The sequence below is a fragment of the Alligator mississippiensis genome, chromosome 1 (assembly GCF_030867095.1).
Source record: "Alligator mississippiensis isolate rAllMis1 chromosome 1, rAllMis1, whole genome shotgun sequence".
In the NCBI taxonomy this organism is placed as follows: domain Eukaryota; kingdom Metazoa; phylum Chordata; order Crocodylia; family Alligatoridae; genus Alligator; species Alligator mississippiensis.
In genome coordinates this window covers 211718641-211779588 of record NC_081824.1, presented here as the reverse complement: position 1 = coordinate 211779588, position 60948 = coordinate 211718641, and the positions used below count along the sequence as shown (strand labels likewise).

At 43.7% G+C, this 60948-nt stretch overlaps 1 protein-coding gene across 1 annotated transcript; it reads right to left on the bottom strand.

Moving 5' to 3' along the window:
• Window positions 1-1003: 1003 nt before the first annotated feature.
• Window positions 1004-43304, bottom strand: REL (REL proto-oncogene, NF-kB subunit). Its single transcript, XM_006273745.4, has 10 exons — window positions 43178-43304; window positions 36171-36313; window positions 29270-29418; window positions 24267-24358; window positions 12182-12322; window positions 7268-7372; window positions 6747-6959; window positions 6355-6423; window positions 6145-6219; window positions 1004-4629 (listed from the first exon to the last, which is right to left on the bottom strand). The coding sequence occupies exons 1-10, from the start codon at window positions 43182-43184 to the stop codon at window positions 3800-3802; spliced, it is 1824 nt and encodes a 607-aa protein (XP_006273807.1). The 5' UTR covers window positions 43185-43304; the 3' UTR covers window positions 1004-3799.
• Window positions 43305-60948: the final 17644 nt, after the last annotated feature.

Below are 60948 nucleotides of genomic sequence, written 5' to 3'. Positions count from 1 at the left end.
GGGAAGGCGGTGGGTTTGCTGGTGGCCAGAGAAGATGGCAGGGATGGTGCACAGGGGGCTGGAAGTCAGGGCGGGCTCAGGGAAATGTTGGATTGGGTACCTCCAAGCAGGAGCCACCTAGCAGCCCACCTGGGTTTCCAGTGCCCCATGCATCATCCCCACTACCTTCCTCCAGCCACCAGCACACCCAGCCACCCTCCTGCCGTCTTTCTGTGCTGCCCCAGGGGCAAGCCTGCCTGTTTCTAGGAGGCCCCAGGTGTCCTGCTGAAGGCAGAAGCGGCAAGGGGCCCAATCCTTTTTTTCCCCCACAGAGCCTGCTCACCTCCCCTGTGGCTGGGGGTGGGGGCAAGCTGAAAGATTAATGGCACAGATTAATGGCCCCCTGGCTGCAGGAGAGGTGGGCAGGCTCCACTGGAAAAAAAAAAGGATCGGGCCCCTCACCGCTTCTGCCTTCAGCAAGCGCCTGTGGTCAGCAGGACCACCATGCATATACAGTGATGGAAACTGAAATGCTGATGTTTCAATTTAAAAGTTCTATTTAGAGGGAATAGAATGCAACCAGAAGGACTAAACCCCCTTTGCGCGTACAAGTGCCCTCAGTGGCAGGGTGGTGTGGCAAAAAGAACAAGATTAAAGGTGCCGTTGGGTCGCAAACTTCCACCACAGTTTAGGTAGGCCCCTACCAGTAAACCCACTTTTTATAAATACCAGCAGTTACAAATGTTTTTCATATTAATTTAGTTAAATCAATGCTAATTCTGTATATGTTGCATTTAGTTTCTTACTATTCAGTGATAACCGTGAACAGCAAAAAAAATGCTTGAAAAGAAATCTCTCATTGTACACCAGGCCAACCCAAACCAGCTCTGTCAGAGCCTTCCTCTGGGAATGTTACAGGAGCTGAATGCTTGTTAGGATCATCTCCTATATCTCCAAGACTCTAATTACCACAGGAACAGAAGTGTTACATATGCAACCAGCTTATTTTACAAAAAGAAAAAGATATTTTCAGCAGGTTTTTTTTTTTTAATTGTACACAACAAAATAAATCATACCATTATGAAGTTTTGAAATAAAAATAATATGTTAACAGATACACTTGTAGGTGAACTGAGAACTTTAACACATGGATGTGGTGATTAAGCTTTATTCTGCTCTCTATAGTCCTTCGTTTTTATAACTAGTAATAATGTCTTTATCCCTTTCATAAAAAATATTCTAGAAAAGCTAAAGGCAGCATCACACTGGGGCTATTAGAGGATTCCCTGAATATTCTGTAAGTCTGAGGAGTGTGTATCCACTACCATCTAAAACACCTCCAGAAACACATTTACACCACTTCTGTTATCTGTATTGGAAGCTTCCATTGCAGGGCAAGTGGTACATAACAGCTTCTATCCCTCAAAGTAGGAGTTGGTGAGACCTGTTGTTTTCCAGTCTGCTGGTTAGATTTGATTAGGGCCATGTTCTGCCTTTTTGTACTAACATAAATGCCAAGTTGTTCCAATAGTTACTCACACAGTTATTCCACTAATGTAATGTAATGGAGGGCCAAGTATGTGGCCCTCCATTCTTACCTTGCTCATTTTAAAGACTGAATAGCAAGGTATTTGTAATTAAATGCTCCTCCAGTTTGTACAAGTTCTGTGACTGCCTGTAAACCTTGTTGTTTCTGTAGCTTAAGAAAAATGTATTGGTATATTTGGTGCTTTCATTGTTTTAAAAAGAAAAATCCTAAAACCCAAACACCACACAAAACACAGTGTCTTTTGAGAACACTATGAAACAACCCCCAACAAGTTGTGCTTGCAGACTTCTGGAGTTTTGGATTAAGAGTGCTTTCTGCCACTGTTTCAGCCCTTTGTGCAGGGTCTCAATTAGTGGTGATCGGGATGGTCCTGAATTGTCATAGTGCAGGGGTGCCAAACTCATCCAGCCATATGGGCCTGATGAAGGGCATGGGCTGGTCTGCAGGTTGAAGTGGGCCCACAGATCAGCCTGCGTGCCAGATCCAGTGTGCAGGGTCAATTTGGCATGGGCACCAGGTTAAGTGTGCTCCTTGGACTGGCCCTGCATGCTGCTAGCAGAAAATACCCTGGCTTCAATCCTGCACACTTGCATGCAGCATGCACCAGTCCTGGCCCAATGTACAACATGCAGGGCACCTGTGCCAAACCAGCTCTGTGCCCTTGATCCACTATAGAGGGCCCAGTCCTGAATGGCCCTAGATCTAGCAAGCAGGGCCTGTCTAGGGTGGGTGCCACATGCAGCACATGCCTCAGACTGGTCTAGCAGGCTGGCTCCAGGCCCTGCACCATATTTATTCCATGCTAGACGGGTTCCATGTGCTACATGCAGCACAAGAGGTTGGAGCCAATACATGCTGCACTGAGGGCTGGAACCATGGGCAGCACTGAGGGCCAACAATGGGGCTCTGAACGGCCTAGCGTCAACATCCCTGCCATAGTACAAGTACACTGGGGCCATTCCATCTCTATCACGAAGTGGCAGAGTAGAACAGAAACTGCTACACTACCTTCATGCATCCCAAAAGCGCCTCCCAAGCACGTTTTCACCTGTCTTGTTTGGGCAGCACAAAGCTGCAAGCAGTGGGGGAAGGTGGTCCAATATAGTCTTTGTTATTCAAAGTCATGCAGTCTGTGCTGCTAAAGTGTTTCGCAGTAACAACAACATACAGCCGTTCATGAAGCCTCCAGCCTGGCTTACCCGATTAAAAAAAAAATAGAGTAAGACTTAGGCAAAACAGTGCAAAGTATACCTGGAATGAGTTCTCTCATTGCTTTGTGCAATCATTCATTTCACACCAGCTCTACGTGACTTATATACATTTTGGTGAAGTTTCTAATGTGTTAAATATACCCAACAATGACATAGTCATTACAATGTCTAAGAGTAAATTTGCCTGAGAGCAAATGAAATCAATGTAACAAATGCAAGTGAAAAAAATCAGTGCAGAAGCTAATTTTAGAAACAAATGTATGCATAAAAAAGACTGCAAAATCTAGACTGTCAAAGCTACAGTCTGCAGGCTGGATCCAGGCCATGGAGTCCTAAGATCTGGTCTGGGGTCTCAGACAAACCCTGCGTACTGGCTCTGAAGCCAATCTGTATTGGGTCCACAGACTGGACCTATGCACCAGAGCTAATGTGCAGGACCAGTCTGGCATAGACACCTTGTTCCCTGTGCTGCCTCCATGAAAAAGCCCTGGACCAGCATGCATGTTGCATGAGCTACCTGCACTGATCCAGCCCTGTGCACTGGCTCCAGGACATGGGGCTGGGCTGTGGGTTCAATCAGACTAGGCCCATGCCTTTCATCTGGCCCACAGGGCTAGATGAGTTTGACACCTATGATCTAAATAGTTCAAGTGCTAAAAGGACATAAATACGATTATTCAGTTCAGAAGCCCATGATTTGCTAATCTCTCTCACCGTAAATTAAAAGTTTACAAAAACAAATTTATTTCTGAACAAGCTAACCCCCCATGAAGAAACATACTTCCATATGAAGTTCCACATGAATGAAGGAACCCTTTAGGACTAGCAGCCCTTTTCCAACATCATGAAAATGGATATGAAGCACTTTTGATGTACAAAACCCTATTTCCAAAGTGTTTCTTTTTCTGGGACATCACTAACCCTAACTGCATATTAAACTTGCATAGTAGGTTGCGCAGATGAATGTTCCAACAGGAAGTTAGCAGGAAGTATGAGGGTGAATATGCCACTACAGATAAAATTTTTCTTCTGTTGGTGATTGGTTAAGAGAAATTTGATGCTAATTTTCAACCTGACTGCAGTGATCAAAGCTTTTCAGTAGAGCATCAAAATTGACTTCTGAGGAGTTATAAACATCATCTCCTTGCGCCCCATCTGTAATGTAGTACGGGTTACTTGGAATCCCATTCTGATTATTCTGAATAGCATTGCTGGATGATCTCACTTCGTTCAGAACTCCTGGGTCCATAAACGTGTAAGCTGTTGGATCAAATGAATTATATGGAGAATTAAAAGAAGTGCTGCAAGAAGCTACTGCAGACGTATTCGTAAGAGGCACCTGATGGATCTGCCGCCTGTGATCACTTAGATTCAAATCTTGACTAAATGAGGCCTTTTCAAAGTTTATGCTGGAGCATCTTATGTCATCAGTCTCCATGTTAACAATGCTGGGTGCTGTGACATTTATAGGGTGAGCCTGATGGCTGCTACTGCTGGAGACATTCTGTATGTCACGCTGTGGCATGAATGATGTTCCCATACCGTTTGTGCTGATGAAACTGCTGTAGAAGCTTTGCTCCTTCTCGTCTGTCCAGTTGGGAATATTCTCCTGCAGAACTGAAAGAGAACTGCTGTTTTGTGAGTTAGCAGGCAATGCCTCTGTCCCAAAACTGTTCTGTGGGTGCATATTCATTGGGTTTCCTGAGGAAGAGGAGGGGCATTGGGAATGCCAGCATGAGGAAAGAGCATCATCATGCTTAATTGGCCCCATTGCTGACACATTTCTAGGTTGATGCTGGACTGAGGGATAGTAGGACAGAACTTGACTGCCGCTTCCTGGAACTCGTGCTGCTGAGATTAGCGATGAAGTTTGTGAAAACGGGATCGGTTCTATGAAAAGAGAAACACAGTTCTTAAGTAATGCACAGCAGTCAGAAGCAATAAAATGGTGCAGCTGGGGAAAAGGGTCAAGTCTGCCACTGGTTGGGCACTTTGGCTTGATCCAGCAAAGCACTGACACCTGGGATTAACTCTGAGTACCCAAGCAATCCTTCTGACTTCAATGATGCTGATTATGAATTTGCATTTAATACCTGGCTGTACTGAGCCAGAGCACTCAGCACCTTGCAGGAGGAGCCTTCAATGTCTCGCCCATGGCAAGACTGCCTGGCCAGTCCTCCCTGTAGGACAGGCAGCTGTAGAAGGCAGCCTACAGCAAAAACCTGATGGGTTGGAAATTGTATAGTCTAGGGGTGGCCCACCTGCCACATGCACACCACTAGTGGTAAGGCAGCCTCTGTGTGGCACACAGCAGATCAGGGAGGGAGCAAGCAGCACAGGGCAGATACAGCAATGTGCAGAAGGCAGAGAGCAGAAAGCAGAGCAACAGATCGGCAGGGAAGGGGATCAGAGTGGCACTCAGAAGGGGTGAAGTTCAATTTGTGGCATGCCTGCCAAAAAAAAGGCTGGTCACTAGTGGTATAGTCAATACTATCACTCAGGGCTTAGTAAGAGGCAGACTTTTAAACAAACAGAGCAAAAAAAAAAAGCACGCAGATGAAGTAAAAGAACAAGGTCTGAAACGAGACAGCTTCAGAGAACACTGGATGTGTGTTGAGGAACTACAACAAAATGACTTGGGAGTCTAAGTCCCCTTAACCTGGAAACAGAGGCTTAAGAATCGCTTTTGAAAAACGGCACTTCTGGAAATGTGTTCAGTCTTGAGTTTGTCCAAAAACCCCTAGCTCTAATCCAGTTCCTGCTAACCTGTGTACCCTCCCTGGCATCAATCCCTTCCCCTTCTCACTGAAAACTGCAGTGGGTGCTGGATTCCTCCCTGTTGATTACTGAAGGGTAGTACAATGGGTGGTTCTCCTGCCCAATAGTACTTCTGAACTATGGAGATCTGCCCCTGAATTCACAGGCTACCCATCACAGGCTTCTTACACTTGGTCCTCTCATGTCCCACAGTTCCTGAAGAACTTCCCTCCTTTGTAACTAAGGCCCCTTCTTTCTGCTGTCTGTGCTGCCATGAAAGATCATCAGGGTCCTCCACTGCTAGACTCCAGTGGCTCTGTGCTGACAGAGGTATGTGCTTATGTTGAGAAGAAGTGGAACTCTCAAAATTTCCCCAGTCTTTTTGGGATAGATCCATGCAGGGCTCCAGCTACCCAGTTCCCTCATATCTTTTCTGCTAAGAATGAAGGTCACGCAAAGGATTTTTTATGTTTGTTCATATCTACCTGTCATAACTATGCATTCAACTGTCAGCCCACCAGTGCCTCTAGCCACTGAAGCTTAGCCTTCCAGGGTCTGTAAGAGCTCATGACCCCCCTCACAATCTCTCCTGTGGAAAAGGGATGCTGCAAATGAGAGAGCAAGCTGTAACCGGACTTGCACACCTACCTTCCTTAATTATCCTCCCATCGCCAGCAATAACTCGGAAAGGAGATGTTTTGGGCCTCTCAGACACATTTGAACCTATAAAGGAAACAGTTCTTAATCATGGCATTTAAGAACAGGACCCTTCTTTTAAAAAAGAAACAAATCAGAAAATAGAGGCAGTACAATTTCATAGGTTCACTCAAACTAGCAAGGGCCAAATGTTTTTCTTACCACAGTCCTGCATGAGCTTTTGCAAAGCCAATGTTGATCTTTGCCTTTTCGCTTTATTACCGTAAGGATCTACATGAGGAAGGAGAAAAAACAGTGTTAATTAAGATGCTCCCCAATGTATTTTGTGAAAGAGGCTCCTAGAACTTATGCCTGGTCTCTGCTTGTAGTGGAAAGTACCTTCCTTAAGTAAATCTCAGACAGATATGGGATCTAAAGTGATACAAAAATCACAATCCACTATCTTTAGTATTTTTAGAAAGGAAGCTATTACCATTACTGTTAGTGGGGAAAAAAATATTACTTGCAAAATATGGTTTTTACTGATTAAAGGTACTGTGTAAAAATATAAAACTGATGAACTACTCTGAGAATTTTGCTACCAGGAATTCTACCTTTCTCATCTGGTAGATATCTGAAGTCCATAGGTTCACTGACTTCCTGGTCAGAAGGTCTTCTCAGCTGCATCTTTACTGTAACTGGTTCAGTGATGTCCTGGTAAAATGATGGTGTCCTGAATACGATAGCAACTTGGCGATGTACATCAGCTTGCGAGAAGGTACCTTTGGCTTCCCACTCGTTCAAGACAAACCTAACTTCTATGTCATCTAGTCCATTGGAAACAGAAGGTATCTGTTAGTACACAGAGAAATGCTAAAGCCTACAGACAACTTGGGGGACCAAAGGCATATAAATCCATTCTTGGGCTCTTACAGAAGCATCCCAATTACAGAGGGGCTGAGCACCTATAAATTCAATAGGAGTTGAGGGTGTCCAGCATTTCTGAAAGTCAGGCCACTTACTTAGGACTCTTGATACAGACTTAGGCCCCCCCAAGTCTGAAAACATTAGGCTCTACACTAGCAGAAAAAGGAAACATGTTCTGGAAAGAGGGAGAGAGCATGACTATGCTTACCTTTTTGAACCTTGTCACATAATAGAAATATTTCATCTCCCCCTTTTACGCTTCCACAGTTCTTATTCACACGACAAATTCTCAGCTCTGCAGTGTTGGGAGCTCCTAGAAGCAAATGGGAAAGTGACAGTAGGTACTTAGAGTAACCCGTGCTAAAAATAGACAAAGAGCTGCAAGAAAGTGCTTTGAGATGACCGATGGGCTGGCATAACAGCAGCTAAGCATATAAACTACTAAATGAAGTACATGAAAGGACGGCAACAGCAGGGCTAAGTCCAATGCACATATTTTGGCAACGAAGTCTGTGCTGAAGAGGGTAATCCCTCCTATGTCCTCCACTATTCAAGACTGGTTAAAGCACTAATGGCTGGCATAAAGCAAAAGCGTATAGGTGAAATCATGGTTCTTACGGAACTGGAATAAAGGTCTGCATTTGCCTGGCTTAACAACCAGTGACAATGTGTGGGGTTGGCGCTACAAATTCCCCAACATAAAACCTGCTTCCTAATCACTTTTATTATGACCCAGTGGTGGAATTAGCAAGCTGGTGATGAAGGCAAGGAAGACCAAGACCTCATTCGACCTTTTCCTCTCTCACGGCCACAAAATACCAACCCTGCTTTTCTTTGTCATTTAGGTTGTGTATGTGGTCCCAAACCAGCTTGCTCACATGGCTATTGCAAATATTTCATCATTGCTACCAGCTGTGACTCAACATAAGAGCAAGCCTGACCCACAGAAGAGCTCGCATGTAAGGGTTTGTTTCGTGACTTTTATGAGTTGCACCCATGCTGCTTTGCAAAGGGCTGGGTCAGCAATTCAAGAAAGTTACACCCTCTTGCATCCTAGTGCTTCAGGGAATCATCATATTTAGTAACATAATTGACATAAAAACTGATAAGCTGGTGCCTAAATAGGACAAGGAATGGGCACCTAGCTCAGTGATGCTCTGATCTCCACTGGAATGTCCCAGCACTACTACAGTGTGCTATTTTATAGTAAAAAATGGTACAAAGCTTATTTTAAACATGAAGCCCAGCCTGCTAGAAATGTTCAAGAATAGGAAAGTTAAGGTTCTACGTCTGCATGTAGGTATGTTAAAAAATTCCTGATTGCCCAACAGCTCCACTGAGGTCAATGGGAATTGCTGGGGAATGAGTACTTCTGAGGCCTGGCTACGTAGGCCCTAGTCCGGCAAAGCACTTCAGCATGTAAATAGTCCCAGGAAAGTAATCTGAACACATTTAAATTTGTGTGTACATCTACTGACAGTGTTGCAGAACCAGAGCTATGTTTTGGTGCTTTAAATAGATTTAAGAACCTCAAGTTTTGGTAAAATGACATAATAGCAACTGATTTTACTTGAGGTGTCAGATTCTGCCCAAAAATGCACCCAGTGCAACTTTCGCCAAATTCAGAATTTGGCTAAAAACATGCTAACATGACAGGTCACTGACAGGCTTCATGCACTCACCTAGATACTGGATCCAGAACTGCCCTCTGCAAAATTATCTTCCAAAAAGTGAGACTGTCCAATTCAAAATTAAACTAATTCAACTAGAATAAGCAACTAATGAGCCTCAGCTGATGTGGCCAAACTGGACCCCTACAATTTTTAGAGATTTTGCTACCTAGTGTTATTTTTTTATCTTGCCTTGTTTAGAATTCTAATATAACCAACATTATTTTCAAAAAAAAAAAAAAAAAATGGAATAAGTGCAGGTTGGATATTTTCTTACATTACTGTTCTTCATAGACAATATAATAAAATCATGTGCATCCGAGAGGTAATCTCAGCAAAGAGTGATCAAATAAGAGATTACAACATATCCTCAGGAAAAAAAGTTAAAAAGTGTATTAAAAGTTGCAAATGATCAAAAGTTAAAAGAAGTTACCAGAAGTAAGGCTACCTGTAGAACATTAATTTGCCCCCCTTGTATGCTAGCAGTATGATCTAGCAATTACATAACTCCTGCTTCATTCAGGGCACAAGTTGGACAGGGCTCATAAAAGGAACAGGTAAATCAACATTTTGTTTTTTCACCATGATTCAATGTACAATCACATGTCTTATTTACTGCATATTCTTCAAACTCTGCGCTGAAGAAAAAATATTCATTTTCTCATGGGAAGGATTTTTGCGGGTGATACCTTTTATTGGATCAACTGCAGGGTTAGAATAGACTCAGACAAGCTTTTAGCTATCACAGTACCCTTTCTCAGTTTAAGTGGTGAATTGAATAGAATAATTGGATATTGAATTATTTAGTATACATATCTTTAAGGAACTGGTCCCTAGTGCTTTACAACATCTTCACAACACCCCACCAAGGCAAGGCATTACCATCACCTCCATTTTACAAAAGGGTAGGTGAGGTGCAAAGCTTAAAGCCAGAATGATCAAAAGTTCCCTCCATTTTTAGGTGTCCTATCTGAGTTGTCTCGTATCTGAATTTGCTCAGTACTTTGCAGTACACAACAGCCTCCACATTCACAGCACTGCACCCAGCAAAACCCTAGTGCTGGGTACTTCTGCAGGCCAGACCCACAGGTAGCTCAGGTTGGGTATTCTGGACATGAGGATCATGTAGTGGCCACATGTGCAATTTCTGGTTTAGGTAATTTGACTAATACCACATGGGAACTCTGTAGCAGATGCAAGGATAGAATCCAGCTCAGCTGCCCACCCTTGAAACTCTTTATAGTCTCCTGCTTCATTCCCTACACTATGCAATGTCGGTGAGAAGGCTAAACATCTAGCTGTAGAGCTGCAGCTAGAGGGTGAGTGCTGCTGAAGAGTGGACTCTGCTGCTCCTGTATGCAAGGAACCAGCCCCAGGCAGCCATTTCAGATCCCTGTGCCTCCACTGCAGCATGAAAATAAGCTTCCTTGCTTAAAACTCCCTCTCCCCCTGCAAACTGGAAGGCTAATTTTTGGGGAGAGGGGTGCATGTGGTATGAGACTAATTAGGTATATGGAGATTAGACATTACAAAAAAGTAAACATATTATTAGCTTGAAAGCACATGGGCTGAAATACATAATGGCGTACAGAGAGTTATGAAGTTTCTGAAGGCTTTTTAAATTAGTTTTTTGGCACAGGTCTGCAAAAACTTTAAATGTGTATAAGGTCTTCCAAACTGAATGGCAATACAATTCATCTTTTCTAACTCACGAGGCTATAGAGTAAGAGAAGTGTTATTACTAGAGATATTCAATTTAATAATTGTGTCCTTATTTCGTTCTCTTTACAATTTCATTTTAGGAGAGACTGAACATACATGACTACATAGTTATCTTTTATGTAAGGTCATACCTTGACCTTTTTAGTTCTGTGTGCAGAATTAGGATTTTAAAAGGTCAATTTTTTTTTTTTTTTTGAGGAACTCAGCTCTGAAACTTTTCTCCCTGACACAGAAGGATCACGGCACTACTAACTTGTGGTTGAAGTTATGCATTGTGTTTTATTTACACTGCCGCTAAGCTACAGAGGATTTCAGACACCTACAGTACATCAAAACAAAATCACCCACGCACTCCCATGCTAAAAACCAAAGAAAGCTGAGCTCCCCCCAAACACGTAGCTAACTGTCATTTCTGCAGCATAGCAAAGACTGACGTCAATTAAAGTATACTTGAAATCATGATCTGGCATATTTCTAAATGGCAGCTGAGGCATATTGATGCAAGTTCTCAGCTGTAATTATCTCACCTCTATCAGAGCTGGTGTTCTTCAAGCATAAAGTTTTAAACATAAGACTAAGAGATTTATGCTGTGTTTTAAAAATCAGGTAAAGATAATACACCAATCCAACCCAAATAATTTTGCTGCACCAACATATGGCACAATTCTGTTTACAGCTGCACCAAGGAAATTGGAGGGGTTTTTGTTTTTTTGGGGTTTTTTATATAATTAGTGGGTTTTGCTAAAATAATAAATCTCTTGCCCAGAAAAATCTAACAGATTTTATCTGAAAGATGAAAAAAATTACTGTACAATTCTTCAATAAATATCTGCATAGATGGGAGAGAAAAATTTACATTTAATTTTTACATTAATTTTCCAAAGGTTCACTTACAGTCAAGTAAAGTAACCCCACAATCCTCAGAGAAAAATGTAACCCTCCACAAAACAGATATTAACCCTCTGAAAAATGAATACGGAGCAGATTTCTCCTGATCAGAGCCTGCATACTACTTAGGAGTAGTTCCTCAGCTAGTATAAACCAACAGAGCCACAATGAAGTCAGCAGAGCTATGCTGACTTAACTGACCTCAAGATTTATATCAAGGTCCTCACAATAAGGCTTGACTGGGGTATAAATGATGCAGAGTCTTTGAGCTGGCTCTCCAGGGTGAAATTCACCTGGGTGAATTTCACTCACTAAGTCCGATCTGAAGACCACTGAAGTCAACGGCTAGATTCCCCACTGATCTGAATAGGCTTTGGACTGGTCCTTGGAACACAGACCCACTTTTATGGCCTCTAAATACAGGCTGGGGCCTTGTGGCAATGATCCATTTCATTACACAATATACCGGACAGGCTGTGGTAACTACAGCAGCATGTGATCAAGGGTTATGAAAGTGTTCGAGTAGGTATGGCCAAAATAGATGCAGTGTTCTTGCTACCAAGTATCTCCTACAGCTCATGTCTTTGTGACTGTTTATGAGAGTGTTCTTGACCCAAATACCTTGTGATAGGCATACACTGCAACCTGTACAATCTATAATCTAGCTTTTGGCTGCAAGCACTTAAATTTGGGGCCAGAACTAGTCCTGGGTTTGCATTAGAAAAAGCAAGAGCCAGAGGGCTAAGAGGCAAACAGCTAGACAAGCGGCCTGGCACCTGTCATTTCCAGTACAAGAGAAGAGGTAGCACTCAAAAGCACAATTGTCCAAGTCAGATACTCACTGTTGTCATAAATAGGGTTGGAGATCACAGGAGGAAGTACAAACGTGCAATTGCCCTGATCATCAAGGAGGAAAGCCTGAAAGCAGAGTCTCACCACGTTGAGGTCATACTCATCGACATTGAGCAGCTGCTCTTCAGGCACTGCAAGATGGAGAGAGATGACAGATAGAGGGTTATTGCCCAGAAGCAGCAGTAACAGTTAAAAAAAAAATAAGAGTGCACTTTGGCTGGTAGCAACAATGACACTGCCAAGTGGTGGGGCAGGGGAAACCATGCGTGCCCATCCCCACACCAGACCCTACATGCCAGGAGCTGCATGTGTAAAAAACTCTAGCACATGGAGCAGTAACAATCTTTAACTCTTCCTCCTCCAGTAACAACGCCCAGTGCAGAAAGACAAATGAGCCCTTTGCTCAAACTGCCTCCTGGATGGAACATGATGGGCCAAGCCAAGGGATGCACCCACTGTGTGCATCCAACACACACATTCAATAAACAAGTAGCATCAGGAAGTGTCCATTTATTCATTTCTTTTTCCCAGTGTATGCTACAGGGGCATAGCAGCACAGTTCTGTCAAGCTACCACACATGGGGCAATGTTGGCTGCTGTCATGCCAATCATGGCTGCAGCTGTCTTTGTGGTCCCCAACCCCCACTGCAAAAATTATGCCTGGGGCTGCTAACTGTCCACTCTAGCAATTAAAGGACTGTTAATAGGCTCACTTAAGACATCTGGAGTAACGACATAAATCATATGTTTGCAGCATCAGCAGATCATAACAATCCCTCCAGTTCCTCCTTCTATAAATGTCATAACCACCTTAGAACCGAGGATATCAAGAAAAAAAGCGTAAGGTATGCCTCAGCTAAAATACATAGTAGTGATAAAGGTCAAAGTATCACAATTTAAACACTTTCTGTCACAGGATTTTCTCCACACCCACCCCATGTAGGATGTGACAATGCCCACTCTCTAGTGATTTTTTTCACTTTACAGTAGAGTGAAATAATAAATGCAACAAATTCAGAAGGATTTATTCTACATTTTGTATTTCCTATTATGATGCAATTCTCTTACTCTCTCTAGATCTGTCTTGTAAAAGTACATCTAATTGCTTTTTTGATTTTGGCAACTGTAACCTAGCATACAAAAAGGTCATTTATACATAAAGTTCATCAGGATTTGAGGATTAAAAACCATCCTTAACAGTTTTTAAATTTAAATTTTAAAGGTACCAATCTGGTACCTTTTCATGGACTGATCTTCTAAGAACAGTTTTGTCATTGTAAATACTGTAGGATGGAGCCCAAATATATTTTCAGATTGTTTAAAGCAGGGGTCTCAACTTCCAGCCTGCAGCACCATGTCATCCAGCCCACAAGGCTTCCCATGGATCCAAAAATGTGGTGATGGGAGAGTGATGATGGCATTGCTCCCTCACCACCAAATCTCCAGATCCATGGGGAGCCCAGGCTCTGCGAACTGGATCCATTGCCTGATCCCCATCTGCAGGGTCAGGAGTTGCCTGGCCCAGCACAAGGGAGTTGGAAGGGGGCGGTGCCAACCCTCTTGGGTGCAATCCTGGTGCAAAGATGGGGGAAGGAGACATGCCAGCCCCCCAGGGCCAATGGGTAGGGCAGAGATGGGGTGGTGTTGGGCCCCATGGTCTGATACAGCCCACAGACTAACTCCATGCTATCCATCTGGCCTGTGGGGCCAAAAGGTTGAGCCCCACTGGTTTACAACATTGCTAATAATATGGTCAGGATTCTAGGAGAAGTATGAAAGGGAAGCAGCTTGTCCCTATTGAAAAGACATGGCTGGCAATGCCTAACTGGAAGCAGTCCTCCAGGCAGATCTAAATTCCACCCTGGCTTCAAGGCCTCATTGGCTTGGTACAAATGTATAATCTCTGAGGTATACGTATAACATTTAAATAATCTTCTTCCCTCATCTCTGCACAAAGTGCCCATGCTCATCTCCAGAATATCCATCTGTGGCTGGTGTACCAGTCATACACAACTGACAAAGTCAGCAGGTCTGGATCTAGGGTTGCCCAACATTCTCATTATTGCTAGCTGGTGTATGTGGTCAAAGATTCAATGATGAAGTGGGTCCTTTCCATGGTAAAAACACTTAGCTGGTCTAATAAAAAATATCACATTTAGCCATAGAATCTTTTCTTGCCTAAATTGGGCTAGGGTACTTTGAAAACTTGGATGTCTACCTGGTTAAATTCCCGTCAAATGCTGCAAATTCCTGGACAGGAGTAGAAAGAAGGCATGGTCCCATAAGTGGCAGAGCTCAGAGATCAGGATGGAAAGGAAATACCAAGGGTTCTACAATGAAAGCTTGCTCCTCTATCCATGTTCCTTCCCCTCCTGACCTGGCCCTTGGAGAAGACCATACAGAGTTTGGGGGCATTTCCATTCCTTTCTGTTCCATAAGTCTGCTGGTGAAATAAGTCTGAGAACCAACCCTGGATTCAGGCACAATGTATCTGGATCTGGTTTCAGTCTGAACCATTTTCAAAGCTTGGTTTTTTGACTGTGGAGCAGGTATTTGTCACAAACTAAGCCCTTAGCCTGGCACTGGTTGTAGAAGTGTGGCACTTTGCAACAAGAAGTTGCGGGATCAGAGCATAAAGGGCTTCTTAACTACAAAAATGTATGAGTGTGTGAAAAAATGTAAGTTATTGCTAGGCTTCAAATAATATCTTCTTAAGATCCAAATTAGCTTTCACACTTACACTGTTTCTTAAATCAATCTACTTTACAAAGATTTCATTACTTCATGGTACAGAAAAAGTATACTTGGCTAAAAATCATCAAATACAAAACCTACTTGGGAAATTATTTTTGCTGCACCAGACTTCACTGGTATTATTTGTCATGTTCTTAATAATGGTTTAACATATTTTAAAAATCTGCAGTTTGAAAGAGGAAGTGCTCACTCAAGACTGATTCCTCTTGGGTTATTTTTAAATTTCACTTCTTACTACATGAGCAGAACACAATTGAGCCATGATGCTTTTTTTTGTTATCGCTGTAACTCCATCTTGTGATGATACATTTAAAAAAAAAGTCTGAAGGCCAAATTTCATCCTTATGAAAAAAAGAAACACACAGTTCTCATTAATGTCAATAAGTACAGCATTCGTGCACCAAAGATGATCACATAAGTAAAATAAATCTATTTTCTGAACTAACTGGTAATTAAGAGTCTGATATTGTTTCAATATTGAAAGAGCTGAGCTAACATACTAAAATGCTACCAAAGTTTTGGGAGCAAAACGTGGAAGAAAGGATAAGTGCATACATGGTCTCCACTGAAGTCAGTGAAGCTATACACATGAACTGCTAACCAAGAAGAATATAGATTGCAACATGGGGCTTGATGAGCACAAATCCAGTAAGAAAAGACTATGCACAATGGGATATTAATAAAAGGAAGAAGTGCCATGTTCTTGGCTGCAGTTCAACTTCCTCCTCTTGTCTTGCTCACTATTTGTAAATGGCACCACACCTTCCTGTCATCACAGGAATCTAACCAAAACAGTTTTAAAACTAGACCTGAATGAACATTACAAATTTCCTGTGACTATTCTTTCCAATAAAAACTTGCTCTCATGTTGGCTGGGTTCACACCCCTATGGAGTTCACTTGATGTGAATATTCTAGCAAATAGGCAGTGAAGGCTGTGAAAGTACACATTGAAGAGTATGCCCACAAGCATGTAAAAAGAAAAGCAAAGTTGAAAACACAAAATGCAGTTATTTGCCTCAAAAACCTAATCTTAAGAGTCACTCCTGTAATCAAGTATCATATGACATGTAAATAAGCAATCAAAACCAACCAACACTGTTCAGATTTCAAGCACTCGGAAGGATCTTTTTCAAATATTCTCCAAGGAAAAAGAAATTAAGCTTTAATTTTAAATAATGAATACATTTGTGAAAAAATAGGTACTACCAATTAAAAAATAAGCGACTCCTCCACAAAAAAGCTTGAGATATTAAGAAAACCTGCACTATAGCAATGTTTACCCCTGAGGGGAGAGAATCTGCAACCTTTTTTGCCAACCATAAATGTAAAGCAGAAGTTCTAGCTACCGCTTTTTTTTACTTGGCCATCTAAAGAAAGCATGACATATGGAATATGACCTTGCTGTATCCATATTAAAGACATTTTGCTTGTGCAGTATCTCTACATTGGTATAGCACTCCTAACCTAGATGTAAGCCAAAAGAATCTGGCTGGGGATTTAACCCTTGGCTCTATTTCAAGAGTCCCTGAGGTGATCTTTGGTAAATCAGTTCAGTGTGGCTAGGATTTTCTCTATGCTCCATTCAAAATCCAAGTCTCCATCTCTCTCTGCCTCAGACCCCTAACTTTAAATAAAGGAAAACAATTTGCTATATCAGGAGGGTCTTCAGTGTTTTTGAGGCCCCCTAAGGTCCCTAAGGTACAGACATGACACTTTTACCGGTAGAAGTGATCGGAAACCGTTCTATACCCATAAAAGAACAGAAGTTCAGCACATAATATCAGTCTATACCTGTAAAACTATACCTGTAACAGAACAAAAGTTTCACACACGTAGATGGTTTAAAAGTGGCAGCACCTGGTCTAGGATTTGCCCTCCTCCACCAAAGGGTGAATGTGCATGCTGTTTGCTACCAATCTAAACTACGCCGCTTGCAGAAAACCGCGTAACTTACGCCTCAGGGTTGTGGAAATGTCTGTACTTCACCTACATGTTATGATGGGATTTATACAGGCAGATAGAAATGAACAACACATTACAAGCAATCTCTAATAGTCTCACGCTGGAAGCATGGACTTAAAAACAGGGTTTGAATTATGGACCTTTGGAAAACTTAAATTTACTTGCTCCTGTAATCTTAAAATACAAATATTCTGGGGCTGATTCACCACTATGTCATTCCAGTTTCTGGCACAAAAGTGAACTGACTGGTAGTATCAGGCCTTCCATTTTCTTTATCAATATACTAAGCACCCAGAAAGGCCGCTACTAGGTGAAATTATTCAGGTTTTAAAAGATTCTTGACATTCACTCATGATAACACGTTATAGGAAAAGTGAAAGCTTATTTTGAACTTTGAAGAAGAGCTCAGATGAAGGGGGGTGAAGTTTTTTGACTGATGTCATGCATGTAATTAAGCAGGAGACTTACTCTCCACTCCCCCAGCAGTGAAATTAGCTTGACTGTAGAAACCACCTACTTCAGAAGCGACAGGAGATTCAGCCTGAAACTGAACTTGCATGTAAATTCCTGAGGCAAAAGGGTCAACTTGTTGAATGGTCTCATGCAAATTTTGCAGCATGTCCAGCCAGTTGTGTTAAGAATACTAACTTTACCAAGGGACATATCGTGTCTTCAGCTGCACATAGAGATCAGCAATCAGCACTAAACATTCAGATCTCAGGCATGTAGAACTAGCTAAGGATTGCAAACAGCACTTCACTCACAAAACCACATATTCGCAACTAATGACCATGGACCAGCTTTCTGTGCTACATTGCTATGCAGCCAGCCCTTGTTAACATAGGGTTAATGTAAGGATTATACCCTTAGCCTTTTGTAAGGGTGACAGGTAGCTGTGATACCTCAGTAACAGTCTTGCATGAGCAGCCATCACAACTGAGCTAATTTAAAACCCATTAGCATGGGAGCGGCTATCAGCATAGCCATAGTAGCTTGAACTCAGGGCATGCTAAATGCCAAAACATTTACCTAGCTTCTCAGATGGGTTTTGCAAACCCAGACCCCGATGGCCTCACCTACTCCCTGCCCCTCACTGGCAAGGGTGGAATATCCTGCTTGCAGCCTTTGCTTTTCCCATTTGCCGGGGCTTAGTATCTAGGTACGCCTTACATGGCAAGTTGGGACTTTACATCCCTGTGGGACTACATAGGGCTGAGTCGAAACTGAGCCTGTAGAACAAAGACTTTTGTGGATAGGGCCATATGCTACACTCAGATACAAGCAATATGTAGACTATGACTACAGCAAATTTGTAGGGGGAAAAATTAAACAACTTTTATGATTTGTGCAGAATTGTAGTATGTAAGCACTAAGCTAGCCAGTAAAAATTAAAACAAACTTCATTAAACATGTTTCTCTCTCACCCAAGCACCCTGAAGCACTTCTAGGGGGTAGAGAAGCCTGCCCAGCTGGTAGCTTTTAATTCAGTAATTTTATACAGTTTCAGTTTGATAATCTCAGGCATTTTTTTCTCTAAAAGAAAAAGAATTCCTTTAAATATCCAAGACATCTGCTACAAAGAGTTCTGCTGCTTTTTACCTTACAGACTATTCTGAAACTTCCCTCTTAAAGTCCTCTCTTGGCTTAAGCAAACTCATTTTATTTTTTAAGTGACTGTGTGAATTGGACAATAAAATATGCATTTTATTGCATAATAGAATATGCATAAATGCAAGGGACTTCGGTATGTGGGAGTCTGAAGCATGTGATCAGTGGAGCACAGTGTCAAGCGAGAGGGTCTTGAAGACTGTGGCTGGTGTGGAGGCTCATGAGGAAAGTTGTGGAGAGTGTGACTGTCGTGCGTGGGAGGGATCTCGACTGTGACGTGTGTGGGTGAAATGCTGAGACTGAGGTGTGGGTGTGTGGGGGAGTCTTGGAGAGTATGAGTAGTGCGAAGTGAATGAGGGGCCATCTATCTGTGAAGAAAGAAAATAAGTGAACAGGAGATTAAGAGTGTGGCAAGAGAGGTAGAACAAAGGAGAAACCCAGAGAAGGAACCTGAATTTAGTTATTGGGGAATAAACCTAGTTAACTGCTTATTAGCCCAAACCAATGTCCTGAGTAGGACAAGTTTGCCACCTCCAGGGGAAGCCTATACATCAGGGACAGGCAGCCCCCTGGCACATGTGCCCGAGTGTGGCATGCAAAGGCATTTTGCTTGGCCCCTTCCCCAACATGCAGATGCCAGAGAGATGCTGCCACAACAAGGATTGGGCCCCTCAGGGCTCTCCCGCCATCTGTCCCTGGCATGCCAACATCTTACAAGTTGAGGGTGCAGGTGTTTTTGGCACTGTGCCCACAAACATTGCCGATCCCTGCTCTACATACATGATTGCTTGGGAGGAAGAAGGGTAGAACAGTCCAGCTCTCTCACCCTGGGCTATGCTGGGGGTCTGGAGGTCAGATTCCCTTCAGCAGAGGGCCTAGCCTTCTGGAGGACTGTGTTGAGGGAGATTTCCCCAAACTTAGCATATTTAGGGCTTCCCTTTCCTGAAAGTTATCTCAAGTTCTAATTAGATCCTGTCTTCTAACTCAAGCTCTGTCCACACTCAAAGCCCTTACCAGGAGATAGCTGGTGCCTGTAACTTGATTTAGCTGGTTTGTCAGGGGATATAGGCTAAAGCTCAAGTTAGAGTGGCTAATCAGCTGCTAACTTGACTACTTTACAGTGTGGACACCGAGTCTAGCTCCTTCCATGGCTTGTTATGCATCATCCGTATTACTATAGCACTTGAGATCCCTAAACAACAACCAGAACCTTATGGCATACAAGGATTTACAATCCTGTGTGCTCAGAAAGGACAGAAAGGTTTTCCTACAATGTTCTGGGAAAGAATTCACAGAACAGCTCATCTTACTGAAAAACCATGGAATATGCTCCCCAGAAGCCTTTTAGCACTACATATAAGCAAGTACCACACCAGTGTGGCAACAACAGTTTGGGCCTTATTTTTCATTGGGACTAGCCAACCTAAGCAACTCTAGGAAGTAACTCGAGTTAGATAACTATTACCGTAGCGAAGCAAAATCGTTAACATCAGCATAGAAGATGTGAACTCCAGGTATTGAATTCCATAACAGACAAATGCTGATAGCCAGCAGCAAGGACTGACTTGCCAGAAGCAGCCTTAATGGGTACATTTTCTCAGGATTTGCGCATAGGAACCTTGGCGGAATGATTTACAGATTTACTTTACTTCTGGAGGACTGAGTTCAGGGAGATTTTTCCAAACTGAGAATATTTAGGACTTCTTTTCCCCTCGATTGAAAGATGAGGAAACATGGGGATACACACCCAGAGCCTGGGGTAGGAGATGAAAGGGGAAGTGAGTTTAAATCTGTCTTTACTTTACGGGCCCAACACTGCCAATTAGTGGCTGCCCTTCTCAGTTCTTCCCAGCATGCCATGTATTGATGTCCTTCCGTCACAGAGCCTCCATGAGGGACGGATTCTCCTTCACATCCACAACCTCCCATTCCATTGGAACAATGAAACTGTTGCCACTCAGGGGAGCTCGCCTCGCAACTTTATGGCCCTAGTCTTGAATTAATTAAATTCAACAGATTTTATGGACACGGCAAGCTAAATCTAACTTGCCAAGGCACAAACGCAGAAATATTTGGCCCAATGTGGTTACTTTAAGCATCCACACTGTGAATTTGTCAGTGTGTTTAACTGTGTATTTTTACCTGGGGGATAGGGGGCTGGTTATCCACTTCAGCCATTGACCAATTATAGGGTTTGGTTTTGTTGGGTTGTTTTTTTTTTTAAAGAAATTACACCATGGAACAATTTCAAATGTTTCATAAAGATTTTTTACACAAATTGCTAAAAATGACATAAAATGTTCAGAACCCAAGGGCTATAGCAGGTTCTACCAGATATGAGGAATTTTTTTGTAACAACTGATGTCTACAACATCAGTTTCAGCTGGGTATACACTTCCCTCTGCAGTACTTCCCAACACGCAAAAGGACCAGCTGCCCCTCTAGAAAATATGTTTTATGAAACAATACAGGATTAACTGGGTGAAATTCTAGGTCTGTGTAATACAAGAAGTTAGACTAGGGGTTTAATGATCGCTTGTGGCCTTAAAAGACTATAAAAATGCAAAAAAAAAAATCTTTAATGCTATCAATAAGCAGACAACAGGGATAGGTACTAGTGACTAAATTAAATTTATATGTGGAGCCATCAGTGCAGAAATTAATGACACTAAACGTGTTCAATTAGGAACTTGTGATACAAAGATGTTGTGGGGGAACAACAGGTTCTTATAATGTGGTGACAGCTCGAAGTGTGAAATTTACAGAAGTAAAGAGTCATATCATCTGGTGTTGAAATTTGGGCTCCTTTGTCAATGATCCAAAGGGGACAAAAAGCTTCCAACACTGGCAGCTGGGGCATAGAAGAAATCTTAGCAGGCAGGGTAGGGAGGGATTGCTAGCACCAGGCCAAGCCTTTCTGTCAGCATAGAGGATGTGCCAGGGAAGTGGCCACAGCACAGTGTGACCAGCCATGCAAATATTGTAAATGAGGCCACAGCTGCAACTAGACTCCAGCTGTCCCAGGAATCCATTTCAGGTCCTTCACCAAGAAGAGTTCACTGTGATAAAGTATCAGGGCCAAAAGTTTAACAAGACACACACCAATTAAATAATTCTCTTCCCATTGTGACTAAATATTCATATCAGGATTCTGGTATTTCTTTTATGAATGACCTACAAAATGGTTTATGATGCAATAAAAGAAACTGACAACATCCAGAGGAAAAAAATGAATTTCTTTATGGAGTAAAACTCTCCTGCTGTAAAGAAAACCAACTGGCTGTATTTAATTTCATTTAACAGGACAGTTGTTATTTTGTCTTTGAAATCCTGGCAGAATGAGTTATATAAAAAAAAATATAGTTTCTTTAAGATTGTGAGTCTTAAAGAAATAACAAGTAAATAACATATTTTTAAATAATATAAATATATAACTTTTGTTGTGAATTTTAGGGAGACATAGGCATTGTAAAAACTAGCCTGAAACTGTGCTATTTTAATTTTAGCTTAAAATGTGTGAGTTGAATGACATGGTGATTTAAAGATGCCAGCGCTGGTAAATTCAAACTGGCCAGGAAAATTCTGTCGAAATCATTTTTCAATGTAAACTTCAGTTCCTGAAAAGTTAAAAGTTGTCTGCCAAGTTTGATTTTGGGCTGATTTGACCAAAATCTAAAATATTTCTTCTATCTGTTGGAGTGAACTAAAACACATTTACCCCCATTTCAATAGTCATATCATTCTGCCCTCAGGTGTCCTAGTGCCTTATAAGGGTTCTCCATGACCTCAGTCTCTTCTAGTGTCAGAGTTTCTTAAACTCCTCCTATGATGTATCATGGTTTCCCCTCCACACAATTTATGTGCTGCTTCATGGTAGTCACTTAATTGTAATGTACCATGGAAGACATAATTTGCCTAGAAAACCTGACCCTTGAAGAACCATGAAGGAATGGAGTATTGTGGCCTTGTACAGCAGATGCAACTTAATGTAGAGCCGACTCAAAACAAATGTTCTGGTTCAAAAATATCAAAATGTTTAGGTCATTTTCTAGGGAAATCATGTTAAAAATGTTTATTGTGGGGGGGGGGAAATGGATTCTTGAGAGAATTTCAGCCTTCTTTGCTTGGGCAAGTTCAACATCTCAGAAGATGGTGTTTGATGACATAACACATGTTAAGTGATGAAGTTGAAGAGGTTCTGAACATGCCTGTTTCTAATATATTTGAAGTATGAAACTTATTAATGCAACAACAAAAAAAGTTTCCATAAAACACCAAAAAACCCTTTTCACAGGTTGAAAACAAATAGAGGCTATCCACTCTGGCCATTTAAAACTATAAATTGGAGGAAAGTAAAGGAGTAGTAACATAAATAAATAAAATAAATCTGATTTGATTTTTTTTCAATTATTTTTATTTTTTCAAGGGATGTATTTAAACACCCAGTTTCAAACAGTATAGGGCTGATAAGTGCACACCTTGTGGTAAGAACTGCCCACATGAAAAAGGTTTTGCAGGACCAAGGCCCTTAAAAATTATTTCTTCACCATCTATTTGATCCAGCAGTGAAATCATGTTTGTGATTTCACAAATGTTTACAGTCAGTTTTGATGTCAAACACTAACTAATGGCCACTGTAGGACCAGCAGCAGGAATTGTAACTGCATGTAAGAAATCTGTCAAACTCCAAACTTCCACACAGTACAGAAGCAGTTTTTAGAAAAGCTGATTCTTGTATTAAATACACTTCTTTTCTTGAACAAGTCAGCCACACAGTGAGAGTTGCTTTTCCAAAAGGTCATGAACAACGGATTTTATGAGCTTTCCTGTCATATTAACCCTTGATAGTTCAGTTACAAAACCATAAGACCTTGGCCCACAGTCCTTGATTCTCAAGGCTGGTGGTTTCCCATCACTCCTGAGACACTGAGAAATTCAAGCAGAAAGTTTCTCTATTGCTTTAATCAACACCTTTGCCTCTGTCACTGGCAAAGATGACCCAGGAGAAAGGAAGATTTTTCTCCTGGAAAGACAGAGCAGCACATCACAATAAACAGGATCAGTCAGGGATGAGAGAGAGTGAAGGAAATAAAAAAACAGGAGGGGAAAAGATCTTACAGCATTTAAGGCCGCATACAGACGAGCACAGCCATGAGGTATGTGGAACCGCAGACACATCTTGCAGGGCCATATACCGCATATTCAAATGTTCTCACCGCTGCAAGGGAGCAGAAGGGGGGAAAATAACCCCTGGATATTCAGAGGTCAAAAAAAAAAAAAAAAAGGCACAAAAAAAAAGAAAAGAAAAGAGCAGAGTGGCGCACATGGGGGCAGTGCACACCGCTTAAAACCGGAGCCTGGCCAGCCAGAGCCACACTCCGGATGCTGGCCAAGCTCTGACCAGCAGAATCACTGTTACTGCAGTCCCAGGAGGCCTCCAGGACCTCAGGTAAGGCTGCTGGGCCATCCCAGTGCTGGCCCCAGCCTCTCCTATCCCACCCAGCGTAATCTGCCGTGTGCCAGAGAGTTTATGGTACAAGTGGTCCCCAGGTACAACTAGCGGCAGCACAAGGCGTCCCACTGCTAGTTGTCCCCGGCAAACCAAACATCCACGCTCATGTGGACACGGCATATGAGTCACAATTTCAAAATATATCCCCACCAAAAGAACAACAGAAGTTTTTGCTAAATAAATCCCTTTGTGTCCAAGGTCTTTAACATATCAAACTGATGACTAAATGTTACTCACCATTGAAGGGATTGATCTTTCTCGTGATTCTTAAAGAAATGGAATCTTTCAGCTCTCTCTTCTTTACACACTGAATACCCAAATTCTGAAAGCTAGAACAATATAATATAAGACTTAGTACTAAAAAGCCAAATCTGTTTCACTTGATCAGACTTCTAAAACATGAATTTTAATTACAGGGGCGGGGGAATCATATTGAACATCCTTTGTCAGAAAGGTATCATGGTAAAAGATTGTGTAGGAAATAAAAAAAAGATGGAAAAAGAGCCATCATGACACAAGAAGGAGCATGAAACATCTGAAAACAAGGATTTTAAATCCTTCCAAGATAAGAATACAGATCAAAAGGAGGAATCCCTTAACAAAAGCCAAAAGGGAACATTTTCTATTTTTGTTGTTAAATTACTGAAGCTTTACATTTGGTAAATTAGCAAATTTAAAACATATCTGATCAGAGTCCCAGCTGGAATAAGTTGGTAGAGCTCCTTTGATATCAACAGAGATATATCTTAATTTACTTCAGCTGAGGATTGCAGCAGAAAATCCAAATATGCAACAGTATTTTAATTTTTTTTAATTAGTATGAAATCTCATGTCAGTTATGGAACAGTTCTCAAGAGCGACACAGTTCCTCATTTGCATATGAGGTCATTGGCAGCAGAAGAGGTGGGGGGAGTCCCAAAATCTGATTCTTTCCCACATGGAAAAACCATGACATCATTAAGCTGAGGAGATGTAAAGCAGGAAGTAAAAGTCTGAAGCCACTGAAACATTAGTAGAACACAGGAGACATCCTGTGCCATCGATTTCTGCTGCTGCTTCTCCAGAAGGACTGGCAATTCCCTCCCACCGAAACCCTAAAACATGCCTATAAGACTGAGATGCAACCTGACACTACTAGAGCCATCTCTCTCCCATACCGCTGGCTCAATACTTAGCCAGTTTTCATTCTCTACACAGACCTCATTTTGAGCTCAATTCTGTGTTCTTAAAAAAGGCACCTTAGTGTCTTGGTTTAATTAAATTACTCTGGCTCTGTTTTGGTTTCCTGAATTCAGGATTTGTTGTATATGAAAAAGCGCTATTTCAATCTCATTTTGTTTTACACACACTACTTTTTTAGATCTTGTCTATACTAAAACTGTTTTCAGAGAAGCCTGGATCCAACACAATTAAAGAATATTTCAATTTTGTAGCGCAAACTGGACCTTCATCATGTCGCCAAATCATTTGATAGTCCAAGGTTTCCAAAAGTATGGATAAATGATTTAGGTCCCATCAACACTACACTACTTTTAAAGTAAGTTTTTCCCTCATTTAAGTGATGGAACAGTTTGAAAGAGCTACAATGCCACCTGATTTGCATATGATTGTATCAGATCAGTGGCAGCGTAGAGGTGGGGAGACAACAGGGGAACAGCTACATTGGGTTTGTTGTGTAGACAGGGAACTGGAAAAAGTAGAATTGGTTCCCAGAAAGCAGCATAGCCATATATTTTTCTAGGTGCTGCCTATTATAGCATCAGTCCATAATAAATCTTATATGAATGTGTAAAAATAAGATACATGTGAGAATGGACACACACAAAACAACATTTACCTGTATAAAAACTGACAGCAATTATTCTACTCTTGTAGAGTATGTTATGTTATCAGTAAGGACCTACCTAACTCAAGGCAAGAGACAGCAATTTTCATGGCTTGGTCATGGCCCAAAGAGCTGATTTTGTGGTCATTTCACAGTGGCCTCTCCCCTCAGCGCTGACTGGTGGAGAGGCCCTGGGGCGAGAAAGGATGAGGGGACAGCCACCATCTCGACTGCTGGCTGCCCTTCAGACACCCCACCCCACAGTGCTGATTACCGGGGGGGCATGAAGGGGCAGGTACCATCTTGGCTGTTGCTCTCGTGCCACCCTGCCAGCGGCAGTGAGTGCCACTGGCTTGCACTAAGGAGCCAGCATTTTATTTTTATTAAGTATTTTTGGGGGGTTGATTTCCAGAGAAATTGCAGCCAATGCCATTTTTTGCAGCAATCACACAGATGACCATGTTTTGCAGTTTCTGTGAAAACTGCAAACCCATGATTTAAGTAGGTCCCTAGTTATATCAAGTACCAGGCATTTTGTGGGTTGACTTGATCTTTGAAAGTAATAAAATAAATAAAAAGCATGTCAAACCCCTCAAGTGTTAACCCTTTCCTGAAACATACTGGTGCCATTGTGCAAGTTATCATCTGCTGTCTAAACAGAGACCTTGAACAGAAAAGACTGGCTAGAATCTGGGCGGTATCGCTCAAGTGTCAGCTGACTAAAAATAAGGAGGGAAAGCATTAGGGGGAAAAGTAGACACAACAAGAGATTAAAACACACATCAAAACAGACTAGATATGAACTTGGAAAAAACATTTCAACACAGAAATAGCCACAAGTTACTAATATATTCAGTCTGAGACAAATCCTGGCCTGCCCTTTTGGCCGCAGGGGCCTTAAACATAGTGGATATTGCAGACATCTCCGGAATGGAACACAGCAATGTATAGCAACATACAGCATTGTCATTAAGCAAGAAATTTGCAAAGGAGGAATAGAAGATACTTTCTCCCACTGAAGCTACCCAGGGAATTTCAGAGAGACTAAACACACAGGAATTTGTCATAGTAGAATTTAGCCAAAATACTGGGGCAAATTACCCCACTATTGCAAAAAGATGTGTGGGATTTTCAGTGACAAGCCCCTCTGTTTTGCCACCCATCCAAAAGAGGGCATCTCCAGCAGCACAGTGCTCCATGAGCAGTGTTGGTACAAGCCTTTTGCTCAGTACAGACTCAGAGAAGTGTTACAACATTTGTTGCCAACACCTTCCAAACCACAAAAAGAAAGAACGATATTCAACTTCCAGATCTGCAAATGTAACATGATTCATTCTTCTTAAAGTGATCACACACTCATTAAATACAAGTATTTATCTATGTTGGAAAAGATCCATGGAGAATTATTTGAAGCTTTCTCCTATTAAGATCTTAGTTTCTGTGTGAGGTAAACACCAAATGGAAAAGGGGATGCCATCAGATCAAAATGCTGGTGGCTTCTGACCAATAAGCACAGTTGTAAGGGGCTACACAAAGTCCTAGGCTGTGGAGAATCAGACCCTTTGTTTTCAGAAGGACAGTAAGAGACAGCTTCAGAAACAGTGAGAATCAGAACTGTGGGATTCCTTGAACATCAGAACAAGAAACTTGAATTTGATCTTTAAAAAAAGAGAGAGAGAAAAAAAAAAAAAGTCAGCAGAGGGATGACATCATAAGAAGGACAAGTAGAGACAAAATCTTGGTAGCTGCCTTTCAAATGGCTTGGAGAGAGGCATCGTGTGTAAGGGGGCCAGGCAGAATGAGGTTAAAGCTATCAACGTAGGGAAAAAAGGGTTTGAAGAGAATTTTAGCTGTCTGGATAGCTATTTTAATGACACACACATGACTGTGTAACAATAAATCTTCATGTATGAATCTTATTTTCCCACCTGCTTCTTGTCTGCAGTTTATTTTCTCCTAAGTGATAATCCAAACATTACACACCATAAAGAAAACAAGCCACTCAGATGTAAACCCTTTTAGGGAAATGACCAAAGTTCACACCTGCTACAGTTCTCTATGTTCTTGCCTTTATCTTTTGTGGCAGAGATGGATGTATTAGTAACTTCCATGCATGCTACTGCTAATTCAGATGTTCATGGTACCCTAAGCAGCAATGCAAGTATTAAATGGGAGTTATGCCTGTTTACACCAAGTTAGCTTTGGATCAAACTTTGCCTCTAGCAGCAGAACCTTCTCCATTGAGACGCCTCTAAAGAGTCCCATAAGACACTGTTCTTGGTCTTCTCTATTTTTATTATGTACTGATTATTATTTATACTTTTAACCATAACTACCATGTTCATACTGATGATACTCTACCATACCTATCTTTCAACACATTTAGGCAAGATATTCATAAGTGACTACAATACTCTAACCTGAAAAACCCTTTAGTGGCCCTAATGGCCACACAGGACAAACGCCTCTTTGGAATGAGGCTGAGATAATCTTGCTGAAACCTAGCTTGCTTGATGCATGAATGTGCCTCAATTGTGATGTGTTTATGTGACCATGTCCTTAGTTTCTGCTGAATCTAAATACATGAGGAATGTGGGGCTTTATAGAACATCATCTCTTCCACAACTTGTTGCATGTGTTCTTTTGCACCTCAAGGTAAATGAAAGCTAACTTGGGGCAACTTGGTCCTCAATGACAGAAGGGTGAGATGACAGAAGTTAGCTTTTCAATTACTGCACTGGCACAGTTACTATAGAGCAGCTGATGTGCTGTTCCGGCCTTCCTTTATCTTTCTTTACCAAATGTGAACAGTGTATCAACCCAAAGAGGCACCGTCTTCCAGAGTCTACAGAAAGACTGCAACAGTACTTCTTGAAAGGTATGGGTTCCCCTAAATCCCATTCAACTCCTTGAAGTACTAACTCTAATTATGACAAATAAAATGTAATGACTATTTTTTGCAACAGGTCACTTTAGTGCACAGAATGGGGAAGGAAGGGAGTCGAGCCAAGAGACAGGTGTTCAGAGCTGCCAAATGTGTGAGAGAGAGAGAGAGAGAGAAACAAAGACAAGGAGGGAAGTGAGAGAGATGGGGGGGGAGGGGAGAATGAGAAATGAAGAGAAACAGAGGTCAGAAAAAGTTATGGATCTACTGCTCAATATTTATCTTTCCATTGATGGCTGCTGAATGTAACAATAAAGTACTGAACAAATAATACACTTCCAAGGCAAAACAGAGTCTCTTTCACAGAAGTTTTGTAAGGTTGCCCAGGGTAAGTTTCCTCTCTCGGAATGATCTGGGGAGCCCACAGAAAGGCACAAATGTCAGCTCCTACACAGAAGTTATCCCGATTGTTCTTTTAGTCTGGTGACTAGATTTCAACAGCATAAAACTGAACTCAGTGCCACTACTTACGATATGACTCTGCGCTCTGGTCCAAATTCGGCTTCATAGTAGCCATCCCTACAGTCCTTTCCAACCAGGTCGTGAGGGTGAGGCTTGTAGGGCTCGTTCTTTGTTACTAATGTTATCCTTATTTTCACTTTTCCAAAAAAGTTAATAATCTGCAAAAGCGTATGGAGAAAAACGTAAAAGACTTGTTCACATTTCTGTTTAAAAGACTGCAGAGGTTTTGAACAGATTTATTATGTGCTCTATACATGCCTAACATGGAATACATGTTGTCCTATGTATGTTACAGGAAAAACAAAAAGTCAACTGAGCATTTCACACTATGTTCAGATGAATTACTGTTACACAAAATTAAAAGCCAACACTGCTCTCCTGAAAATTCAGAAGTACTGTTTCACCACATTACCATTCATTTCACACTAAAAGCCAGTGACAGAACAATTAAACAGTGTTTTCCTTTATATTTCAGCTACAGATGATAGACTATAGATATCTACAATGCCTACAAAGTATTCATCTTTTATTTGTAAAAAAGAATCACATCATTAACCAGCTATTCTGGCACAATTACCATGGACTTTGTAATGAAAAAAAATGTCCTAGGTTGTTAAAACAGAAATCAACATTTTGACATTTTAATTCTAATCTATGTTGCCATAAAAATGAGAAGAAAGTCTTCTCCTTGCTTCACATACAATGCTCTCCTAAGAGCCGATCCAATGCTCCACTAAATCAGTGGAAGCCTTTCCAGTGACTGCGACAGGCTTTGGATCAGGCTCAGTGAGCTGGAAAAGGGGCTGACTCTTCATCCAGGTGCTCTGCACACAGGCGAGTTGAAAGCTTATTTATTACGGCATCTAGATTCTATTATAAAAACACACAGTTTTGCTTGGAAACACAAGGAATCTTCTACTGAAGGGCAACTGTATCTTGGGGGTGAGGAGGGGGAAGCAGGATTTTTTCCATTAACTTCATTCAGAATTGGATAGGATCCAAATCTTAGGATCCCTTAAATAACTGAGAGTCCCATCAGTAAAAGCAAAAAGTAACTTTCATGAGTAGAACGGGTCTCTTGATGTAGGGTCAAAGCTTCAGGCCCTTACTTGAGCAGCGGGGAGAAGGAGGAAGCATTCTATTTTGCGTCTCCGGTGAAACATTCAGGATGACATGTGTAGAGCTCAACACGAGGCTCTCACAAGATTCTTTGGGATAGTTGGAAACCTTTTTTTTTTTTCCTTAGTGCTCCTTAGACACCTGCAGCAAATTCTACCTGTGTGTTGGTGGGTCTATCAGAGTCTGTGGGGGTTGTGTGGGTGAATCTGAAAGCAAAATTTGGCCTATACTGGTTGAAGCTTGGAAAGCAAATCGGAGGCACGTTCTAGGTGCATGTTTGTACAGATTAAATCCCTCCTCCCCTACTTTCTACCCCACAGCTGTTCTGCACTCCCTCTCCACATATTCCGAGATTGAAGCATTCATTGTATGCCTTCCTTCCTAACTGGCCCTTTCACCTTGCCCTATACTTTCCTGGTGTCCATCATCCCTTCCCTCATTCTTGAACTCTCATGTGAAATCTTTTCATCAGTCTTCAAACATATAACCATCTCCTTTTAACCTCCACCTGGTTCTCTCAGGCCTTCCCTGTTTCCTCACAGCTCACACCCTAGCGTAATCTTGCTTTGACTTCCTCCCAACTGTGTTTGTCCTTTACTTTTATAATCCGTTTTTCTCCTACGCCCCATTGACTCTACTGATGCCACTCTAGCTAAGTTTAGTTATGGCATCTCCTTGGAATCTTCACCCCTTCTCCTCTTTGATATTTCCACCTCTGGTGGGGAATCCCCCTTATAGTGATCAGTACCCTCCCTCCAGTCCTTGAAGTAGCAGGAATTCACTTAGAAATCACTTCAGTGCCACTATCAGCAACGATCAACTTCATCAGCAACAGACACCTTCAGTCATGACCAGAGGCCTCCTTCGCTTTGGATTCTGGTTGTTCCTCATTTGCTCACAAGAGTCATATGCTCCAGCTACTCCCTGAACCTGTCCCCTAGTCCACAGCTCAGGCCTACAGCCTCTTCAGCAGCCTGCATAGACCATTCTCCAATTATCAGAGAAGTGGCGCCACAAAGTCAGAAGGAATTTCCTGCCAACTCTGGTCAACCAAAGCTCTACAAAGGTGAAAAGGCCACCTTCTCCTGTTTGCTCAGCACCTGGCCAGTCACTGCTCTAGGGCAGGGCCATGTTTCACAGCACTGCTGTTACTCTCAACATCACTGTCCACAAGATTCTTTGCCTCCAGCTCTTACAGGGAACACCTCCAATCTTTCAAGCTGTTCTCCGCTGGTGCCACAAAAGCCTCCATCATTGACCCCATCTTCTCTACATACAGCTTCCAGGCACATACTTTAGTCAGAGATTTGGGGGGTTTTAATCAGAGAATTTGTGAGTTTTTAATCACAGAAAACCAGGATTGCTGCTAATCAGGAAGAGGTCAGTAAGGCACTCTTCAACCAGATGAAAAATCTATCCAAAAGCTATGGGATGGTACTGATAGGAAACTTCAATTTTCCAGACATTTGCTGGAAGAACAATGCAGCCAAATGTAAAATGTTAAGCCCATCCCTAACTTGTGTGGAGGTCAACTTTCTGTTCCAGGAAGTGGAGGATACAACTAGGGGATAATCTATCTATTGAAATCTAGTTTGCTAATTTTGCTGATCTCATGCTTTCCCTCTCTCAGGATCTGGAATCCTGCCATATCATGATACCTTCCTCCCGAGTTACCCATCACTTCCATGTCCTCCACCAATTCTTCATTGTTTGTCAGAGAGGAGGACATGGACCAGTGGCTTGAAGCTGCAGCAAAGTAAAGTTAGACTGGATATCCAGAAAGACTTGTTCACTGTTAGAACAGTGAGGCAGTGGAATAGACTTCCTAGGGAAGCTGTGCACTCTTTACCACTGGAGGGGTTCAAGAAGAGGTTGAACAGCCGTGGTTGGGGATGATGTAGGCATGGCTATGCCTATGTTCTACTATGGGTATTTCCCGTGCTTCTGGGCTTTCTGGTTGCCCCTGCCCACCTCTTTCTGCTACATGTGTCAGGGTGTTTGTAAGCCTTCCTCAGAGGCATTGGGCGCTGGCCAAGACTGGAGACTTTAACGGGGGTGTGCCAATGCTCCTGCTGGGACCAAAGCCAGAGGTTCCTGGCTTGGGGATCTTGCCCCTCCATTCAGGGTCAGACCAATTGCCACATTTGGGGTCAGGAAGAAATTTTACCCCCTGGTCAGATTGGTACAGTCTATGCAGGGTTTTGCCTTCCTCTGTATGGGGGTGTGGCCCTCAACCTGGCATCTCTTGAGCACATATTGATGACATTTCATAAAAGCAGGACATTGGTCTACTGTGCTTCTCTTGCTTTACCTGTGGCAGTTTAGGCTGTTAGATCTGTGTTGTGTCAGGGTTGATGATAGTCTTATGTAGAGTTTAAATTATGGTTTGTATGGGATGGTTTGGATAAGAATGATCCTGCTTTAGGTAAAGGGTTGGCCTTAAGTGACCTCTGGAGGTACCTTCCAGCTGTACTTCTCTATGACCCTTCATGGGTCTCCCACTATCAACTTCAATGCAATATTACAAAATGGGTCTCTCATCAACTATCTACCTTACCAAATTTCTTCATAATAAAATATTTCATCAGCCACATAAGCTTATATTTCTTTGCCCCAATCAAGCAGGCTGTTGCAAAATCTTGCCACTATGCCCTCTACCACTTGTTCAAACTATCCACTCCCCTCCGTTTCTACTGTCCATATCTTGTCTATGCCTTCATCATCTCCTATCTGGACAACTGTGACCTACTTCATCCTGCATTTTCTCAATATTCACCTTATTTCTATTCACTCTCTCCATAACACAGCCATTCGAATCTTCTTCCTTCAGCTTCCACTTTGACCACTTTGTCCCCAGTTTCCCAGACCCTTTACTGATTCTGCATCACCTTTCTCTGACCTTCAGAATTCTTGTTATGGTATTCTCTACACAGCTCTTGCTCCAAATTACTGGTTGCACCTGATCCCTCTATTCCCTTTAACAGAGAAACAGATAGACAGCGCCATGCCTGGGGCAGCCACCAATGCTCACTGCATTGCTGGCTGCCAAACTGCCAATCACAGCAGCGTGAATTGGCTACCACTGCAGTCTCAGCTTTTTTTCCTGACCACTCAAAGGCAGTGCCTGGAGTTGCTGCCCTGGTCACTGCCCTCATTTATGCAACTACCCAATAATCCACCTTCCTACCTGCTACCTTCAATGACAAGGATGTTTATAGCCATTACATTTTTCTAGGTTTAATCTGGACTACAGCAGTCACTATATACATGTGGATGTCTGTAGCCCAAATTAAAATTGGCTCCTGTCCGAATTAACTAATCCTTATTGAATGAGGATTAAAGTTAATGCAGACTAGGGCAGTCTGAATTAGGCAAGTTAAACTGTATTAATTAACGTATATATAACAGCATTGCTTTTAGGAAAAACAGTCCTTAGGAACTCATATAAGCAGATAAACATTGTAAATATCAATCTCCTCAATTGCATTTTTGCAACACAACAGAGCATATCAGGCACAAACCTTTACAGAGTTAAATGTGCCAACAACAACCCATCCAGACTAAGCATCAGGTCAATTGCACAGCCCTGTAGATAGCTGCAACAATGTAACAGAGTTTAAACAGACTTATTATCACCTCCTAATTACTTCCAACCACAGCTAATTGGGTCTGTTAAGGAGCTGTCAATGATTGTCTAATAAATCTTAATTCAAATTGAAATTTGATTCAAACTGTCATGCAAATTAGTTACCATGGTTTAGAAAATGGCCCAAGTGCTTAAATTTCTTCCCCAGTAATGACAACTGTCAGGAAACCATGGTAAGACTCGGGATTTCAAAGTCAAAATAACTCTGACTCATGATCTCCAGATCCAGCCCTCAGATCTCCGGATTTTCCCAGCTGGTAAGCAGAGAAGAAGGGTAGAGGAAAAGGGGCAGAGGAAGAGGAAAGGGGTGGGGGGAAGATCAAAGCCCCTGCAAGGAGGGAGGGAGGGAGGGAGAGGGGCAGGAGCAGGGATGAGGTGAATGGGGCCCTGGGGCCAGGGTGGGTTGTCCAGAGGTGGGGGGAGGGGGTGCAAAGGCAGGATACTGTGGGCTGGGGCTCTGTGCCCTGCTGCCTTGCCCTGGGAGCTCAGCTGTACAACCCTACTGTACTTCCTGCTGCCAGGCAGGCAGGGGATGTGCTGTGTGGCCAGCATGCCTTACGTCCCCTGCCTGCCTGGTGGGCAGCAATGGCATCACATGGCTGAGCTCCCGGGGCAGCCTGCCTCTGCCCCATGGGGGGCCATGTGCCTCCATGCCCCCCAGGGGTGTGCACTGCTGTGGGGAGCCACGCCCCTCCCCTCCCCCATGCCTCTGGACAACCCACCTCAGCCCCGGGGGACCCATTCACCCCTGCCCCTGCCCCACTCTCTCCCTCACCGTGGGGGCCTCAATCTGCCCTCCCACACTCCTTGCCTCTCCCCCCTGCCCCTTTCCCTCCACTTACCAGATGACTGCTGTCTGTGTGTCTGTCAGTGTCTTTATGTATCCGTTTGCTCTTCACTCCCAAGCCACAGCCTGCCCAGCCAGGGGCAACATGTGGGGGGTGCATATGGGTGTGCGTACATCCCCTGAACATGGCGGTGCACCCCCTACAAAAAGGCGCTGCCAAGCCTGTGGGCGATCGCCGCTCGCCCCTCTCCCCACTGCCAACAGTGCCAGTGGCGTCTGTGGGCAGTCAGCGATCCCTGTTGGCCTATGCCGACAGTGTCTGTGGGTGGTCGCCATCCCCTGGCTGGCACTTGCTAACCCCCCCGCCACCGACAGCACCAGTGGCATCTGCGGGAACTCCTGCTTACCGCCACTGCATTCCTGTGCCCAGTCCTGCTGCTGCCTCTCATTCCTGACCCACAATACCCCACATCCTGCTAGGCTGTCTGGGGATCCCCTCTCCAGGCTCCAAACCCCCCACACACACAGCCCCCAACACTTTCACAAATAACACCCCCCCCCACACACACACTCCAAAAATAGCATCTCATGATTTACATGTCAGTCTCTTGATTTTTTTTAAGAGTTTATCTCATGGTTTTTGGCACAGTGGGGTTGGCAATGCTGCTTCTCTCATGCTATATATATCTATCCTGCACCTGGAACAGCCTTTTCAAACCCTATACCTAAAGACAACTTTTTTACAACCTTCCTCAGAACCCATAATCAATCTCTACACAACTTCACTTAAAATAGTAAAAAACATACTTGAGAACCCAGAACAAATGAAGAACTAACATGATCCATTCTGCAAAACCTATGCCAAGTAACTGTACTTATTCTGTCCATCACCTTAGAATATTATCCTTGTCTGCATCTTATCTTGTTGTAGATAGAGCGACGTAGTGTTAAAGTTATGGCCCAGGAATTATGCGAGAGGCAAGGATTTCCTAGGGTAGTATCTTTTAATATCTCAATTCTGCAGCTGGTCCAGAGGTAGACAACCTTTCAAATGCAAGATGTCGTTCTTCAGACCTAAAAAGGAGTTTATCTAACTAAGCAGTTGGTGCAATAAAAAATATCACCCCAAGAAAGCCTTGTCTCTCATCTTGTTCTCATCAACGTTTAGACCATAACATTTAGTGTCTAGGAACAGAGGACCTCATTCCCTTCATCTGAGTTGTAACTCCATCAGCTTCGGTGTAGTTAGTGTGGCAGGCTAACAGACTGGAGAATCAAGTGTACAGTCCCATAAATTCCTACAGTTTAATGTAAAAGCATATGATAATAATGATAATAATGACAGCTAATAATGTTACCTGTATAGCAGGGAATGTCTTATTGTTGTCAGTACTATGTTCTCCTGGAATGCTACCTGCGGATCGTCCTTCACATTTATACCTGAAGCGCATGCCTCGCTGCCTGGGTTGCTCAAATATTTCAATATAGGGTTCATGCCCACCTTTAAAAACAAAAATGAAAACATTTTATGTTACAACAAAATACAGCTTAAAAAAGCAAAAAAAGAAAAATGTCTTTGTGGTTAGGACAGTAGCATTACATTTATGAGTTCTATTCCTGGGTCTGCCAGAGCCTTTCTATTGACCTTCCTATGTCACTCTATCTGTGCATAAAAGAAGAATAATAGTATTTCCTCTCTCCCATCCTTTACCCATCTTTAGGCTATCTGCTCTTCTGTTATTATTTGTGTATATGCATTTACACAGCAAAGGCCTTCTAGGCACACCTGTAATGCAAATGATCATTAGCAGGGTTCCTCTACATACTGGTCAGGTTCTCTTTGGGCATGAGTAGATGAAACGGGGGCCCTAAACTGAAGCGGTGGATTTTTAAAAACACTGCTTCAATTTAGGGCGAAGTAAACCCCCATGTCGTGTACACCCGTGTCTTACCTCCCTTACCAGTGGCAGGGAGGGGAGGGTGAGCTGCCAGTGGGCAGAGTGGTCCCTGGGCGCAGCGTTGGGAAACGACACACAGACTGGTGCTTCCCTCCACGGCAGTGGCGGGCCCCCTCCCCAGGTAGCACCTGCCCACAGGCACCTGGCTTGTGCCGTTCCAGGGGGCACCGCAACTGAGGAGGGAAGGACTAGGTCCCTGGACAGCTCATGCAGGCAGGCTCCAGGGGGAAAAAAAAAAAAGAGAGAGATCGGGCTCGATGCTTTTTTTTTTTTTTTTTTTTTTTGCTTTGGTGGAGCCTGCCTTCCCAGGCTGCTGCCAGGCTGCCTGCACAAGCTGCCTGCATAGTCCCTAAATTGCACGAAGCCCTGTGCTTTGCTCTGTGGTTGTAGGGCAGCAAACTAAAACTCCTCAGAGGTGTTTTAGTTTGCTGCGCCCCAGTCATTTAAGATGCATTACGCTGCTAAATGTGCTACAGTAGCTGGAATTAAGGCGCAATATGCTGCTGATGTGTGCAAACACCAACACCATTAAAGTGGTGCAAAAGCATTTAATCCGCTGTAAAGTGTCACGTGCACATGCCCCTCCTTTTGTCTACACACACCCTGTAATGGCAGAAAGGGCTTTTCTGCTGAAAGGTGTAGAAAAGAATAGTTTCATTAATTCAAGAAAATGGTCAAAATTGTAAATTACAGGGGACTCTTCTAAATACAAGTCCTCCCAGAGTAAAGGTGTTTCCTCAGCATTGATCGATTTAGTACCTACAGCAATGAAGAAACAAAATCTCCGCAAACCATACAAAAATGATAATATGCTGAATACCATCATTGTGGTCCCAGTAGCTGCATGCTTGCTGCTGGTGAAGTCTACATTGTGTCTACTTCTCCTAGGAGCAGACACTAGCAGCTGAGTCTCCCCCAAGACTATAGTAAAGCTAATGGAAGCTGCCAAAGAACCTCTGCATGCAAGATGAAGGCTTTTAGGGAAATGGATGACATGGAAAAGAAGATGGGTAGGGAAGATGGCAGGACTGGCATTAGTAAAAGCTTTTGAGAGACTGACTTCAATAGGAGTCTAAATACTGTTTCAGAATTATGTGTAACCCTCTGCATGTGCCCAGCACAGGGTTACTTTTGTCTCACTATAGTCCTGTGCCCCAGCACAGGAGGGAAAATTCCACTCTTTCTGAGATCACAGGAATTGACAAGCAGATAAGCAGCACCACAACTGCAAAGTGGCACAAGAGAATGTGAGTGATTTTAGTTAAAAGTATTAATTGATCACAGTAACACACATAAGAATGCTGGTTCCTTCTGGGCTTGCTGATAGCAAAATGTCTTTTACTTCAGAATTAGAAAACACTTCATTTTCCAAAGTAGGGAACTATAACAGGCTATGTGACATGACAACTCGTTTAGGAGGAGAATGACAGAGAAGAAGAGCGTTCTACCTATGCAAGGTTTTTATATTCTTTTGTGGACAGAGATGGAATGAGGATGCATGCAAAGAACTACGCTGCTGGGTTTTAATGGAACTATCTTTAAATGGAGGTCTTTCTTTCTTAAAAACAAATCTCAACCAGAAGTGATGGGCTTGATGTAAAAAACACTGGTTGAGGTTTTTTTTTTCTCTAGCATTATGGAGGAAGGCAGAATAGAGGATCAAAGTGTTCCCTTCTGACCTTAAAAACTATGAGTCTATGGACAGGGCTGGAGACTGTTTAGCAGTTCAAACTGTGGAAAGTGAACAAAAAGTTCCCTACCAATTTAGATACTGTGTCAGGCTGCTGGGGTAAGCAGACAGAACAAACAGAATTTTGCCTCACTTTACTGCCTCCTAGACTCCCTTGGTTCATATTTTGTTGTTGAATTATTTGGGGGGGGGGGGGGGGGGGGGATAATCACAGAACGTACCCTGGCATTTTTTTTTTTTAACAGCTTCTCACAAAATCTAAGTGACCGCTGTCCATCCAATGAATCTGCAGGTCAGCATGGATGACACTGGACAGTGGCCAACCATATGCAATAGATGGCAGCTCCTGTTCCCTTAACAAACACTTTCCTAAGTCCAGTGGATGAGGCATCATAATGGGAAATAAGAAGGATCAGTCTTTGGCCAGTGGTCTGACCCTGGGCCTACCTCTTAACTTCTGGGTCCTTTGGTTTTGTCCTTTGTAAAAAAAAAGATAAAGGCACGTGCTTTTGTGGAGCACTTTGAGACCTAGGTATGAACAAGGAGAAATGCACTCTGTATAATATTAAAGACCAAAATCATTCTCTTTGTAAGAGATTGCAAGTGTATCATCATTACATAACTTAGGGGATATCAATATACACAAGCACAAGCAGGCATACACATGGCAACAGGCCCAGCAACATTTGGGTACTTCTGAAAACTATGTATAGCCATATTGATTCTGATTGTACAGTAATCATTTCAAATCTTTTCTGCCTTCTTACTTTAATCTAAAATTTTGCATTCATGTAATAACCAGTATCTGCTCAAGAGACCCATTTCTTATCCAGTGATGACATTATTTTAAAAGTCAAACCTCAATTGTCCTTATGTGGACTTAACTTGTGGTTGAAACAACCGTCATTAAGACAAGCCTACTGCTTAACAGTAGGTGTGCTTTTGGTAAATAAGAACCCACCGATGGCAGTAACCTCCAGAGATTAAACATTAGACTTCACTTTAACTTGACATTCTCTCTTTATTTAAGAATCAGATCATCCTCCGCCGCTTCAGCAAGTTGGTGTGGATAAGTAGTACATAAAAGAGTTTGTAAAAACGAAGACTTGGAAATCCGAACTCTTTGTAATAAATCAGAAAACAATTTCCTCTTCCCTTTTTCTGTAAATTAATGGTGCTCTTGCCCAAGTAACAGAGTTTAGACTATTTCACAATCCCCACTCTGAAACACAGTGTGGTTCCCCACATAGAAACAACAAATTAGCCTTTTTTCAGAGTAAAGAAATATAAACTATGTCAAAGGCGAACATTCTTCCAATGGCAAAGATGACTAATTGTAGACAAGAAAAATAAGCTCCTTAGTTACCTGGTTGTATATAAATCAAGCATTCAGTAAAGAAATTAAATGAAAGAAACCTGAAAAATCTAGTTAACATTTCTTCTTATTAAAGGAAAGATAATGTAATTGTTTTATCTTACAGGGGTTAACTTGCAGAGGTTATAATTACCTATAATTTAGTATCTACTGGATTATTATACCATGTATTCCAGCATGGCTTTTGTTCCTTTTCGCTGCATTGTCTTTTTCTATCCATGAATGCTCTAAAGCTTTTAAATACTGTAAAATAAAATATAAGAGGTTGATGTTCTCCATGATATTAGAGGGTGAAATTATTGAAACCATCAATGTCAATAAGAATTAACAAGGAATTAAAGTGCCACTAACTCAAGACCTGGAACTTGTTTTACTGTATTCTGTATTAAGTGACAGGTGACCAAGTAAAAGACAAACACAACTCAAGTGAGAAATGAAGACCAGTTTAAAGTTTGATATGTCATAAGCCATATAAAGTAAATAATGGAAGCAAATGCTGACTGCTCAGCTGACCATAAGGAAGAAGGCTCTTTACCATGCCCTGCAAAGTGCTGATGCAAAAAATGCAGCTGTGCCTGCAAAGAACCTTCAGGAATTAGATGATCTGCCTTTTACAATATTTGTGGCTCACAAGCACATGGTACAGAGAGGGAAAGAGAAATATTGTGTGTGCATGCCATTCATCTCACACTGATGATTTGTATTGTATCTGGAGAGGCCTAGTCAGATTTCAGAGGTAAGCATGGGGAAAGATGAAATGAAGAACCAGAGGAAGGTGGCTGTGACATACTATATGTGTTTCAATACACCTGGAGGGAAAACAACTGGCTTCTATTTCCAGCTGTTTCCAACTAGCAAAGCCAGAGATCCTTTTGAGGCAGGCTATGAAGATGTTATGTAGCAAGACTGGTAATTCTTACATGGCTCTTAGGGATGTTGTCTGGATATGTGCTCTGCACCAAAATCTGAAGTATGAGAAAAAGGTAGAGGTGGGCCAGGGAGTGATGGGAGCGTGACCACAGTGGCTCCACAACATGAATCACTATCCAGAATGCCCATGAAGTGAGGTATATGCAGCAGACACTATGGTGGCACTGCTGAGAAAATTCTGGCTGTCCAACTCACATGATAGTGATCTGTTCAGAGCCTCTGAGCCAACTCTTCCAAGCTGAGCACCCCAAAAAAATGAGAGGCCGTTCAGAAAAGTCAGATATTATATTCTAAGTATTTGCAGCTCTCTGAAGGGTAGGGGCCTAGGCAGACAATTCAGAGGTAACATGTCTATTACAAAATATTTGCCTACAACCTGAAATAAGTGCAAATATCCTCTTAATTTAGAAAAGAGTAATCCCCTACCTAAGTCTTCAGGACCTGCGTAGCACTCTAAGCAAAACTGCTTTGCACACTTCCTCTTTGTTATCATGTGACATTACAGAATAGTAACAAAAAGTCAGTAAATACTAGGAAGTTAAGAGCTTCCTCTGCTGAAAAATTCCTTTGCCAGTTAGTTGCCAATATGTTGAAAATCTATTCAGCACTGATAACAGAGAGATAGATATCTCCTGCTTCAGCTTACCCGCTTTAAAATACAATATCAAATTTGAAAGGGCACAGGCTCAATAATTTTATTTATCTGACTATAAGCCAACATTTAGAAAAGCAGATCAAGCACATGCACTAGCAATGGCTGACTTAACACGCAGATCACAAAGCAGATACAGGTTAGACAACATTTTTCTTGAGGACAGCAACTACTCTTAATTAATGCAACCACCTCTAAAATGGATTTTTTTTTTTAATTTCTATGAAAGATGCAAGATCAAAAGCTTTTCTTAGATAAAAATTAATTGCATTATGTCTGCTGATTCCTGTTTGCCTGCTCCATTTATGTTTATTACATTGTTGTTGTGGCAGCTCTCCCTCTCTCACTTCTTTCTCAATATCCTCTTCTAATGTGAACAGCATTCATCAGCTGAACATCAGACAGGTCTTAGACAACTGGTAATCACCCCAGATCTGAAACTTATATGTACATTTGGCTCTTTTAATTTAATTTCCGCTTGTTTTTTAAGTTTAAATGAGCCATTCTGAAAGTGATCAGTCTTAGCTCTAAATTCACATTTTCTAATGTTTGTTCACTATCTATTTTGTTAAAACCAAATAAAGTAAATATTTGGACAAGTGTTTACTACTGTTCCTAAAATCATGATTGTAGATTTTAACAATAGTACTTTAAGTAGCAGAAAAATAAAAACAAGCAGGCCAACAGATTTTCAGAAGTGACTAGTGATTTGGGGCTACCAATCAGTTATCAATTTAACGTAACTTATAGGAAGCCTTAGAACCTAGCCCCTGAAAATCAGTTCCCTTTAAAAAAGTGTCTCAGCTTGGACACCTAAATATTAAAGCATCCAAACCACAAGTCAGTTTATAAAATGCGTGCACAATGGCAGCTTCTCATAGCTTAGCAGATTTACTAGTCTAGGTGTACCCTACACACACACTGCGGGGCTGGGGACAGTGGGTCAGGAGTGAGGGGCAGTGGGTCAGGACTGGCCACTGGTGTTTACAAATGGGTCCTGATACAAAAGAGGTTGAGAACCACTGCTTAAATGCACAGTTATAGTCCTGAGCCTCTGACTACAAATAGGCAAGACATGCCAGGGGCTGTCCAGCAGAACAGCAATTTTTCATTTAAAAAGTGAAGGTTTGGTTGATATATGGGAGCATGCCTTAGAAGGCAAATATACCAACCACAGCAGGAAAAGATACCAATCCATGCCACAACAGCAGAGAAGGATTTGGGCATCATAACAGGTAACCAAGTTGCCTAAAACAAGTGCCTATATTTAGCCACCATGTATGCAATGGAAATTACACTGCCTTTAACGAAGATGCAGATTATAAATGGATTGTTTGAACTTATTTCATGCTTTTTCCTGCAGAGCTAAGTCAGGAGCTTTGAGCTGAAAAGCACCATCAAAGTGAGGGTGGAGGAAGTCCTTCTCCACATTCTCGTGGGGGGGATGCGCATGAAAACCCGATCGGGAACCACTGCTCCAAGTGAAGTGAGCATCAGCTCAGGAAAGCCTGTGTTACACAGCCAGAGATGAGAGAGCCACCGACACAATGTCGGTATCTCTAAGGGACAGATCCGTCCTGCCCTGTTACAGGAAGGGACCCGCTCACCTGGGCTCCATTTGGTACGCACATACATACACACAGAGCTTTCCATGTCCGCTACACACACCCATGTCTACTACACACACACGGCCACTCTACGCGCACGCGCCTCCATTACCCCCCCGTGCCCACTGCCCCGCGGTGCCCGGCCGCACTCACCCGCCATGGCGCTAGCCCTCGCACGCGGCCCGCTGCTTGCTGCTGCCCGGGGACTCGGGCTCGGCCGCGGGTCCCTGTGCAGCTGCCGGCCCGGTCCGGCCCAGCCCGGCCGTCCCGCCCCCGCAGCTTGGCCCCGCCCCGCCCCGCGCGGGAATTTCCCCGCCAGTGACGCGCGCCAGGGCTGGCCGCCGCGCTCTGCTCGTCCCCGCCCCCGCCCTGCCCCTGGCGAGGCGCGGCGGCGTCTCTCCGCCCGAGACACGCGCGGCCAGTCGGCCGCCCCCGGCCCGGGACACCTCCTGCTCTGTGGGGGAGGCTCTGGCTCGTCTGAACAGGTGGAGACTGGAGGGTTTCACTTACCTGCCAACCTGCACAAGGGCAGAGAAGGCCACTGTCTTCACCCGCCTGAAGGACCTAAGCCAGGGACTAGCGCGGAATTTGAAGGGAAGGGAGAATTTCTCTGTCTCTGCCTGACACACATGCACACACACCGAACTGCAGTTTAATATGCATTATACACACAGGATGAACTGCACACACACACACTGCAGTTTAACATGCATCGTACACACAGGATGAACACACACACACTGCAGTTTAACATGGATCACAACTGTAGTTTAACATGCATCGTACACACACAGGATGAACTGCACACATGCACACACACGGCCTGAAGTTTAACATGCATTGCACACACAGTGAACTGCAGTTTAACATGCATCACACATGCCAGATGAACTGCACGTACACAAGCTGCAGTTTAACATGCATCACACACACACACACACACACACACATAGAGGATGAACTACACATGCACATACAGTGAACTGCAGTTTCACATTCATCTCACACCCACAGGATGAATTACACACGCACACACACTGCAGTTTAACATGCAGCTGTGGGAGTTATTGGCTGAGGAGTTGCACAGTTTTGTTCTCCGTCCATCCTTTCCACCAGTTAGCTAAATGCAAGACTAACAGCACATTCATGGTCAGTTGGACAAAGCTGACTTACAACACCCTAGAAACAAAAGGCAGGATTCAAAAAGATTTGACTTTTCGTTCCACTTTGTACCAATTTAACATTCAAAAGAGGGGAAATATCACATCGTTTCCTAGACCAGTGGTACTCAAAGGATGTACTGTGGAAGCAGCAAAAGTGTGTGCTAAAAATGGGTTGGGTGGGGCTCTGGCTTCATCAGCACCACATACAGGATTGGACCCACAGACTGGATCTGGCCCACAGACTGGTGAGTGAAGTGTGCTGCCAATTTTAATCCAGAAAAAAAGTGTGTCCCAGGTATCAAGCTTGGGAAACACTATACTAGTCACTAGCCAAAACCTATTGGCCTGCTAGCCAAGACCTAGTGACCAGCCCAGAATTTAAATGAGTTATCATAAGTCTAATGTCAAAAGTTACACATTTCTGAACATCAACTATTGCTAGCTTATGTCAGGCCCAGCCTGTGGTACAGGATACAGCACTGCTGGCATCTATATTTCATTGTTTCATCCTTTTCCCTTATAACAACTAGAGTTTACAGAGGAACCTGTTTCCTCGGGTGCTTGTCAATGTAAAAATTCCCATTAAAACTCATAAGTGAAGCCAATGGCCCTCCTAAGGCACTTGGGGATGTGTAGAATACCCAACAAATGTCCTAATCCTCATGAATGTAGTGGATGCTGTCTACTAAGGCCTCTGGAGACTCACAGAAAGGGAAATGCCCTCCCACACCCCAATTTCTTTCCTGAACCTAAACATTGTGTTCACTCTTCTCCTCTCTTGGCTCTCCTGATATTCTCTTCTTCATTTGTGACAGGCAAATTGAACTATAATGAACCCATGAGATTAATTTGGCAGAAAAGATAGGGAAGTATTCTGTACCCCCTTCCCTTCTTCAACTTTGAACTGTTCCTGACCATTTCCTTCCCTGCTTGATTCCTTCAACTGTTGGTAGTTCCCTTCTGTGCCACAGCAAGGCATCTGCTTTGCTCCCTATAACTCTCTACGACTTCCAAAGACCCAGGTCTGCCTGTCAGCTGTTCCTCCTCAAAGACTGAGTCCTCAGACTCAAAAAAGATATAAGGGAGTAGTTCATGGCTTCTTGGCCTCTTGTGGGCTAAGGTCAACTGGGGGCATCTGAATCCCAAGACCTCTGGCTTTGGGCCTGCACGTAGGATACCTGCCAATGGATTTGGGAGTATCTGAAGTCCCAGGGTGAGAGCCTGCGACGGAGGATGCTCACTGGTTGTAGCCTCATACATGATGTATAAAACGATTGAGTTTTGCCTGCTCAGTTGATATGGTTTTTGGAACAATTGAGGGATACTTAATCAATATAATTTGGCTAATTTGACCTGAAACACAGAATATATTAATAATGATAATAAAAAAGTAAGCTCTACATATTGTGGAAACAATTATGTCAATGGTAAATATAATCAGTCAAAGCAAAGATGAGCAAATTGCAGTGGCAAATTCATCAATTTGCCTGAGCTACAAATAGCCATTCAACTTACCAAGTTATTCAGAGAAAATGCAATCAAATTTGTCTCTACTTTTGCTTTTTTATATTTTTTTAAGTTACTGTATGACTGGGGTATGCATTTCCTGCAGTCATTAATAACATGACGCATGCACTGCCCATCGTAGTTTCTTTTGAACTGGAGTGTTTGCTACAGTTCACTTTGGGGTGTATGTTATTGTGGCTCTTTGGTTAAACACTGTCTGCACATGTGGCTCCTAGGCTATGTCACTGATTTAAACCTATGCAAAACTCAGGGAATTTGGGGCCCACACCTCCAGCTGGGTGTGAAATTCACCACTTGACCCTATTGCAATGAGAAGCTGAAAAGGACCACTGAACATGAGCATCCCTTGAACTTTGTAAAAATCCAGTTTGAAATCAGATGTGGGCATAAATCCTGAGCGGGTCTGGACAAACAGTAAAATAACTGTGAAGGCATGAACATGAAGGAGCTTACACCCAGCTGACAGGTGCATCCTTGTGGTATAAGACAATGCACTGGACCGGCAGCAAGATTTTGTTCTGATTTTTTAAATCTTTTTATTGAGAAGATTAGCACACTCTTAACTAGTATTTCCTGAGAGAGATACTGTTCACATTTTAGCACTTTATTTATTATTCTTGCTACATTGTAGGTCACATCAAACGAATTAATTTGCTTACACAAGGTCTGAATTTGGTCCCATGCCTCTCCCGATGATAACAGATTAAAGTTAGGATATTTGGACAGAAAAATAGGGTTATAGTGTCTTACTCTTATTGCAATACATTGAACCATTAGATACTGTCTACTCTACTCTAGACAGTGTCTCCTGGCTCCTAGTCTACTATAGACAGTATCTCCAACATACTGCAATAGAGTAAGACATTACAACCCTATTTTTCTGCCCAAGTATCCAAATTTACAGATATCCAATGTCACAAGTATGTAAAATAAGATGTTTCCTTTTAATATGATTATACATGTTTAAAAATTAAAAGTAGAATTTATAGTTTTCTGTCTCAAGGCTGTTTTTTTAATCTGTCATAAGGATTTTTATCATAAGGATTTCATGGTATAAACTGGAATATAGTTTCATTGCTTCTATAGAGCTCCTACTGTTTACAAATGCGGAGAATCTGGCCAAGAATGTCATATATTTTGTATTTTTGTCATTATAAGCGTAGTAGAATTCATTATCCTGATGCCATGTGTTCTACAGGTTGATTTGCTAAACTGAAGCAGGAATGCATGTTTTACATTTTCCCTCCCATAAAATCATACATCAAAGTTTGTCTAGCACTTTTTATTAAACTTTCCCCTAATATTAAAGTTAGAACTGGCTTCTAATGTGTTCAGGGAGCACTTTGATTCTTACATGACTGCTATTATAGAAATGATGGACAAAAGTAAATTTGTCATGGAATCACTGCATTTTTGAGGTTGTAATTTTAATCCAAGTCCTATTTAATATTTGGTTTCCAATATTTTATCCACCTCCTACATGCATATACAACCCCTTACGCCCCAGAAAAAACATGTAGCACACTACTGAGATGGTACATTGCTCTCAGAGATGGTAGGCTAGACCTGGTGTCAAAGTAGGCTTTGCTATTAAATGTAAATCGATTGGATTAAGCTCCAGAATTAGAACACATTAAAAGAAGAGCTATTCAGAGTAAAAAAGTGGTTTATAATGCTTTCTTATTCAACATTTTTTTAGTTTGTTTATTTACAAAAAACCCAGAAAACAGTGGGTTAGAACCTGGGCTTCTCTTAGCTTGAAATTCTGAGTTCAACACCAAAGTTAATAGTGTGGACAGACAAAGTATTAAAATGCTTAGATGTTACAGTGCTTTACAGTTTATCCACTGTAGTAATTTTATCTGTCCACTTTAAGTAACTGTAACTTTGCTTCTTTCTAGTTTAAAAGTAGAGTTTACATCCACTGTGCTAGTACATGTACAAAAAGGTGATAAAGGTATATTGGTTCAGCTGATGCACAAATCTCTCCCCTAACCTTTTAAAATGGTTTAATGTTATATCTGTCCATAGTCTTAGTTAATTAAAGTCTAATTTAAAACATATAGACTTAGTAACATTGCTATGGAACCTCTGCTTTGGCCATCCTAATTTAAAAGATGGAAAGATGCTCTCACATGCAACAGGATTATCACATGACTGATATAGAACTGGTTACAAAGAGGAATGGAAAAGGCTGTGTTCTCATAGGTTCAGATAGCTGAGGCCTGTTAAACCCTGATCGTTTCTACACACTAGTTCAGGGGTGGGCGAAATACAGCTCACAGGTCAGATCCAGCTCGACAAGGGATTTTACCAAGGCTGCAGCAGGTCCCTTGACCCCACCTGGCCCAGGCATGGGGGGGCAGCCTGTCAGACCACCCCTGCATGCACACTGGGGCTGGGGTGGTACGGCAGCTGGATTTACTTCCCTGCAGCCCCTGCAGCAGTAGCTCCTTTCAGTTGCCACTGCCAGTCTGCCACCAGACCTGGCCCTGCTGTCAGGGCACCCCGAGCCTTCTGCCCTGCACGTACCACCAGGGGTGCTGGACACAGTGGGTGGGTGGGTGAGGTCTCCACAGAGACTTGACCTGGGACCCACGCAGGCAGGGTGTGCTCTGCTGGGCAGATGGGATGGGGCTGTTGGGCAGGTCGGGGGGCCAGGGCTGGGATTATGGGACAGTGACTGTGCAGGACTTGGGCCCAAGGAACCACGATCTGCTCCCCTTATGCCCCTGCCCATGAACCTGGCACCCATTACAGGGGTATGCAGGGAGTGGATTGTGGCTCTGCCCTGGGCCCTGGCCCCATGCTGTCACAGCCCCACAATCCTGATCCCAGCCCTGGCCCTGCCCGCCTGCGGCCTGCTTCCAGATGCCACTCCCTCCGTGCTTGTGGCCCCATCCAATCTGCTCAGCCTAGTGCAGGGCAGAGCGAATTAGGGAGTTTTGGTGAGCTGTTGCGTGTCATGGGCATGGTTTGTTGACCTGGCCCACAACAACTCACCAAAACTCCCTAAATGGCCCTCCAGCCCAAATATTTGTCCCCCCTCCACTACTTGGAGTTGATTCGTGTGAAATTTGAATTCTGTTTTTTTGGAAACAAAGCAGAAGTTACCTTTTCTTTAGGGACAGTTAAAAATAGTTCATCTAAGGCTACGCAGGAAAACTGGCTTCATGGAGTGACAGCAGGGGGTCATCACAGCCCCACGCTCCCAGGGTCTCCATGGAGCAGCACAGGCAGGGCGCACAGCTGGGTAGGGAGCTGCTCTAGGTCTGGGACCAGGGCCAGGGCTGGGATTGTGCAGTGGTGACAATGCAGGGCCAGAGCCAGGGCAGAGCTGCGATCCACTGCCTGCAAGCCCCTGCCAGCAGAACCCGCACTTGTCACAGAGGTGTGCAGGCAGTGGATCATGGCTCTGCCCTGGCTCTGCCCCTGCACTGTCACTGCCACAAGATCCCAGCCCGGCCCCAGCCCCAGAGCAGCTCCCCACTCAGCCATGTGCTCTGCCTGTGCCACTCTGGGCCAGTCTCCAGGGAGATCCTGGGAGTGCAAAGCCATGACCGCCCCATGCTGTCACTCCCCACTGTTCCTGGGGTCTCCATAAAGACTGGCAGGGAGCAGCGTGGGCAGGGTCTGCTGGGAAACGGAGCCTGTTGTGGGCCTGATCCAACATGTGGGCCAGATTTTGCCCACCCCTAATCTAAGTGGCCCGCAAGAGATGATTATGATCAATCAAAAGTATGTGATTCAATTGAAAGGGGTCCACACTTCCATTGAAAATTTCCAAAGGGTCTGCACCTCCATTCAAAAATTTTTCGGAGGTCCACAAATGAAAAAAAGTTGAAAAACACTGATCTAAACGTAATTTCCTTAATACTAGCTGCTCTTTATTTATTTGGTTTCTTCCAAGTTTCATTTTCCTGTATTCATGCATTACAACTATTATTTTTAATTATAACTGTGTCTGGGGGCTCCAACTGAGGTGAGGGCACAACATTGCAGGTTCTGACTACACAAATGAATCAAATAAATGTCACTGGAATTTTAGGTGGGGACCCCTCTTTAGCAACAGACAGTTATTGGTCTGAGGCATAAATCTTGGCTTTAACAAAACATAGGGATTGGTCCTAACTCAGCCAAATGGTATAGGGCTCCATGATTGTCCAGTATTATCTCTACTCTGTCTTTTGTTCCTCTATATAGGTAAAGGGATGAGTTGGATTGGCAGGTTAAATTTTAGCATTCATGCTAAACTTCTACCAGCTAGAAACTGAGATGAAGCCACACACCTATGGTTGTATCACAACTTGGCTATATCAAGGATCACACTAGTCAAGGATCTGCCCCAAAGAGCAGGGGGCCCTGCTGATGCCCACAGCTCTGAATCATGAATTACTTCAGAATCATACTCAAAATAGCCTTTAAACTTTGTTAGACTTTATTTTAGCTGGTCTCATGGATCTGTTTCTCTCTACTTCCTATCTTGTTTTCTGTGCTTCTCTAGCAGTTGCTTGTTTTTAGTTTATGCGGTACACAAACCTTTACTTCTGCTGCTGCCATCCAAAGTTCTGTCTTCCCTATCAAAAACAGGCACGTTTACGTAAAAATAGCTCTTTCACTATAAAATCCTAGTAAAGATAAGACACTGGTAGTTTTTAGGGAAAAGATTGACCTTAATCATCTACATCAAGATAAAAACCACAATTGCTAAGCAGCAAGAAACTACAGCAAGAAACCTAACTTGACATTGCTCTTTTGATGCCACATGTACATTGTTTTGGTAGTGAAGATATAGCCTCACAAGATTTTATTGACTCTCCACCTCCTACAAGCTGCAAAGATCTATTGTTTTTTGCCTGCTGTCCCTCTTAATTACTCTTCTCTTATTTAACCCAATGTCATTGATTTATATAATTATTTAGAATACTGCTGATACACTTACTATGAGCAACATTAAAAATAAATTTGTATTGCATTGGAAACCAAACAGCCAAGTCAGCCCCCAAGAATGTCAACAGTACTCACTTGGAAGATTACAAGTTAGGCATGAATGTCAGTACCTCGCTGAACTGAGGTTTTAATTTTGACTATTCAGCACACAGAAGAAAGAGACTGGGGAGGGAGAAAGTTTGCCAAATTTTAAATGTAGGGAAACAAAAATATATTTAAATATTTGGGAAGGGTTTTGTAAGAAAGCCTAATTAATGTTTACAGCCAGACTGTTTTACCTGGCTTTGGCAGCATTAAGGACCCTTAGAGTAGGTATAAATGTAATCAAATAAAAGAGAATAATGCCCAAAGTTATCTGACATGGCCCTTTTAATAAGTCAGTCTTCCAACTTAGAGAATTTTTTGCTAAGAGACTCAACCACACCTAACTACTTTATTTTTAAAACATTATGTCATCTTGGTTTCTCTTTTATAAACAGGAACTATATTATAAGTTCTGTAATAAAAAATAAGGGAATTCGTTTAGAAATATATAGCTTATTTCTCATTTCACTAAAGCCGCTTTCCACAACAGTAGCGGAATAAGTTGTACTTACAGCCATTTTAGAGCCGATCTGAATGGACAGGTTGCTATAAAATGGCCCAAGTGTACGTGAAAAATAGTTTTTGTTTAGTTATATTGGCTTTATTCTAGATTTTGCACCAGTTTTGTTCTATTAGTTACAGACCAATTGGTGATACAGCAAAAGATAAGTCAAATTGATCTGTAACTAGTAGAACAACTGAATAGTCCAATTCGAGATTTGCATGATCTGTGGCAGTGGTTGCAAATATATGTGTCATAGTTGGGGGTTCAGGAGCTGCTTGCTTCCTATGGACTCTTTTCTCTTCAAGCTGTTGGAGCCAATTCCTATCATGGACTTTAATGTCCTGGTGGAGACAATGACACCATTTGTTCCGGTCGTTTGCCAAGGTTTCCCATTAGCCAGGATCAATTCCAAATGTCTTCATATCTTGTTTGTATGTGTCTGTATAGCGAAGCTTGAGGTGTCCTGTTGTTCTTGTTCCCTTTGATAATTCCCTGTATAGCATGTCCTTGGGTACACATCCATCTTCCAATCTACTCAGATGGCCTAGCCAGTGCAGTCATCTGTCTGAGTAGGGTTGTCACACTTGGTAAATTTGCCCTTTGAAGAACCTCTGCATTGGTAACTTTATCTTGCCATTTGATGTTGACTATGCGGTGTAAACAGCATAGGTGGAAGCTGTTTAACCTTTTCTCTTGATGTGCATAAGTTGTCCATGTTTCCCCACCATACATGAAAGTGCTGAGTATACAAACTTTGTACGCTAGCATTTTGGTCTTGATGGTAAGATTTGAGTTGTTCCATGCTCTTTTAGTTAATCTGATGAAGGTGGTGGCAGCCTTTCCAATGCAAACTTAAGTTCTTTATCCAGTGAGAGGTTGATGGTCACTAGAGAACCAAGGTAGCTGAACTTCTGGACTACTTCTAGCTGGTTCTCATTAAGGCTGATTGTTGGATCTAACTCCCTGTCCTAGTACAACTGTTTTCTTTCTGCTGATAGTGAGAGCAAATGCCTGACAAGCTCTTGAAAAGTGATCCATGACTTCTTGTAGTAGGTCTTCGTCATGGGCTGTAAGGGCAGCATCATCAGCGAATAGAAGCTCCCTGATAAGCACCTTTTTAACTTTAGTCTTTGCCTTGGGTTGTGACACGTTGAAGAGTTTCCCCTCCAATCTTGTGTAAAGGTACATTCTACCTTCCAGATCTCTAAACATGCAGTTTAGGAGTACCAAGAATAAGATTCCAAAGAGTAGGGGCAAGAACATATCCTTGCTTCACTCCGTTTTTCATCTCAAAGCTGTCCAAAGTGGACCCATCAAGCTGAACAGTTGCTTTCATGTTGTTGTGGAAGAAACATATAAGACTTAACAGGATTGGTGGGCATCCTATCTTTTCTAGGACTGTAAGTAGGCCGGCTCTGCTGACGGTGTCAAATGCTTTTCTTAGATCCAGGAAGGCAACGAACAATGGTTGGTTTTGCTCTGCACTGTTCTTGAAGTTGACACAAGGAAAATATCATGTCTATGGTTGATCTTCCAGTCCTGAAACCACACTGAGATTCAGGGTAGACACGATTTGCTAGTTGTTGTAGGTGCACCAAAATGACCCTTGCAAAAGCCTTTCCTGCTATACTTAGTAGTGAGGTACCTCTGTAGTTGTTGCACTTGCCCTTATCTCTTTTATTTTTATACAAAGTGATGACATTTGCATCATGCATGTCTTGTGGTACCTCACCCTCTTTCAAGCATTTCAGTAGCAGATAATGAAGATATGACAGTGGGCTTTCTTTCTCACATTTGAGAATTTCCACTGGGATGCTATCTTTTCCAGGAGCTTGCCACTTGATAATGAATCAATGGCCTTGCTTAGCTCTTTTACAGTGGACTCTACATCTAACTCTGGCATGGCCTGTAGAGTTGGTTCTTGGTCATGTGTGTCAGGTTCTGGGCAGGTGTGTGCTCGCATATCTTCTGTGTGTGTGCTTGTGTGTACGTGTGTCTGGTTCTCTGTTTTTGCACGCATGTGGCTCTATGTGTGCGTATGAGCATGTGTGTCTGGTTCTCTGTGTTTGCATGTGTGTCTGGTTCTCTCTCTTCTCTCCTTTTTTTCTCTCTCTCTCCTCTCCTTTGTTTCTTTTGTCTTTCTCTTTCCCTATTTCTCTCTCGTTCTTTTCCTCTCTTTCTTCTGTTTCTCTTTTTTTTCTCTCTCATCACAACATGCTTAACAAAAAAGAATACACAAGAACAAAAGTAATATATGAAGTTTTATTTATTGTCATCAGGTTTAGAATTTGTAGAAAACCTGGTATTTATTGTAAAAAAAGCAACATTTATGATTATTAACTATATTAATAGGCAGTGCATCCTGCCATGTACCCCCACTTCCCCGCCCCAGGGTAGACATTGTGTTTTTTTTCAGCACTCTGGCCAAAAACGTTGCCTACCCCTATCCTAGGCAATCTGGCCATGAGTTGTTGTCTGTACCAGCTCTTGCATTGAAGTCTCCAAGAAGGAATAGTCACTTGGTTGATGGTATTCCTTTGATGACTTGGTGCAGAGTGTCGTAAAATGTATTCTTCTCCTCAGGGCTGGAGCTGAGCGTTGGTGCATAAGCACTGATGATGTTCACAGAATCAATAGTCATCTGAAGCATAAATGAGATGATATGCACTGACTTCCGAATGGGTATTTCTATAAGCTTTACTGAAATTGCTTTAATGAAATTGAAACCTCTCTTTCTGCAGTTTATCCCTGTACGAAACAACAAATCAAACATTTAAGATTTGTCTGCATCATTTTCTGCTTTTTTGTAGTATTTTCTGCACTTTAACTTCCACACAAACAATCTGCTCTGTAGACTGAAACTGGACATGGGGGGTTGGTTTGAGTGCTCCAGTGACATAGAAAACTAAATAAGCTGGTCCAGATGGAGAGGGCATCCCACTGGGTCTGTCTTCACTTCCCCTTTTTATAGGGTCAGACCTTATTCATAGATTCATAGATGTTAGGGTCAGAAGGGACCTCAATAGATCATCGAGTCCGACCCCCTGCATAGGCAGGAAAGAGTGCTGGGTTCAGATGACCCCAGCCAGATGCCCATCTAACCTCCTCTTGAAGACCCCCAGGTTAGGGGAGAGCACCACCTCCCTTGGGAGCCCATTCCAGATTTTGGCCACTCTAGCTGTGAAGAAGTTCCTCTTAATGTCCAGTCTAAATCTGCTGTCTGCTAGCTTATGGCCATTATTTCTTGTGACCCCCAGGGGCGCCTTGGTGAGTAGAGCTTCACCAATTCCCTTTTGCGCCCCCATTATGAATTTATAGGCAGCCACAAGGTCGCCTCTCAACCTTCTCTTGCGGAGGCTGAAGAGGTCCAGGTGCCCCAGTCTCTCATCGTAGGGCTTGGCCTGCAAGCCCTTAACCATACGAGTGGCCCTTCTCTGGACCCTCTCCAGGTTATCTGCATCCCTCTTGAAGTGTGGTGCCCAAAACTGCATGCAGTATTCCGACTGCAGTCTGACCAGCGCCCGATAGAGGGGAAATATCACCTCCTTGGAGCTGTTCGTCATGCATCTGCTGATGCACGATAAAGTGCCATTAGCTTTTCTGATGGCTTCATCACACTGACGACTCATGTTCATCTTGGAGTCCACTAGGACTCCAAGATCCCTTTCTGCTTCCATGCTACTGAGCAGGTCATTTCCTAGGCAGTAGGTGTGCTGGACATTTTTACTTGTTTAGAAAAAAGGGAAAAAGTTACCTGATTGCATTGCTATCTATTGTGTTTCTATGTAACAAGGTAACCATTCCAGAAAACAACACAATAGACATGGATGGTGGAGACTTGTTCATAACTTAATCCAGGACTGTCCAACTTCTGAGTGGCTGGGGGCTTCTGGACCCCCAACCACACACTGTATAGCTGACACACACAACTTGGGCAAGTGCTGCACTGTGCAACTCCCCATGCCATACTGCACAGGTTGCTGATGTGCTGCCTAGGCCTTCTAAGCCACCAGCTTCTTCCACCCCCTCTCTCCTATAGACATGCTGCACAGCCGTCCATCATGCCAGATGCACAAACTGCAACACACTGTGTGCCCTCACCATGCCATGTGCCACACATTTGCCTCCTCCACGCCATACAGATACACTACAACATGCCTCGCCACCCCCAACCTGCTCACGCAGGTTTCTAACTTGTGTACAGGACCTCCACCTGACACAGGAGGTGTATGGTCCCACTAGGGGGAATGCCATACTGGATCTGGTATTGGCAACGGGAGATGACATGATAGGGGACCTCCAAATCGGTAGCTATCTGGGAGACAGTGATCACCTTATGATAGAATACAACATAAGACGGCGAGTGGGTAAGGTAACTAGTAGGGTGAAAGTGCTAGACTTTAGGAAAGCTGATCTCATTGCACTCAGGCGATTAGTCAAGGAAGCACTGCAGAGTAGGAGTTTTGATGGGATGGGTGCCCAAGAAGGGTGGCTGTGCCTAAAGGAAACGATCCTTTGGGCACAAAGCAAGACGATCCCCGAGCGAGGCAAAAGAGGGAAAGGGGCCAGGAGGCTTCCATGGCTGACCAGAGAAATCCAGGGCAGCCTAAGGGCCAAAAGGGGAGCACATAAAAAGTGGAAACAGGGTGAGATCACTAAAGATGAATATACCTCCTCTGCTCGTGCTTGTAGGGAGGCAGTTAGGCGGGCCAAAGCTACCATGGAGCTGAGGATGGCAACCCAAGTAAAGGACAACAAGAAATTGTTTTTTAGATACATAGGGAGTAAAAGGAAGGCCCAGGGAGGAATAGGACCCCTGCTAAATGGGCAGAAGCAATTGGTGACAGATAGAGGGGACAAGGCTGAACTCCTCAACGAGTTCTTTGCCTCAGTGTTCCTAAGCGAGGGGCACGACAAGTCTCTCACTGGGGTTGTAGAGAGGCAGCAGCAAGGCGCCAGACTTCCATGTGTAGATCCTGAGGTGGTGCAGAGTCACTTGGAAGAACTGGATACGAAGGCACTGGCCAACGTCATTGCAGAGCCACTGGCGGGAATATTCGAATGCTCGTGGCGCACAGGCCAAGTCCCAGAGGACTGGAAAAGGGCTAACGTGGTCCCCATTTTCAAAAAGGGGAGGAAGGAGGACCCGGGCAACTATAGGCGGGTCAGTCTCACCTCCATCCTTGGTAAAGTATTTGAAAAAATTATCAAGGCTCACATTTGTGAGAGCCCGGCAGGACAAATTATGCTGAGGGGAAACCAGCATGGGTTTGTGGCGGGCAGATCGTGCCTGACCAACCTAGTCTCTTTCTATGACCAGGTTACGAAACGCCTGGACACAGGAGGAGGGGTGGATGTCGTATACCTGGACTTCAGGAAGGTCTTCGATACGGTATCCCACCCCATACTGGTGAACAAATTAAGAGGCTGTGATGTGGATGACTGCACAGTCTGGTGGGTGGCGAATTGGCTAGAGGGCCGCACCCAAAGAGTCGTGGTAGATGGGTCGGTCTCGACTTGGAAGGGTGTGGGCAGTGGGGTCCCGCAGGGTTCGGTCCTTGGACCGATACTCTTTAATGTCTTCATCAGCGACTTGGACGTGGGAGTGAAATGTACTCTGTCCAAGTTTGCAGATGACACAAAGCTATGGGGAGAAGTGGACACGCCGGAGGGCAGGGAACAGCTGCAGGCAGACCTGGATAGGCTGGACAAGTGGGCAGAAAACAACAGGATGCAGTTCAACAAGGAGAAATGCAAAGTGCTGCACCTAGGGAGGAAAAATGTCCAGCACACCTACAGCCTAGGGAATGACCTGCTGGGTGGCACGGAGGTGGAAAGGGATCTTGGAGTCCTAGTGGACTCCAAGTTGAACATGAGCCGGCAGTGTGACGAAGCCATCAGAAAAGCCAATGGCACTTTATCGTGCATCAGCAGATGCATGACAAATAGGTCCAGGGAGGTGATACTTCCCCTCTATAGGGCGTTGGTCAGACCGCAGTTGGAGTACTGCGTGCAATTCTGGGCGCCACACTTCAAGGAGGATGCGGATAACCTGGAGAGGGTACAGCGAAGGGCAACTCGTATGGTCAAGGGCCTGCAGACCAAGCCCTACGAGGAGAGACTAGAGAAACTGGACCTTTTCAGCCTCCGCAAGAGAAGGTTGAGAGGCGACCTTGTGGCTGCCTATAAGTTCATCACGGGGGCACAGAAGGGAATTGGTGAGGATTTATTCACCAAGGTGCCCCCGGGAGTTACAAGAAACAATGGCCACAAGCTAGCAGAGAGCAGATTCAGACTGGACATTAGGAAGAACTTCTTCACAGTTCGAGTGGCCAAGGTCTGGAATGGGCTCCCAAGGGAGGTGGTGCTCTCCCCTACCCTGGGGGTCTTCAAGAGGAGGTTAGACGAGTATCTAGCTGGGGTCATTTAGATCCAGCACTCTTTCCTGCTTATGCAGGGGGTCGGACTTGATGATCTATTGAGGTCCCTTCTGACCCTAACATCTATGAATCTATGAATCTATAACCCCACATAGTGAGCAACTCCCACACCATCATGGATGCTGCATGAGGCCCCCAGGTCCTCCGAGCTCTCCAGCCATGGGCTCCCTCTCAGCCATGTGGGCCAGGCTGCTCTGCCCTGCCCCTGTAGGCCTCGTGGCCCTGTGGGGGACAGGGCAGGCAGTGGAAGCTTGAGGGGTAAGGGGGGCCCAAGAACACCAGTGACAGAGCAAAATGGGAAGCCGTACTTAGACCAGGAGCTCAGGGGCTGCATGTTAATCCCATTAAGCTCACAGGCCACCAGTTGGACTGTCCTGCCAATCGATGGTAGTACAAAAAGGATTCAAGTGGGCAAACAACTCACCACGGCTCTACATCTTCAAACCACTAACTTTGAGAGAGTGTATACATAGCATTCTCCAGGAATAAATATATTTTATACATAGCAGAAATCCTTAAGGTGTCTCAGGGTCTTCCAAAGTTATTTTGTGGTCTCTCTCTCCTCTGTTTTTAAAAGTCTCAATTTCTTTGGGTGATTATAAGTTTGCAGTTTGTAATATAACCCTATTTAATTGGGCCAGGTGATGAGGCACCTGCGTGACGGCAAGGCCTACTGCCACCTGGCGACGCCCACCGGCCACCAGGCCAAGCAGACGCCAGAGGAGACCATCAATGGGATCATGCAGGATGCCCACAAGCTGGACTCATCCCTGCTGGCCCCCTGGCAGAAGATAGATGCAGTGAACACCTTCCTCATCCCCCATGTCGCGTTCATCCTGAGAGGCTCGGCGGTCCCCAAGACCCCCCTCAAGAAGGCGGGCGCCGAGATCCGGTGGCTACTCAAGAAGTGGCTGCACCTGCCGCTAAGGGCCAGCAACGAGGTCCTGCACATCCCCTACCGGCAGGGAGGTGCCAACGTACCCTACATGGGAGACCTCTGCGACATCACGGTGGTCACCCACGCCTTCCGCCTCCTGATCTTCCCGGACCCCACGGTAAGTACCATCGCTGCCAGCGCCCTTGAGGAGACCGCCTGCAAGAGGATCGGGAGGCAGCCGACCGGACGTGACTTGGCCACCTACCTCAGCGGCTCGCTGGAGGGCGAGTTCAGCTGAGACAGCGGGGACTTTGCCTCGCTGTGGAGCCAAGCCCGCAACGCCACGCGCTGCCTCAGGAAGCGCATCAACTGCACCTGGACCTGGACCAAGGAGCGCTGGGAGCTGGGAGTCTCCTTACAACCGGCCCCGCACGCCGACCCTGTGACAGTGACGCCCCGCATGAGGACCTTCCTGGAGAGGTTCCTGAAGGACGCCATCCGAAACAAGTACACCGGCGACCTGAGGGCCAAACCCAACCAGGGCAAGGTCTTCGACGTCACCTTGAAGTGGGACTCCAGCAACCACTTCATGCCCAGTGGGAGCTTCATGCGCTTCGTGGACTGGCGCTTCCTCCACCGTGCCTGCCTCAACTGCCTGCCTCTGAATAGGGCCGTCTGCTTCAGCCACCGTGACAAGAGGTGCCGACGGTGTGGCTACGCGGCAGAGACTCTCCCCCACGTGCTGTGCAGCTGCAAGCCACACGCCAGAGCCTGGCAGCTCCGCCACAATGCTGTCCAGGACCGCCTGGTGAGGGCCATCCCGGCCGCAGCGGGGGAGGTCTCCATGAACCTCACTGTCCCGGGCTGCGAGAGCCAGATGCATCCCGACATAGTCATTACCAACGAGGAGGCCAAGAAGGTCGTGATTGTGGATGTTACCATCCCCTTCGAGAACCAGCACCAAACCTTCACCAACGCTTGGGCTCGCAAGTGGGAGAACTACGCCCCGCTGGCTGACACCCTGAGGGGCCACAGCTACAACGTGATGGTCAACGCGCTCATTGTGGGAACGCTCAGAGCCTGGGACCCCAGCAACGAGAGTATCCTGTGTACCTGCCGTGTCTCCCGCCGCTACGCAAAGCTGATGCACTGCCTCATGGTGTCTGACACCATCCGTTGGTCCTGTGACATCTACGTGGAACACATCACGGGCCACTGCCAGTACTCCGACCCCACCAGACGAACTGCCGCCGGACCGGACCCAGAGGGGACCGCCTGAACCCCCCCTCTGCACCAGATGGACCTTCACTTCGAGAGGATTCTTCAACAATGGACAACCCTGCTCCACTCGAAGAGGACCCCCGCGATGAGACTCTATCTGGACTGAGACACTTTTTCTTCGGACCACTTCTTCCACCACTGCGGACCATTGTAACAGGTTTGTGTGTATCTATCTTCTTCCTCTTTCAGTGTTGTGAACCCCCTCCCTCTCCTTCCCCCTTCCCCCTACCCCTGGGCTTAGTTGGCTAACACTGTATCTCCTGTAACCTAGTTGCGTTCCCCTCCTCACCCCCATCCTTCTATTGTTAGTCCCTCGCTCTGGCGCTATGTATTTCCCTACTGGCTTTGTCAGCTTTTTTGGATTCACAATCCTAAACATTTACTAATAAAAGTCAACCCATTTGCCTGGATATACTTTTGAAATTGAGATTTAAAAAGGAGTCCTACTTTACTGGAAAGAGTTAAATTATGTATACCGAAGACTGAAATTCAGTCACCCAGAAAGGTTCTTCACTAGTCACTCTCTCTGTTCTGTGCAAGCACCACTTTAACTGCAGTAGGAAGTAGAGAGCCATAGGTCAAAGAGCCACACACGGGGAGATCTGTGCTCACCCAATCTGCAGATATGCCAGGCACCCAGCGCTCCTACACAGGATAATTCAGAGAAGCTAGAAATGCCTTGTGTCAAACTCTGACTCATCATCTGTCATACCACATTTCTACCAGCCATACAACTTCTCTTCCTTTTTGCTTTTTGGCTATAGATTATTTGAGAACCAGAATGGTGTGGAGAAAATGCGGGAGCACTGTGCTGTTAATATCCTTAGGGAAAATCACAGTGCTTCACTAATCCTTCTGTTCCTTAGCTTCTTGCCTGGGCCAGTTTTTCTACATGGTAAATTTTAGAATTTATTAATAAATAAGTTAGCATTATACCCAAGTTAATTGTAACTCCCAAATTAATCTGAACTGGCAAGCACAAGATTAAATTAGTTCACTCAAACGACTCTGTTTGAAGTAAAGGTGTTTTTTGTGGGGGAGGGGAGAGGGATTTATAATTGTGTCCAAAAAGGAAGAGGAGGAGAAGTCCTGCAATA

Bases quoted from the DNA above. Each gene is read 5' to 3' on its own strand.
- REL (XM_006273745.4), bottom strand. The intron at 12,323-24,266 runs GTGAGTAACATT...TCCATCTTGCAG, and splicing joins AAAGATCAATCCCTTCAATG to TGCCTGAAGAGCAGCTGCTC. The intron at 6,424-6,746 runs GTAGAATTCCTG...TTCCTCATGTAG, and splicing joins ATATCTACCAGATGAGAAAG to ATCCTTACGGTAATAAAGCG.